The sequence below is a fragment of the Grus americana genome, unplaced genomic scaffold, assembly GCF_028858705.1.
Source record: "Grus americana isolate bGruAme1 unplaced genomic scaffold, bGruAme1.mat scaffold_91, whole genome shotgun sequence".
Taxonomy (NCBI): Eukaryota; Metazoa; Chordata; class Aves; order Gruiformes; family Gruidae; genus Grus; species Grus americana.
The window spans coordinates 265,246-335,426 of record NW_026562100.1 but is presented as its reverse complement, the minus strand read 5'-3'; the positions used below and the strand labels follow the sequence as shown (position 1 = coordinate 335,426).

Genomic DNA, 70,181 nt, shown 5'->3' with positions numbered 1-70,181 from the left:
ATGTGACTGCGTCAAACTGGGACCTGGTGAATCTGGGTCCCAGAACAGCATCCCCGGCCGGCCGGCCGCCGGCCTGCCCGTCCCCCTCGCGCCTCCCTCCGCCGCAGCACCCACCTGCGAAGGGACGTTTTTCGGGGGCTCGATTCGGATCGATGGATCCCATTCTCCTGGCGGCAAGACCGTGACCTGATCCAGAAACTCGTCGATGCCGGCCACGAGGTCAGCCCGGTTCTCGGCTTTATAGGCAACGTCACGGAAAACCTGCCGACAGGAGACAACCTGCTCAGAGGACAACCCATCTCCGATGTCCTAAGCACTACAGTAAGCTCCTGGCTAAATGCAAGATCATTTTCCCCAAATTTCCTGCTTGTAATGGCAGGAAATATTCCCCCAAATGGAAAAATCTGTCCATCACGGTACTTGTAATCATCTCCTCCACGAGGTCCCCATCCCTCATGGCACACCATACCCTTTTGCTCAAAGCGGGGAAGTTTCACTGGCCCTGGCAACGCCACCACTGGGGACAGGGTGCTGGGGACCCCGGGGAGGTGCAGGATGCACACCGGGTGGGATTTCAACCTCCAAGAGGTGGGGTGATACAAATCCGTGCGTTTGCTTCGGCGTGTGAACGAGGGGTGGGCTATCTGGAGAGCTGTGGGCAGTTGGGAAGCAAATCCTCTTCCTCACTACTGCAGAGAGCTGAAGAAAACCAAAAATGACCCGGAATTCTCTCTTCTCGCACCTCATCCGTCATGATAGTAGCCATGGACCTGCCGATCTCATGGTACTGATGGGCTTTGCCTTCTGGTCCAAGCAAAACAAACAGGAACCTGGGCAAGAAAAACACAATGAGCGAGAAGAACGTGTCCTTGCTCAAAGGACACCCAAGGAAATCCCTGGGAGCCCCCAGCCCCGAGCGCAGCTCCAGAGGGGACACGTAGGCTCACCGACTCCGCCAGGAATTTGAAATTCACCAAAACCGATGGCAAATTTAATTTTTGGGCCAATTTTCATTAAAATTGGCCAAGGGGTTTGAAAGACACAGCAGGGAAGGGATGCGAGTGGGAGAAATGTCCTCGCTCCCCCTGCCCTTGTTCCCTTGGGACGCCAAACTGATGCATGCACCTTGATGTTCTTTCGTTGGGTGGGGGTTTTTTGAAATAAAATCTTTGTGCTTCTCGTTCAGACCTTGTTGGGATGGGAACTTCCGTCATGCCCGAGAGGAGGACAGCCGGGGTCAGGCGGACAAATGCCACGATGGGCTGGCGAAGGAAATCCAGCTCTCCTATGAGCACGTTGGATGCTTCAGCCCCGGTGGGAATTTTCTTCATGAAATGCAGCTGCGCCTAGGCACAACAAGCGATATTCAGGCAAATACCCCAAAAGCAAAGCCCTCAGCACTCTGCACCCAAATTTGCAAGACCAAATCTGGCCCTAAAGGCATAAGATAGCTACGAGCGTCTCACCTTGCTTAAGTCCATCGCATTGCTCTCATGGTTCACCCCATTTTTAGCTTCTGCAGTGGTAGGAGAAGGATGCGGGGTGAGTGTTTGGGCTGGTAGGAAAAAGAAAGACACTCAGAAAGACGGACAAGGAGCAATTGGGATGCTTCTCCTCTGCCAGGACAAGTCGAATGGGACCAGAGCCCTGCAGGAACCCTCACCTGGCTTGTCAAGGAGGTGCAGGTCTGACTGCTTCTTGCTCACATCAGCAAACGAGCGGACGATGGGAAGAAGGTTGTTTCTTTTCTTCTCATTCTGATGGTGATGCTTCTTCAGTAGGACTTCTCGAACTTTTGCCCGCACGTGCTCGTCAAACTCCGTGGACTGGTCTTGCGGGCCCAGGATCATATCTGGGGATGGCAAAGGGAAACGAAGCCGTCAGAGCAGAAACCCCCCCCAGGTCCCAAGCCCTGAAGCCCCCAGGGGAAGGCTGTGCCACGCAGGATCCCCTGACACAGGCCCAGCCTTGCTTAGCAAGACATTTTAATACAGTTCAGCCTTTGCAGCGAAAGCAAGAAGTTTCTTTTGCTAAAAAACACGAGCAAAGTGCTTATTCATCACTCTGCTAAGATAATTATTTCCCATTCGAAATAATGCAATTTTCTTGCCCCGTCTGGCCTTTCTGTCTGACTCTACACATTTAAAAAAAAAGCTGGAAAAAACACACCAGAAAAAGCTGGTGTGACTGTTGCACGCCCAGCCTGCATCCAAAACCAACTTAAAAACACAGCGGGGTTTCTGGAAAAGGACGCGCCGTTGGGGCAGGGTTTGATTCGGGAGCGGAGGGCACCGCGGCAAACCGAGCTCGGCCGTTCCCGCAGAGACGCGGCGCCCGCGGTACCTGCAATCTCTTCGATGCTGTTGGCACAAATGTCCAGCAGCACCGTCCCGTTGATGATGCAACTCCTCAGCTCAGAGAGGCTGTGCAAGGACAGCGTGGCCACGTAGGGCTTGCTCCAGCGCTCGCCGCCGTCTTCCACGTCCTCCTCAAACTTCAGCCACCTGCGGACATCAGGCGCGATCAGCCCCATTGCAAGGAAACGGCCTCAGCTCCGCAACCCCTTTAACAGAGCTACAGGGCGGCGAGAGAAGGCTCCTCGCATCGGCACCTGCAAAAGCTTTGCCAAAGTCCCGGAGAGCGGAAAGCAGAGCCCGCGGGTGCTGCCGGCGAGGGGACTCCTCTCCCACCGCGGCCGGCAGCGGGGATTTACCTTGCCGTTTCCTTCCACTCGGCATCTTCACCCTCTTTCACGCAGATCTCATCCAGCTCGGTGAACAAGTCATGGGGAACGTGCTGCTCGTCCTCCTCGGTCCTGAGGATGAACTGCACTCGCTGGGACGGAGTGTCTGGGGGCAGAAGGCAAAGCCCCGTCCCGTTACCGTGCCCGAATACGGCCCGTCACGCTCACAGGCAAAGCGGGCATCGATCGGCACCATAAACATCGGGCTGGCCCCTCTGCCCTGGCTCTGTCCAGGCTTGCACAGAGCCCCAGAGAAGGAGAAGCATCTAATCCACCTCTGCATAAGCATGGGCACCTTCCCTTCCCCACAGTTCCATTTTTAAAGCCAGGATCCCTCTGAGGAAGGCGAGCCTAAATCCTTTATGCATTTAACTGTCTTAAAAAAAAATAAAAAAAAAAAAAAAAGAGAAGAAAGAGGAAAGTTTGGGAAAAGAGAGAGGGTCCTGCTAAATGATGCCGCTTTCCCTCGGAGGAACAGCAAGCCACTCAAACCGGCACGGGGACCTGCTTGCAGAAGACCCCAGCACCCACGTAGCCCCGAGGAGTTCAGTGAACGCTGCGGCGGGACTTACAGTGGTAGCCCTGCTCCGTCGGGGCAGAGTCCTTCTCCCGTTCCCGATGCTTCTGGCTGTGGGGACGGTGATGCCGGTGGCTTTGCCTCACCAGCGGCATCCGCACGCCCACGTACAGGGTCCGGTGGCCTGCGAAAAAGCGGCGTTTGCATCGTTCTCGATACCGCGGAGACACTTGACGCAGATGCTGCAATTAAATCAGTGCAGCCATCCCAGGAGGAAACATCAACTTCTCTTAATTTTCTTTTAACTGGATCCCTGAACGTCACAGACCTGCCCTTTTTTCCCAAGCCTATTTTACTCAAACTTTGCAACGAGAGAGCAACAACAAGTGATGGTTCCCGATCATCTAAAATGCCCTGAAAGTATCCAACCTCTTCTCAAAGTCCAGCTTCAGCTGGACAACGCTCAGAATTGCTCGTTGAGCAGCAACAAAAGGTAATTATTTTGAAAATCTTTGTATGGCGCAAGGCGACAAGAGAAGATCAAATCAGTCCCATGATAATGAACTCCAGAACAAAAAAAAAGAAAACCACAGCCCTGAGTCTGCAGCCGTCAAATTATGCTCCCGGCTTGGAGAGCCCCGTGGCTAAAACTCACACCATGGCCTCCACGGGGGCTTTCTCCCTCTGTTTAAAAGCCGTCACGTTAAAAAAGGTGAAAAGAACTGTGCTTATTTATTTAGAAGCACGCCACGTTTTGCTGCACGTGACGCGTACGCCAAGCAAGGGACGTCGCAGGGACTTTGTGCGACAGGAAAAGGCGCTGGGCTGGCGGCTCCTCTACCGGGATCTCAGCAGAGACTCACCTTCCAACTCCTCCTTCTCATAGTGAATATTGACGACGTTGCTCGTTCTTCCTTGGTCAATCACTGCCTCTTCGTCATCTCCCTGTTTAGAAATGAGAAGGGAAAAGTTGTGCAGAGCTCCCTTACGTCCTCCCGGCCATCGTCCACCCCCGCGTCCACCCAAATCCACGAGCATCACGCCTCCGCGTGCCTCCTCCTCCAGGCACAGCCCTAAAAGCACGGACTTGGAGGAGGTTTCTCTTCCCATAACCCAATAAAACAGCCCGTAGCATCGTTCAAACACAAAAAAAAACCCCAAAAAACCCCTCCGAGATTTGCACCCAGTTGCTCGATTTCTGAAACCGAAGTTTGAAGAAGAGCAAAACACCAAGAAAACTTGGGGAACTGTCAGGGCTGTTGGACGAAATTCAAGAAGCAAGAGCTACACCGTGCACTGGGAAACAGCCCAAAAGAACCAAACCCATAATTTAAAATAAAACTTCAAACGCTGCGCTGGCAGATGCTGCCCGTTGTACTAATAATGATGCATTAATCACAAAGACTTAATTAAAAAAAAAAACAACAAACCCAAAGCCAGAAAATAAATAACTTGTTACGATTTAACCTGCAAACACTAACGTGAAATCTGCTTTTTATCCCCCAAATTCCTGCTTCGACTGAACAGCATCACCTGCCACCGCGCAGCAGCGATGCTCAGGAAAGGCACCAGTTAATTTAACGAACAAGAGGAAGAAACGCTCCTGTCTGGAAACGAGTTTGCTGGTCCCCGAGTATTAATTTCAGAGCCGACCTGTTGCTAACTCCCCGCCAGCTCCCGGGACTCGCCCACGTAACCCGGCAGCCGGATTATCACGCGCCCGTGGCTTTCCTGTCCTCTCTCCGATGATGGCCTCCACCACCCTCCGTCCCCTCTTAGCAAAAATGCATCCTGCTCCCCTTTGGTTTTGCCAAAAAAAAAAAAAAATCCCCCAAAAAACCAACCCCAAGAAACTCCAAACCCCAAGCCGGGAAAAGGTATGGGATGAAAGGGCTTAATAAAATCGCTTTAAATTGCAATTTAAAAAAAAAAATTACTGTTTAAAGAAAAAAATCGCGGTTTCAAAAAAAAATCGCAGTTTTAAAAAAAAAAAAATCGCGATTTAAACGAAATCACAAGCTCGAGCACATTAGGTGGGTGTTGGAGTGGGAATACACGGGGCGGTTTGGGAGTCAAACACCCCGCGGGTGACACAGGAAAGTCTCCGTCTCTCTTAGAAACCGTTTTGCCCCCGTACTCCGACCAACGACGCTGAACCTGCCGCCGGGAGCCCTCCCCGGCACAAAGCATCTCCCCCCTCCGCATCCCTCTGCGCTCCGGGGAAATGCCGACGGGATTTCGGGGAGAGGTTTCCAACCGTTTGGGGCGGGGCGGGGGGGCATCGGGGACGTTGGGCCCCTCGGCAGAGCCCCTACCTGTAACTCTTCCAGCAGCGTCATTTTGTAACCCTCGTCCTGGCTCATCCTGACGTCGGTCAGCGGTTTTGGGGTTTTGGGGATCAATCAAGGGGGGTTAGACCCCCCCCAGGACACCGCAGTAACCCTCACCGAGAGGAGCTCAGTGTCGCCCGCTGTGTACCAACTCCAGGTACACAAAAAGTGACCGTTTCTTGGAATCGGAATCTTGGGCATGGGCGGTTATTTAAAGCCACGCAACCCCAAAACTCATCCTGCTTGGAAAACTTAGTGGATGGGGAGAAACCAGCTCTGTTTTGAACCAAACCTACCCGGAGGAGAGAAATGGGGTGTAAACGCCGGGGCGAAAGGCATAAGCGGCGTTTTGGTGTGTTTCACAGCATAAGCTGCCAACATACGACTGAGGCGCAAACCCTTGGGAAAATACCCGTTACGGGGCGGCTCAGATCCCCCGCTGCTTTTATATTATTAAGTTTTAAAGCTTCAGGAGCAAACGTGGGAGGAAACGGGACAAGTGGGGACCTCCAGGTCCGTGGTGAGATGCTCCAAGCATCCCATCGCCCTTCCCCGGCCACCACAGCATCCCCGAAATCGCAGCGAGCCTCACACGGAGATGCCACCAAAGAAATTAAACCAGAGCAATGAAAGTGCGTGGTGATAGGCAAACAAAAGCCAAAGTTTCAGCAAATGAGGGGGGGTGGGGGGTGGCATTTTACTCCCCCTGAACTGCTAAGGCATCCAGCAAAGATAAAAAATGTACAACTCTAATTAATCTTTGAGTCTGCCGCTTCTTCCTCCTCACGGGGAGGACTCCTCTCATCGTTCCCCTGCTCCTATATGGAGCCTCTCCCACGGGCTACAGTCCTTCACGAACTGCTCCAGCGTGGTCTCTCCCACGGGGTGCAGACCTTCAGGAGCAAACTGCTCCAGCGTGGGTCCCCCACGGGGTCACAGGTCCTGCCAGCAAACCTGCTCCGGCGTGGGCTCCTCTCTCCACGGGTCCACAGGTCCTGCCAGCAACGTGATCCAGCGTGGGCTTCCCACAGGCCACGGCCTCCTTCAGGTCCCTCCACCTGCTCCGGCGTGGGGTCCTCCACGGGCTGCAGGTGGAATCTCTGCACCCCCTCATCCTTCCTCCATGGACTGCAGGGGGACAGCCTGCTTCACCATGGCCTTCACCATGGGCTGCAGGGGGATCTCTGCTCCGGTGCCTGGAGCACCTCCTGCCCCTCCTTCTGCACTGACCTGGGTGTCTGCAAAGTTTCTTACAGCTTCTCACTCCTCTCTCCCGCTGCAAAAGCTCTCTCTATCTGGTTTTTTTTCCTTCTTAAATATGTTCTCACAGAGGCGCTGATTGGCTCGGCCTTGGCCAGGGGCGGGTCCATCTTGGAGCCGGCTGGCATTGGCTCTGTCAGACACAGGGGAAGCTTCTGGCAGCTTCTCACAGAAGCCACCCCTGTAGCCTCCCTGCTACCAAAACCTTGCCACACAAACCCAACACATTTGGGCTGGGTGCTGAGCCCCGCTCCATGCCGGCAGCTGTGTGGGAGGAAAATCCTTTGGGGATCTTCTGCCGGGGGGAATTTGTGGAAGGGGGGGACCCCAATGTCAGCTCTCTGTCCTGGAGCTGGAGGAGGTTGATCTAAACCTCGGGGCGGCACCACGCTCCCTCCCTCCCTCCCTCCCTCCCTCCCAGGCATGAACCCACCACAGCCGAGCAAGGAGTAGGGCAAATAATATGGGATAGGATAGTGCGTATATATGATGGTGGGGACAACCCTGGCCTGGCTTGGCAGACCCTCCCGAGACTGCAAATTATTTTTCTTTATTATTAGAGCTTTTCTGGAGGATGCTGCACACAGTAAAGTACTTTACAGGACACAACCCCCGCTCTGGGCACCTCCCGCAGGGAGAATGCAGGATGCCACCACGTGCATTAAACCACATTTTCTTCCCCCATCCTCCTCTCCCGAGCAGATGGCAGTCGTACGAATCCCAAAGCGCCCAAAGCTTCGCCTCCAACATCAAGCGACACTCGGAAGGCACCTTCACCAGCGACTTCACCCGCTACCTGGACAAGATGAAGGCCAAGGACTTTGTGCACTGGCTCATCAACACCAAGCGGTACAGGTAAAAAGAGGAGAGGGGAAGGGGACCACGCTGGGAAATAACCTCCCACCACGCCACGATCCCAGTCGATAACGCAGTTTTAGAAGTTTTCTCTCCACCTGTTTTCTTATATTCGGCAGCTCCGCAAAGAGGTCCCCGAAGGAGGAGCCCCGTGGCGTCCCCTTCCCGGCCGCGTTCCCACCGCTCACGTAAGTCAGCCCAAACAGCAGACGTGGCCCATTAAAAACAAATAAAGGAATCATTTCAAAACGTAGCCACAAATCAGCGGGTGTGGTGCAAAGTCAGAGTCTGGCTTCCTACGCCTGACGCTGCTTCTCATTTTTGCTGGCTCACGGGGCTTCTCTGGTGTTTACTCGTAATAAAATAAAACAAGGAAAATTAAGCTGCTTTGGGGGAGAGTTGATAATTTACGATGGGAAGAGGCTGTTTTGTTCTTGCCGTGCTCCGTGCTGACGTTTTGCATTTCATTTCAGTCTCAACGCGGCGGGATCGTTTGCATTTACAGGGGATATTACCACGTTGCGGTCTCGTCGAAGCAAAGCATTTGCTCCTTTGCGAACGAGAAAATCCGCTGTTCCCAAGCTCCTAAACTGATGTTAGGGGGAGTTTCTAGTCCGTGAAACCGTTTGGTGGTTGTTTGCTTTTTATTTTGAAGGTACAATTAAACGGCAACATCAGCTTTCCAGCAGCATCAGCCTGGGGATAGTTGCACCCGTCCATCACTGCCAGCGATGGGATGCTCCACGGGAAGGATTTATCCATCACACGCAGCCGCATCAATCAATCCCTTCGGTGTTTCCCAGTCACCTCCTCCGAAAATTGGCACCCGCGGATCAGCCTTCCCTTCAAACCTGCATTTCTCCGGCTTCATTTTCTCTCTAACAGCTCCGAGGGCGCTGTAGATCCTGCGGCTTTCCCTAAACCGTAATAAAACCTTTGTTAAATCCGGCAGCCGGTTGGTGACGTCTCCAATGCTTCCGAGCATCCCATCGGGATCCCGCGCGCCGCTGGTCCCGGGGGATTTTGAGGCACCGGGCTCCGATCCCCGGCTTGGCTCAAGTGCCCCATTTTTCTCTCAATTCCTCGAGTTTTAGGTAAAAGGGTGATCGGGATGAACCTGCCTGACCCCACAGACCTGTGCCAGAAGGGATTTGGAAAGAAATTAAAAAAAAAAAAAAAAAAAAAGGAAGATAACTAGAACCTTTGGATTGAATGGTAATTAATTGTGTTGCAAATGGTCCAAAAAAAGCCACAAAAGGCAGGGGGGAGGATCTGCTCACTCTGGATGGGGTGACTTCTCTCCTGTACCAACACCTTCACCCCCCCAAGTCCCATTTCTGAACTCCCCGCACACCCCTGGTCTGGCAGAGGTGACGTGGGTGATGCTGCTGTCCCCTCCCTCCTGCAACACAGAGCTCATTGCCATCACTTGCATAGAGAAATTAAAATAATATTTTTTTTTTTAAAGAAAATAAATAAAAAAATCAATAAAACCCCAAACCCACTGATTTCAACTCTTTCCCCAATCGGTTGGTTCCTGACCCAACATCCCAGGGAGATGGATTTCCCCCAAATCAGCGCTGCCCACTCCAAACCCCCCCTTAAAGAGCTCCAAAGATGCCTCCAAGTCCTCTCCTCCCTTTAAAAGACTCGGGAGTGGCACAGCAAGACACACGAGACTTTTATTACATTCTTTTCCCATTACGTTCAATGGGTGACAAGAGAAAAATCAGACAGACACGGCTCAGGCGGGTGGACCCGTCAGCCAACATCAACCCTTCACGGACGGGACCCACGAGACAGCGACACAGATTTATATTATTTGAGTTTCACAGAAGGAACCCAAAATCAATCAAATAATAATTAAAAGAAAACAAAACACACAAAGATTCAAAGTGATAAATAACACAGATATGCTCGATGGATTTCCCCCCCCCCAGTTTTATTTACAACACGGAGCATTTCCAAACTAGAGCATCTCTTACCATAAAATAAATATATTTCAGCATCTCCAAAATGAAAAAATAGTGTCTGTATTTCTAAATGGGGGAAAAAAAAGAAATAAAATTTAAAAAAAAAAAATTGTGCCAGTACCTTATTTATTACCTTTTTACATCTTTTTTCCCCCCTTAGGGATTTCCATGCACCTACATTTTAGGAAACTTCTTTCGAAGGGGCTCCCGGGAGATCTGGGGAGCTGTTTTAAGGCACCAAAGATGAGGAAAACACCCAGCACCCATCCTGCATCGATGGCAAAGGGGCTTTGCTACCAACCAAAGCGTCACGGGTCACTTCAAGGATGGGGTTTTTTTTCAGTCAGAAAGTGATTCCAGGAGCACCTTTGAGAGGGTTTTTTTCCCCCCCTCGTATAATTTTCCTCTGCACAGGGCAATATTAAATCCTCCCAAAATAAGGAGCCGTCCCTGGGTTTCTGGTGTCTAACGGGGGCAGGCAGCCGGAGCGCTGGGTCTCCAGCCAGGCTGGGGGGTTCCAAACACCATTGAGATGACCCAGAGTCACGTTAGAAAGTAAGACATCAGCTTTCATTTAAATAAAAAAAAAGTTAAAAATGACAATAAATACAGAAAAAAGAAAAAAGAAAAATCTAGCCCTGTAAGTAGCCAAAGCTCCAAATGGAGAAGCTGGGGCGCGCCGAGGAAGCCTGGTTTGCTTTTTAAATAAGGAACTGCCCAGGCAGCTGCCAAATTTTCGCAGCCCCCCGAGGCCAGGGGAGATGCAGATCCCGGCGGAGCTGGCCCCAGCCCGCTCTTCGTTCAACCCGGCCCCGTTTTCCTTCCCGGGTGGGTTTCTGTCTTTTCTTTCTTTCCGAGCCGAAGAGACGCCAGGCACGCGCAGGGAACAATCCCAGCCTCCGGCCCCTGCCAGGAGGGAGCCGAGTCCAGCCCTGCGCTCTCCTCTTACGGAAAAGAACAAGGACAAAAGAAAAACTGGCCGCTACGAGAAGCCAAATAATTTCATTTAGGGACAGGGCAGCAAGGGGACTGGTACCACAACCGCCCAGCTCCACGCCCATGCCCGTCACCGGCTTAACGCTTCTACCTCCACGGGAATTCAAGTTTATTTTCCAACTGGTGGAGAGCTCAGGGCTCTCCCCCACTGCGACCTTTTCTCCCTGGGGAGGGAGGGACGGCACGGGGGAGCAGCACAGGAAGGCAGCGTGGACGGGAGGTGCACGGAGGAAGAGCAGCGAGAAAACCCAGGCTTTGCACCTTTCCCTTCCTCCAAGCACCCCACCCCCTTTGCTTTTTTTTTTTTTTTTTTTTTGGCCTCCCCTCCTTTTTGAAGAGCTAAACCAGTTTCCTCCCCCTCCACCGGTCACCCCGCCGTGCCGGCAACCGTCAAACTACGGTTTGCAAAGCCCCATCCCGTAAAAGCGTCCGATTTTGGCCCTGCTCGGTGATGTGCCGCTCTCACCCTTACAGAGCCATTTCACATTTTCTTTTCCCCACCCGCACGTCACTTTGGGTCGGTTTGATGCACAAAACGGTTCCCGCGGCGGATGGGAGAAGCCGATGGCAGGAGGGTTCGTGCGCCCGTCCCAGCTGGGCGCGGGGCAGCGGCCGCAGCCGCCAAGAGCCTGGAGCAGGTGCTGAGCCCCCAGCAAGGTGCAGGGCTGCAAGGGGACCTTTTCTTCTGGGTTGTCCTCTCCTCCCAGGCTCCAGGGCCACCCGACTCGACCGCATGTGCCTGGGGTGACGCCGCAGCCCAAGGACCCCCCCAAAACGTGAAGGGGGCACGAGAACCGTCTCTGCTGAACAGCTTGTTCCTGCAAAGCGGCAGGGAGAGGGAGGAGGAGAAGGCAGCTTCCCGCTTTCCTCCCAGCTCGTCCCACCCTGCGAGAGAAAAGACTTTGCAAGGACAGGGCTGAAAAAAGAAAAACCAAAACAACCAACCCCTAGAGTCCCAGGGAGGTAAAAGGAAGGAAAGCGGAGGAACAACGGGGGGGCAGCCCAGGGACGCAGAGCCCCAGGTCTCACCTGGCCTTTCCCAAAACCATACGCTGTATTCAAAGTATTCGATTTTAAGTGGTCCCTTATATTCGGTTTACGGCCAGGGGACAAGAAAGGGGCATTTCTGCATTTTGCAGCTTCCAGGCTGATGGCAGAGCCAAAGGAAAAGAAAATAAATACAATAAAAATAAAATTAAGATAAAATAAAAATAAAATAAAATAAAAATAAAATAAAATAAAAATAAAATAAAATAAAAATTAAAATAAAATAAAAATAAAATTAAAAAAGAAAATAAAAAGAAAATAAAAATGAAAATTAAAATAAAGTAAAATGCTGTAAAACTGGAGGGCAGGGAGCAAACGCTTTTCCTTCGCCTTAGCCCAACTGCTCGGACGCTCCTTAGGCTGCCCCGCCAGGGAGGACATCCCTCTCCTACCTGTAAGGGACGTGGGAGTGAACGAAAGCATGGACCCCAAACCAGACCAAAAACCCGGCCGTGATAAAGAAGAAAACGGAGAAGGCGTCAAGTATAACAGAAAACTATTTGGAACATAAACATGAGTTTATATTTGGAAAAAAAAAAGAGAAAGGAGAGGAGGAATTGGGTATTAAAAAAATAGCACTGAATGATAAAGCGCTAGCAGTCCCTCTACCACTACGCAACCGCAACAAACACACGCATGTACGCACGGAGGCTCAACAACACCGAACTCCCATTGACCGTGATGTGCACCTCAGTTTGCTGGTCTAGAGATACTGAATGCCTGAAGCACACCAAGGATAACTGAAGACGTCTGCATGGCTTTCATGGGAATCCTCCAACTGGAAAAAAAAAAAGCAGTTTCTCCCCGTGTCCGCGTTGGCACATCCCTGAGTCACGTTCTCGCTCCTCTCCTTCAAAGTCAAGATTCCTAAACATGAAAACTGGGGAGGGGGAAGAATGAAAAAAAAAAAAAAGGGAGAGCATCATCAGTGGAAGATGGGGTTTGAGCCCCGTTCGTGGGACCACCGCGGCAGAGAGGAGCTGGCTGGCGTGCCACCGTCCTCGCCGCTGCTCGTTTGCTCAGCATTGCCGGCCGAAGCACGGGAAAACCGTACGCGCGCGTCTCGTCACGCTCGCATGCGGTCCTTTACCTTTTTCCTCCCCAAATTCAGACTGTTTCTGTGTTCATAGGGAGAGTCTTCCACACGGTCGTTTTCGACATTTCATCCCAGATATTAATCTCGGAAGGATCGGTCCTGCAATAAATATTTTACATAGCAATCCGTGATTACGGGAACTGCTGCCGCCAAGTGCGTTAGCACCAGCAAGAGGACCAGGGGGGCCCGGGGAACCAAAGCTCAGCGTAAGCACCGGAGGTTTTGCTGGATGAGGAGTTTCGGGAGGCAAGCCTGTAGAACAACAGCTCCAGGCAAAGGCTCTTGCTGGCGTTTAGCCCTGGAGCGGGCTCCTAAGCCACTGCTGCTACAGGTCGTGCCTACACCACCTCTTTCTTAAATATGAGGATCTCCTGCTACCCTAAAGTCACTGATGATGCAAGTTTTGGGGGTTAAATGGGAGTTGTGCAGCCGCTCTGCGCAGGGGCAGAGCCCCGCCATCGCCTCCGGCAGCCCTGCCCAGAAATTTGATTTTCCCGCCGAGCGGACCGCTTTACCGAGGGACGCTCGATAAAGACGGTGCCAAACACCTTCAAACGAATCTTGCCGGGGGTCCTGGCGCTTGGTGGCACTTTACCTGTCGCTGCTTTGCTGTGGGATATCCAAGTCGCTGGTCTTCCCCACTTTCAGTTGAACCCAATTTGCAGCAGCAGCTTCCATCACCTTCTGGGACTCCTGACGGAAAAGGGACAAATCAAGTTCTCGGTCTTTAATCAAAGCGGAGATAAACTCAGCACCCAGTAAAGACGTTGCACGCTGTCCTCTCCTCCTGACCTGCGGCAGCTTTAGCTATTAGTGCAGCAGGGTGAAGACCTTTCACTCCAAATACTTTGGGGGGATTAAAAAACGCTATTATGAGTAAACCTTTCCGTAGTATTAATAATAATAATAATAATAATCTTTATTATAGGACTCATTTTTAAAATTATACCTCTAGTCAAGTGTTAAGCTCACTGCTAATTTAGGATAAAAGGTTACGATGTGTGATCCAGGCTATTAGGATCTGTTTCTGTTTAGTTCTGATCTTGCCCCGACATTTAAAGACGAGCTGTGGCAGAAAGAGGCAATCTCACAGCCCGAGGGAGACGCCCGGCCCCGAGCACCCAGCAAGCTTCACCTCTTCTTCTTTGGCTTCATTTTTGGCATCGTCCAACTTCTTCTGCTTGCTTTCTGGCATAAGGTCATCCAGAAAGCTGAGCTCTCGCTTCGAGAAGCAGAAATCCATCACTTTCCGGACAAAAACGAGAGCCAAAACCTTCACGAATAAGAGGGAAGGTGCAGCGAGGTCAGAGATGATGCCACAGCTCGCTCCGACGCTACAAACACCCCGACGCCGAGCAGCACCGGCTCTTACCATCATGGGGAAGATGATGGCGGCACGCGACACCTTGATGGCCCAGAGCAGGACGAGGCAGATCAGCTGGATCATGGTGAAGCAATGCACCTTTCGCAAGGGGACGTGCCGCAGGTAGATGAAATCCGGCTGGTGTTTCGCCGGCATCCCAAACAGCTTCAAGCGATCGAAGAACTGTAAAATAACAGTGAGAAGTTTCTGGCCCCGGGGAGACGCGGAGGGAGTGTTCAGGATCTCACTTGCAATGAGAAATCCTGGATCCCACCGCGTTCCTCTGCGAGCAGCACCCAATTTTCCCTCCGCTCCATCTATAAACCGGCTTGCCCGCGAGAGCTGCCCACCGAACTGCAATTATTCCCCGTTATTCTGTTCTCAGCGTTTCTCAGCACGCTGAATCCCCCAGCAAGGATTTCCACCAGCCACAGAAATCGCCTTCCCTTCGCGCTGAATTCCCCCATTTTCCCGTAACCTGCCCTGAACTTGCCCGGTCCTCCCGGCCCTATACACCTCCTGTGCCTCCTCCAATCTTTTTCTTACACAAAATATTTTGATCGCTTGCTTTCGGAGAGGGGTTTTTCCCCCCATGCCACTGCTTTTTTTACCTGCTTCTATAGAGATGAAATACCAGGGACCCAACACGCTGTAAAAGAGGCCGTACCTGAATTCCTCTGAGCGACGACACACCCATGTAGAGAAAGACGCCATAAAGCACAGGCATTGGTATAAACTCCAAAAATAAATACAGAAATTAGTGCATTCTTGTTTTCAAATTGCATTTTCAGTATTACCGCTCTCTTCTACAGTCCCTGCCTAAAATTGCCTAAAGCCTTCCAGCTTCCAGAGGGTTAGAGAAGTGTCGCATTTTAACCATCAGAGATTTTGTGCGTGCGAATGATTTAATGCTCTGCTTTAGGCTGAGCTTTTGAGTTACACTTCATCAGAATAATCCTGTTTTCCAGAAAGGTTGGAGGAAAATAGGTGATTTCGCCCATGCTACCATATGCCGCGTTCTGCGACGGTAGAAAAACATTTGTACGTGTTCTTGTGGCAACACGCAAGAGCAGCGTGCCTCCTGTGAGCCTAGAGATGAGATTACTTTGTGGGAGGAACACGCAAGGAAGCCCACGGGGACGATTTCAGCGCGTTTAGCTACTGGGAACGGCTGTTCCGAGGCATCTGGGGGAACAAATTGCAACCGATAACATGCTGCCTGGTTGAAAGAGCAGAGGTACTGCTCTAAATACGCTTCATCGTAACCCATAAACACGGGTGGGCCTGAAAGACATCTGAAAATCCAAGCAGTTGGCTTGCTCGCTTGGCTCGAGCGTGCCAAACTGGGGTCTGAAGGGCTGGAAAGTGCAACCGAGGGTGGTTCCCACCACGGATCGAGCCCCAAGGTTTGGGATCACCTCCTCCTCTGCTCCACAGCTACTCAGGCCTGGAGAAAGGGGACTAGTTTTGCATAACCTCCAAAAAGCTCGCGGTTGTTGGGTGGTTTCCATTTTCCTCTTACCTTTAACACCGAAGTGAAGAAGACTGAGCAGCCCATGAGCACAAAGATCATCAAGCCAGTGACTCTCTGCTCTCGTATCCCCAGAAACTTGGGCTGTTCTCCTGGAGCTGAGCAGCCAGACTCTACTTTGAGGCTATTCACGTGGGTGATGGACAGGACGGTCGCAGCCACAAACCACGGCAGCCCCATCACGGAGCACACCCCCAGCATCACGGCCACCATGAAGAGGTCCAGGTGGTACCCGCATCCTTTCTGCGCGGAGCGAAACAAGAAACAGAGCATCTCACGGGACAAGAGCAAGGACAACGTCGCAAGTCAGACCCAAACAACCCTGTTTGAGCTCAAGTCGACGTCTTGAAAATTTAAAACACGAACTGGAAACAAATAAGGATGTATCCAGTCTTTGCGCAAGCACCTTGCATGACAATCCGGCAGCACTTCAGACAAAGTGGATTTGGGGAGTTTGTATCTACTTCTCAACAAAAAAAACCCACCTTACTATTTTTCATTCATAAAGACATTTCTACCACTTGCGAGTAAGATATGACTCTCAGTTATGCCTGGCAGCACATCAAAATGATTCGTTCCCCAGCTGCTGCTGACATTTTAAAACAAAAGCGTGCTTCTACAACGCTCTAAGCTTAATATGCTCCTCCGAAAGATTGCTCATCTGAACTCCCCTGTTGTCGTTTGCTCCCTGTGTCATCATTAAGCCAGGAGACCATCTTGCCACGCTGCCTGACGTTGTTCCAAACCAATGCCTTCACAAGGCATTTGGAATTGGAGCTTCTCCCCGTACCTGCAGCCCAGAGCGGGTTGCGGATGGGGTTGTCTCCTGCAGCCCCTTACCTTCAGCCTGTGCTCCTTCCTGTTCACGATAAGAGCCGTGATCTGCTGGTCCATGAATATCAAGATGGTGCAAAGCAGAGCTGGGATGAGCGCAGCCACCACCGTCCACCAAGGGTTGGGTCCTATGGGGTTGATGAACCACCCGCGGTCGTCTCTGGTAGGCTGCAACAAAGCACACACATCAGCCTCGTCTCCCAGCCCAGCTACTTCACCGGCTTGGATTTTCCCCTCCATCCCCGTGTCACAGCATCTCCCAGCCCTGGTTTCACGTCACCCCGGGGCTCAGCAGTGCCAGCATCCTCTTTGCAAGCACCTGTAGTTATTTCTCCTGCAGGTACCTAGTTTTGGGGCTGTCTTCTCATTTCCAGGAGGAAACGATGCACTTGGAGGTGGAGGAGGAGATGGTCACACCACCAGCATCTCCTCCAGACTCAGCCCTGTCCTGCCCCGGTGAAACCCGCTCCGTGCCACAACACCCCCCCTACCTTGAACGTATGGGGGATGTGGAGCTTCGGTGACGGGATCCCAGTCATGAAGTCAGTGAGCACCATGATGACGATGGTGAGGAAAACAGCAAAGTCACTTATTGTGGACCGCACCTGGGGCAAGAAACCAGAGCTGAAAGGGGCATCGCAAAGGGGGCCACAACATGAGATGGAAAAATGAGAGACATCAACAACATTAAGGCTGGTTAACAAAATCCCACCACTCTGAGGACATGCAGCCAAATCCCTTGGTTAGCTACTGTTGCTGTGCTTGTCTCTGTGAGAGATGGTGTCAGACAAGAAAAAAAAAGAGTTTAATTAGGTGGAAGAGGGTTGTTTGAATTCAAACCTTAAGTAAAAAAAAAAATTAAAAAATAAGGAAGCAGATGGCTGCCACTGCAGCCACGCTCACAGCTAAAATGGGAATAAGGCGCACTGAGGCATCGTATGTTCCTCAAAAGGAAGAAAAAGTGTCTTTTCCTATGGCAGCTCCTCATTTGAACCAACTTTCCCCTTGAGCATAATGCACAGAAGGTTAAAAAAAAAAAAAAAAAAAAGGCAAATAAACCCCCACAACTTTGGAAGACCTCTTTTCCCACTGCCTGAGCAAAATATCGCTCGGGGGCAGGTCGCGAGGCAGGTGGGAAACGCCACGGTCGTTTAGCACTCATGGAAACGAGGGAGGGACATCCAAGCTGCTGGAGAGTTTGGCCTTCAAGGTCAATGTTTCCCAGCTTGACCAAGCGGTGGCAAATACTGCTTAGCGCTCCGGGAAAGCCATTTTGGGAAATGAGTGTGGAGACTGCTGCAGGCCACCATCTTCTACCTACTCTGGTTGGGAAGTAACGGCTGCTTTTAAACTTCTTCAATAAGCTCGACAGGACAAAGGTGGAGAAGAAGAGGATGCAGCACCAGAAGAGGACATTAGGCGCGTAGGGGCCATTGCGTCCACAGGCAGGTCCGTGAAACTCTCCATGCAAATACCGACATTCCTGGAGAAACAGAGCGTCAGGACACAAAGGTAGTGCACGTGCGGCAAGGAAACCTGGGATAACTCGGGGCTTTTGAGGATCTTGGTCCAAGATCCATGACCTTGTAGCTGCTGCTGCTGCTGCTGACGGAGATTTATATTGAATGAGCAGCAGCTGAACAAGTGACACATCGAACCGCACAGAGGAGAGCGGAGAGGCGAGATGTGATGGGACACCATATCACAGACCCATGGCACATCCTCCGCTCGAATGGCAGGCAACCGTGGCTGAAGAAGACGCCAAGAGGGGAAGGAAACACTGGAAGTTCTTGGGGATAGAGAAAGAGGGAGCAGGGAAGGAGGGCTAAGACAACCGCGGAAGGAAAGGAGAAGAGACGAATCGTCCCTTCCCAGCGAAGGGCTCCCAGGACACGGCCAAGAGGGGATGAAGATGTCCTGAAGAGCCTCCCATCCTATGCCTGGGCTTTGCTTCCAGCAACAGCAGCCCGAGAGGCTGCTCAGACGTGCAAATTTATGCATGGACCTACAGACAGTGCTGAGTAAGCAAGCAAGGACTGGAGTTCTTAGGAACCAAGTAAGGAAGCTAAGGACTACCTTCAAGCAGGAACTTAAGTCCTCCAACTTCTACAAGAATCAAACCACCCACTTAACCTTGCTCCTGGTCAGAAAAATTGTCCTGCGACAGGGTCAAGGAGGACAGTTATTACCCACGATGTTGGGGGGACAAGGTGGACTCTCCTTCCCAGGACCAAGCGGGTTAAAACCACACGTTAGATTTAAAGAATGCCTTTGCAGAGCAGCACTAGCACAGTCTGAAGCCCCTCATCACCCGAAGGGCTCTGACTTTTGCAAAATGTGAACGCCCCTGGACCCCGCGGCCGCGGAAGTAGTGGCTTGGGGCACTTACAGTCACCGTGAGGTTTTCCCAGGCGATGCCAGACACGTTGATCTCGTTGCTCTCCCAGAAACGCAGGGTTGCCTTGCTGGGATGGCTTGGTGCCTCACACTTACAGCTGGGAGGAGAAAAGCCAAGACGAGGGTGAGGGAAAGGCAATGGAGGTGCAGCCCTGAGCTCCTGCCAAGGGGCAGCAGCCTTTTAGGAGGAAAAGAAAAACTCACTAGTAGACGGTGAGGAAGTCGAGCTTGCTGTGCATGTGCACAGGGTAGGTCTCTCGCAGGTGACTCAGCTTCTCCAGAGCCTCGTAGATGAAGATGATGCAGATGAGGGAGGCGAAGGCTTCTTCGGTGAAGCGGGTGATGTAGCACACCAAACAGCTGGCGTCGGTGGCCACCAGCACTATGCAGAAGAAGGCAGTCCACAGCCCGATGCAGGCCCGCAGAGAGAGATAGGAGAGCGCGTACTCCCTGGGAAACCAAAATAAAACAAAGGGTGGAAAGGCCAGGAAGAGGCGCCGAGCCGTGCCTTCCTTCGGGGAAAATCACGAGCAATTTAGGAGCACGTCAAGGCTGCAGATGGTAAATGCACTTTCCATGTCCTACTACAGACAGCCTTGGGGCTGCGGTGCAGGGTGCGGACCTGCAGGAGGAGAGGCCAATTATTTCATGATTGTTATTTAACAATTAGCTTGTGTTAAGGCCTTGGAGGCTAATTGAGGTCAGGGCCCTTTGTGGAAGGTGGTGTCCTCCCACATCACCCCCATGCCCTAACACCAAAACCCCGGCTGATTTTGCACCCAGTCACCTGCTACCAGCAAGCTGGGGCTGAAGAATAAATTGAATTGCAATCAGGGTGTCTCATCTCACATCAAACTCATCACAACACAAGGATCCCCATCCTTATGGCTTCTCCTCTTCCTGCTTCATTTTAACCCTAAAACCCCCAAACAACCTCATCCATCCTTCAGAGACCAAGGGCTCTTGCACCATCACATACTAAAGCAGCAGCGTGCAACGTCTGCGACACAGAAAACAACTGAAATCTAACAACTCTCACTGAGAAAAAGACGAGAAAAACCTCATTTCTCCACCACTGCCTCCTGAAGGCTCTCGCGGCACTCGGCCGCGGCAGCCGGCCTTACTTGCAGAATTTGTAGAGGATCTTTTCGAACACGAGGACGGGTCCAGTGCTGCCGAGGATGGTGAGAGGTTGGCCAGCAAAGAGGGAATACACCACGCCGGTCATGGATGCGCCCAGCAGTGACTCCATGGCACTCTGTCCAGGGAAGAGGCAGCGGTGAGGAAATAAATCAATGGGAAAAAGAAGAAAAAACCCAAAGCAAATTCACTGCAGCGAAGATTTTGCATGAGTTTTGCGCTCCCCCACGCCACCCAAGAGAGGTGCTCACGATGTGGCCGTCGGTCGCCTCCCCCAGCAGTCCCCCGAAGGTGATGACAGGGGACATGCAGGCACAGAAGAGGAAGGACGCCAGACACTGCAGGCTCAGACCATCCCGAAAGTCGCTCCAGAACCACGGGGCTTTGCGCTTCACGTCCAGGATCAAACCTCCAAAGAGCCTGGAGGAAGGAAAAACAAATAGACTGTTTCCCTGCAAGACCACACAGAGGGGGTTTTGCTGCAGAAGGACAAGCCCAAGCAGACAGTAACCTTCATTGCTAACCAGCAGCAGTCTCCTTCGGCCGTTTTATACCCGGCAGAAACCAAGCAAGCACAAAAACCCCCTCCAACAAAAAGAAAAAGGACCAAACCTGAAAGCCCATCCCCTCTTACTGCAACTGTCCCTTGCTTGGAGAAGCAGCAGAGCTCTCCCTGGAGGTATTTACACAGCTGCTTCCACCCCAAATCAAGAAAATCTGTCTGCAGTGGTGCTGTGGCTGAGCCCAGCTGCCCAGATCTCACCTGCCCAGCCCAGGGGACCGAGCTGGTAATGTGAAGCCCCTTCACTGAACCAACTAACCCCAGAAAACTGCTACAAGGGAAGGTGCACGCTCCGATACTAGAGGCAAAGAGAAAAAAAAAAAAAAACCAACAAACCCCACAAACTATTAAAGCTCACACCTTCCCGTGCGCTCCAGTTCAGGACCACTGTGTTTCTCTGGCTTGCTGTGAGAAGCACTGTCATCGAGAGCTCCTGGCATCTTCCTTTTTCCCTGTTAAAAAGGAAATAAGCCAAAGCTATGGATTCGTAACCACTGGCTTGTTGGGCTTCTGGTCTGGGTATGTGACTGCGTCAAACTGGGACCTGGTGAATCTGGGTCCCAGAACAGCATCCCCGGCCGGCCGGCCGCTGTCCTGCCCGTCCCCCTCGCGCCTCCCTCCGCCGCAGCACCCACCTGCGAAGGGACGTTTTTCGGGGGCTCGATTCGGATCGATGGATCCCATTCTCCTGGCGGCAAGACCGTGACCTGATCCAGAAACTCGTCGATGCCGGCCACGAGGTCAGCCCGGTTCTCGGCTTTATAGGCAACGTCACGGAAAACCTGCCGACAGGAGACAACCTGCTCAGAGGACAACCCATCTCCGATGTCCTAAGCACTACAGTAAGCTCCTGGCTAAATGCAAGATCATTTTCCCCAAATTTCCTGCTTGTAATGGCAGGAAATATTCCCCCAAATGGAAAAATCTGTCCATCACGGTACTTGTAATCATCTCCTCCACGAGGTCCCCATCCCTCATGGCACACCATACCCTTTTGCTTAAAGCGGGGAAGTTTCACTGGCCCTGGCAATGCCACCACTGGGGACAGGGTGCTGGGGACCCCGGGGAGGTGCAGGATGCACACCGGGTGGGATTTCAACCTCCAAGAGGTGGGGTGATACAAATCCGTGCGTTTGCTTCGGCGTGTGAACGAGGGGTGGGCTATCTGGAGAGGTGTGGGCAGTTGGGAAGCAAATCCTCTTCCTCACTACTGCAGAGAGCTGAAGAAAACCAAAAATGACCCGGAATTCTCTCTTCTCGCACCTCATCCGTCATGATAGTAGCCATGGACCTGCCGATCTCATGGTACTGATGGGCTTTGCCTTCTGGTCCAAGCAAAACAAACAGGAACCTGGGCAAGAAAAACACAATGAGCGAGAAGAACGTGTCCTTGCTCAAAGGACACCCAAGGAAATCCCTGGGAGCCCCCAGCCCCGAGCGCAGCTCCAGAGGGGACACGTAGGCTCACCGACTCCGCCAGGAATTTGAAATTCACCAAAACCGATGGCAAATTTAATTTTTGGGCCAATTTTCATTAAAATTGGCCAAGGGGTTTGAAAGACACAGCAGGGAAGGGATGCGAGTGGGAGAAATGTCCTCGCTCCCCCTGCCCTTGTTCCCTTGGGACGCCAAACTGATGCATGCACCTTGATGTTCTTTCGTTGGGTGGGGGTTTTTTGAAATAAAATCTTTGTGCTTCTCGTTCAGACCTTGTTGGGATGGGAACTTCCGTCATGCCCGAGAGGAGGACAGCCGGGGTCAGGCGGACAAATGCCACGATGGGCTGGCGAAGGAAATCCAGCTCTCCTACGAGCACGTTGGATGCTTCAGCCCCGGTGGGAATTTTCTTCATGAAATGCAGCTGCGCCTAGGCACAACAAGCGATTTTCAGGCAAATACCCCAAAAGCAAAGCCCTCAGCACTCTGCAGCCAAATTTGCAAGACCAAATCTGGCCCTAAAGGCATAAGATAGCTACGAGCGTCTCACCTTGCTTAAGTCCATCGCGTTGCTCTCGTGGTTCACCCCATTTTTAGCTTCTGCAGTGGTAGGAGAAGGATGCGGGGTGAGTGTTTGGGCTGGTAGGAAAAAGAAAGACACTCAGAAAGACGGACAAGGAGCAATTGGGATGCTTCTCCTCTGCCAGGACAAGTCGAATGGGACCAGAGCCCTGCAGGAACCCTCACCTGGTGCCAAACCCTGCAGGAACCCTCACCTGGCTTGTCAAGGAGGTGCAGGTCTGACTGCTTCTTGCTCACATCAGCAAACGAGCGGACGATGGGAAGAAGGTTGTTTCTTTTCTTCTCATTCTGATGGTGATGCTTCTTCAGTAGGACTTCTCGAACTTTTGCCCGCACATGCTCGTCAAACTCCGTGGACTGGTCTTGCGGGCCCAGGATCATATCTGGGGATGGCAAAGGGAAACGAAGCCATCAGAGCAGAAACCCCCCCAGGTCCCAAGCCCCGAAGCCCCCGGGGGAAGGCTGTGCCACGCAGGATCCCCTGACACAGGCCCAGCCTTGCTTAGCAAGACATTTTAATACAGTTCAGCCTTTGCAGCGAAAGCAAGAAGTTTCTTTTGCTAAAAAACACGAGCAAAGTGCTTATTCATCACTCTGCTAAGATAATTATTTCCCATTCGAAATAATGCAATTTTCTTGCCCCGTCTGGCCTTTCTGTCTGACTCTACACATTCAAAAAAAAAAAATGGAAAAAACACACCAGAAAAAGCTGGTGTGACTGTTGCACGCCCAGCCTGCATCCAAAACCAACTTAAAAACACAGCGGGGTTTCTGGAAAAGGACGCGCCGTTGGGGCAGGGTTTGATTCGGGAGCAGAGGGCACCGCGGCAAACCGAGCTCGGCCGTTCCCGCAGAGACGCGGCGCCCGCGGTACCTGCAATCTCTTCGATGCTGTTGGCACAAATGTCCAGCAGCACCGTCCCGTTGATGATGCAACTCCTCAGCTCAGAGAGGCTGTGCAAGGACAGCGTGGCCACGTAGGGCTTGCTCCAGCGCTCGCCGCCGTCTTCCACGTCCTCCTCAAACTTCAGCCACCTGCGGACATCAGGCGCGATCAGCCCCATTGCGAGGAAACGGCCTCAGCTCCGCAACCCCTTTAACAGAGCTACAGGGCGGCGAGAGAAGGCTCCTCGCATCGGCACCTGCAAAAGCTTTGCCAAAGTCCCGGAGAGCGGAAAGCAGAGCCCGCGGGTGCTGCCGGCAAGGGGACTCCTCTCCCACCGCGGCCGGCAGCGGGGATTTACCTTGCCGTTTCCTTCCACTCGGCATCTTCACCCTCTTTCACGCAGATCTCATCCAGCTCGGTGAACAAGTCATGGGGAACGTGCTGCTCGTCCTCCTCGGTCCCGAGGATGAACTGCACTCGCTGGGACGGAGTGTCTGGGGGCAGAAGGCAAAGCCCCGTCCCGTTACCGTGCCCGAATACGGCCCGTCACGCTCATAGGCAAAGCGGGCATCGATCGGCACCATAAACATCGGGCTGGCCCCTCTGCCCTGGCTCTGTCCAGGCTTGCACAGAGCCCCAGAGAAGGAGAAGCATCTAATCCACCTCTGCATAAGCATGGGCACCTTCCCTTCCCCACAGTTCCATTTTTAAAGCCAGGATCCCTCTGAGGAAGGCAAGCCTAAATCCTTTATGCATTTAACTGTCTTAAAAAAATAAAAAAATAAAAATAAAAAAAAAAGAGAAGAAAGAGGAAAGTTTGGGAAAAGAGAGAGGGTCCTGCTAAATGATGCCGCTTTCCCTCGGAAGAACAGCAAGCCACTCAAACCGGCACGGGGACCTGCTTGCAGAAGACCCCAGCACCCACGTAGCCCCGAGGAGTTCAGTGAACGCTGCGGCGGGACTTACAGTGGTAGCCCTGCTCCGTCGGGGCAGAGTCCTTCTCCCGTTCCCGTTCCCGATGCTTCTGGCTGTGGGGACGGTGATGCCGGTGGCTTTGCCTCACCAGCGGCATCCGCACGCCCACGTACAGGGTCCGGTGGCCTGCGAAAAAGCGGCGTTTGCATCGTTCTCGATACCGCGGAGACGCTTGACGCAGATGCCGCAATTAAATCAGTGCAGCCACCCCAGGAGGAAACACCAACTTCTCTTAATTTTCTTTTAACTGGATCCCTGAACGTCACAGACCTGCCCTTTTTTCCCAAGCCTATTTTACTCAAACTTTGCAACGAGAGAGCAACAACAAGTGATGGTTCCCGATCATCTAAAATGCCAAGCAAGGGACGTCGCAGGGACTTTGTGCGACAGGAAAAGGCGCTGGGCTGGCGGCTCCTCTACCGGGATCTCAGCAGAGACTCACCTTCCAACTCCTCCTTCTCATAGTGAATATTGACGACGTTGCTCGTTCTTCCTTGGTCAATCGCTGCCTCTTCGTCATCTCCCTGTTTAGAAAGGAGAAGGGAAAAGTTGCGCAGAGCTCCCTTACGTCCTCCCGGCCATCGTCCACCCCCGCGTCCACCCAAATCCACGAGCATCACGCCTCCGCGTGCCTCCTCCTCCAGGCACAGCCCTAAAAGCACGGACTTGGAGGAGGTTTCTCTTCCCATAACCCAATAAAACAGCCCGTAGCATCGTTCAAACACAAAAAAAAAAACCCAAAAAAACCCTCCAAGATTCGCACCCAGTTGCTCGATTTCTGAAACCGAAGTTTGAAGAAGAGCAAAATACCAAGAAAACTTGGGGACCTGGCAGGGCTGTTGGACGAAATTCAAGAAGCAAGAGCTACACCGTGCACTGGGAAACAGCCCAAAAGAACCAAACCCATAATTTAAAAGAAAACTTCAAACACTGCGCTGGCATATGCTGCCCGTCGTACTAATGATGATGCATTAATCACAAAGACTTACTTAAAAAAAAAAAAAAAACAAACCCAAAGCCAGAGAATAAATAACTTGTTACGATTTAAGATGCAAACACTAACGTGAAATCTGCTTTTTATCCCCCAAATTTCTGCTTCGACTGAACAGCATCACCTGCCACCGCGCGGCAGCGATGCTCGGGAAAGGCACCGGTTAATTTAACGAACAAGAGGAAGAAACGCTCCTGTCTGGAAACGAGTTTGCTGGTCCCCGAGTATTAATTTCAGAGCCGACCTGTTGCTAACTCCCCGCCAGCTCCCGGGACTCGCCCACGTAACCCGGCAGCCGGATTATCACGCACCCGTGGCTTTCCTGTCCTCTCTCCGATGACGGCCTCCGCCACCCTCCGTCCCCTCTTAGCAAAAATGCATCCTGCTCCCCTTTGGTTTTGCCAAAAAAAAAAAAAAAAATCCCCCAAAAAACCAACCCCAAGAAACTCCAAACCCCAAGCCGGGAAAAGGTATGGGATGAAAGGGCTTAATAAAATCGCTTTAAATTGCAATTTAAAAAAAAAAAATCGCTGTTTAAAGAAAAAATTGCGGTTTCAAAAAAAAAATCGCAGTTTTAAAAAAGAAAAAATCGCAATTTAAACGAAATCACAAGCTCGAGCGCATTAGGTGGGTGTTGGAGTGGGAATACACGGGGCGGTTTGGGAGTCAAACACCCCGCGGGTGACACAGGAAAGTCTCCGTCTCTCTTAGAAACCGTTTTGCCCCCGTACTCCGACCAACGACGCTGAACCTGCCGCCGGGAGCCCTCCCCGGCACAAAGCATCTCCCCCCTCCGCATCCCTCTGCGCTCCGGGGAAATGCCGACGGGATTTCGGGGAGAGGTTTCCAACTGTTTGGGGCGGGGTGGGGGGGCATCGGGGACGTTGGGCCCCTCGGCAGAGCCCCTACCTGTAACTCTTCCAGCAGCGTCATTTTGTAACCCTCGTCCTGGCTCATCCTGACGTCGGTCAGCGGTTTTGGGGTTTTGGGGATCAATCAAGGGGGGTTAGACCCCCCCCAGGACACCGCAGTAACCCTCACCGAGAGGAGCTCAGTGTCGCCCGCTGTGTACCAACTCCAGGTACACAAAAAGTGACCGTTTCTTGGAATCGGAATCTTGGGCATGGGCGGTTATTTAAAGCCACGCAACCCCAAAACTCATCCTGCTTGGAAAACTTAGTGGATGGGGAGAAACCAGCTCTGTTTTGAACCAAACCTACCCGGAGGAGAGAAATGGGGTGTAAACGCCGGGGCGAAAGGCATAAGCGGCGTTTTGGTGTGTTTCACAGCACAAGCTGCCAACATACGAGTGAGGCGCAAACCCTTGGGAAAATACCCGTTACGGGGCGGCTCAGATCCCCCGCTGCTTTTATATTATTAAGTTTTAAAGCTTCAGGAGGAAACGTAGGAGGAAACGGGACAAGTGGGGACCTCCGGGTCCATGGCGAGATGCTCCGAGCATCTCATCGCCCTTCCCCGGCCACCACAGCATCCCCAAAATCGCAGCGAGCCTCACACGGAGATGCCACCAAAGAATTTAAACCAGAGCACTGAAAGTGCGTGGTGATAGGCAAACAAAAGCCAAAGTTTCAGCAAATGAGGGGGGGGTGGGGGGTGGCATTTTACTCCCCCTGAAGTGCTAAGGCATCCAGCAAAGATAAAAAATGTACAACTCTAATTAATCTTTGAGTCTGCCGCTTCTTCCTCCTCACGGGGAGGACTCCTCTCATCGTTCCCCTGCTCCTACATGGAGCCTCTCCCACGGGCTACAGTCCTTCACGAACTGCTCCAGCGTGGTCTCTCCCACGGGGTGCAGACCTTCAGGAGCAAACTGCTCCAGCGTGGGTCCCCCACAGGGTCACAAGTCCTGCCAGCAAACCTGCTCTGGCGTGGGCTCCTCTCTCCATGGGTCCACAGGTCCTGCCAGCAACTTGATCCAGTGTGGGCTTCCCACGGGCCACGGCCTCCTTCAGGTCCCTCCACCTGCTCCGGCGTGGGGTCCTCCACGGGCTGCAGGGGGAATCTCTACACCCCCTCATCCTTCCTCCACGGGCTGCAGGTGGAATCTCTGCACCCCCTCATCCTTCCTCCATGGGCTGCAGGGGGAATCTCTGCACCCCCTCATCCTTCCTCCATGGGCTGCAGGGGGAATCTCTACACCCCCTCATCCTTCCTCCATGGGCTGCAGGGGGAATCTCTGCACCCCCTCATCCTTCCTCCATGGGCTGCAGGGGGAATCTCTGCACCCCCTCATCCTTCCTCCATGGGCTGCAGGGGGAATCTCTGCACCCCCTCATCCTTCCTCCATGGGCTGCAGGGGGACAGCCTGCTTCACCATGGCCTTCACCATGGGCTGCAGGGGGATCTCTGCTCCGGTGCCTGGAGCACCTCCTGCCCCTCCTTCTGCACTGACCTGGGTGTCTGCAGAGTTTCTTACAGCTTCTCACTCCTCTCTCCCGCTGCAAAAGCTCTCTCTAACTGGTTTTTTTTTCCTTCTTAAATATGTTATCACAGAGGCGCTGATTGGCTCGGCCTTGGCCAGGGGCGGGTCCATCTTGGAGCCGGCTGCCATTGGCTCTGTCAGACACAGGGGAAGCTTCTGGCAGCTTCTCACAGAAGCCACCCCTGTAGCCCCCCCTGCTACCAAAACCTTGCCACACAAACCCAACACAAGAGTTTATAATTTGGATATGAAAAATGTATAGTACATGCATTGTAAAATTTAAATATCTGAGAATTACATACTATCTGCACATATAACATTCAAAGGTTTATCTCAAGGAATCGTTAGGACTGCCTTTTTAACAATCATGCACAGATCTTAGTGGATTTCTTTCATGTTACTACAAAAAACACATGGCAACATCATAATCATTGCTCGCAATTTACACAAAGCTCTCATTTCCCCAAGGTGTTAAATTCAAACATGTTTATTCTGAGCACCCTTTCCATATACTTTCTAAAACAGGGAATCAAGAAAGTAGGCCAAAACTGCTTTGCCCTGCAAAGAATTAAGCTTAACCTAAAAACAGGCCCTGAACCTCACAGTACTATATCATCTTCAAACCTCCTCCTTGCCCCTCTCCAATTTGTAGGCTTCATATTTTTCAGTAGTGGCACAAACACCCGCACAGTTAATTCAAGCCAAATGACAATATATTTGGTTTTCTTCATTATCTTTTGAGACAGGTCAAGAGTATTCTGTAGAGCCCTCCATTAGAACAACTCTTCTAAAATACCTGATTACCATCTTTATACTACATGCACTTTCAGCCACACTGACTAACAAACTCCAAATGACACCCAGTGCTTTTGGGTAGGAGCTGGAGCTCCCAGTGTTCCATCCCATTGCTCTGGTTATGTGATGGGCCACCCTGTGTCATCTCCAGTCAGTATAATTAACCACTAAACTATTCAACACTCTTACTAAGAGGACAATGGCTATCATTTCAGTATGACTAACCTTGTAAAGAGAAGCCCCATTCTCTGTATATTTGACAAAGAGAGAATTCCCATCCTTCAAATCTGTTTCTGCTCTTTACAAGCAGAGCCAATGCTCTGAAGAGCAGAAACAAAAGCCAGAAGAGGAAACAGAAGTAAACTTGCAGACATGCTTGAGAGTGGCCTAAAAACATCTACTCTGGTATCCAGTAGCTGAAGATTAGACCTTTTGGTTACTAAATCCTCTCTCTGTGTTGCATTTACTTCTCTCCTGCTCTGTTGCAATCAATGACTGCATTTTTAATACAAAAGCAGATAACAATACGGGACGTGATGAGCATGAATGAAAACATAGAGGATGTTTTTCGTGTTTGACCAGATTAAAAAAACCTTCAAGACCTCAAGAGGACCTTCTGCCTCATGTCACCCTAAAACGAGCAGGTCTGCTATCCATATATGTGCCTAACAAGGACAATATTTCTGATATCTCTGGAGAGAAAGAAATTAGCTGTGCAACCTCAGACAGTAACTTCTTTCACAAAAATAGCTGCTTAGCCACATCAGACAAAGAATCTGCCACCTCAAATGCAAATCCCTCAGATTAGAGAAACAAACAAACCACAAAACCAAACCAACAATAAAACAGAAGATCCTCAGACTACAAAGCATCCCCATCCAAACATTTAACATCTTTTACAATATTTTACATTTTTAGCAACAGGGCAAAGGGCCTGGTCACGTCTGGAATTTTTCTTAGCAAAGTGCAAGTAAGCAGTGTACTTGTCAGGATAGTGAGTACAGGCAGTCAACCTCCTCTGAGGCCTCTGTAGTAGACCCTTAACGTAGTCGTATATCCTAGAAGAGATTCGACAATTTTCTGCTTTCCCTCACTGATGCTTCAGGGAAGGTTTCATGAAACAGGTGAGCTAATTAAGAACAGCTCAATGATTCCAAAAAGCAAGCGCCATTTCTTATACGAACCTGTACCTAATATAACCCCTGACTGAAAAGATTCCATTTATTAGTCTAATTACAGATTATTTACTAATCTGTGGTCAACTTTAGACAGACTCTGCAGGGTCATGAAAGTTGTCCTCAGGAAGTGTGCAACAAGGTCTCTAATTTGCAGTCACCAAAGATCAGCTTCCTCCCATCAGGAGACCTTGCTGTGCCTGGAGCTCTGCATCACCTGGGAATGATGCAAGCCTGATGACAACTTGTCATTTGGTGCTCCAGACATTCCAGCTGCATTATTCTCTTTACAATGACTCCTCTAAGCCAGAAGAGAGTAATCACTGCAAGGGGTTGCCAGAGATGGAAAAGGAAACTGGATACAGTGTTGACATGAGAGTATCTACAAACAGAAATAACCAGGGGTACCTAAGAAGTGAGCTCCTTGGAACAGAACTAGAGACTCTTAAAATCAAGTATTACTTCAAAGAATGAACGAGGCAAGTAAGATTGCACTGCTCTTTCAAAAAGAAGAGGAAAAAACCCCACCAGACGGCTAGTATGAAGAAAGAGCACTTGTGGGCTAATAACAGCTCCTATTACACCCAAAGCTCAGCACTGCATTACTTCCCTAAGCAGAGGCGCACAGAGAAGCCATTCTAAAGCTACAATTAGACAATCACATTGGGTTGAAGCGGGTACCGCAATGTAAATGTTACAATTACACTAACATGAAAATTAATCACCAGCACATTACTGGCAAATTATTAGCATGCACAAATCCTTCTGAATTTCCCAGCTTTGAATTTTAGACTGGGCACACAGCTTAGTTAAAAGAATCTGCTTGACTGAACAGATTTTAAAGTCTCCGAAGGATATGTCTTACACCAAATTACAATATCAATGCTGCTGCTTCTCATTATGTTTTCAAATGAAATATGGCTTCGCAATTTAATGTAAACACGAGAAATGTTTTCACTGTGAAAAAACCCCTCAGTATTTCACCAAGATACGCAAGTGCTACACTACATGAATGTGTAAGCATTAAAAAATAATACAGCAGACGTTATTTCAGTGGACAGACTTTTTTAAAGTTACTTTTTTTAAACAACACAAATTTCTAACAGTCTCCTGTTTAACTGCTCCACTCATTTTTCTACCCTTCACTGCTCAGTAACAGCTTCTTCCATAGGCTTTAAAAACAATAATTCAACGAGCTTCAAGGTCTTCATCTTTCCCCCATTGTCAACTTGCTGCACAGCTATTATTCACATAGCTGAAGATACTAACCAAGATTGCAATCTGAATCACAGTCTGTTAACAGCGCAACTTATCTCAACGTTGACTCACGTTTACATTAGTGACAAGAAGCATAATATGCAATTGTTTTTACATCATTCCTATTCTTCTACTATTCAAAGAACATCCAACAAACCTCCGGAGCCTTGAGAGAAGATGGAAACAGAGGCTGTTCCCTGTGAATCCTACTAAAAATCCACAAGGATATCTAAGCAGATTAAAACCCTCAAAACTAAGCAGTAAAACTCATTTCTAACCAGATGATGGGTAAGACAATCATGCGAGAGCACCACTCTGCCTCTTGGAAAAGCAGAAAGGTTGATCTTCTGAAAACAAGGCCTTGTTTCTCAGCTTGATTGTAAACACCATGAAGTTTCCTGTTTATACCACCTCCCATAAGGTGGGAGATCTAAACATAGCATCTAAAAGGAACACCGCTGGCTTCCTCTTAGTTTCTCTTTCACCCTCTTCTTCACCCACCCTACCCCTAACAAAGCATGAGGAAGAAGCCACATCAGTGATCAAGGCAGCAACCTTCAACTGAAACCATGCCAGTAACAGCCATAGCATCATAAATACATAGTACCTTCACATGCCAAACAGCACAACTTAGAATACCATTTGAAGAGGGTTTTCTTCTCCTATGGCTTTTGTTTGTATGGGGGGTTTTTTTTAATGGCACCTAAGCGACAAATAGCTTCAAAAAAAGGCAAGAAAAAGAGACTTTTCCTGCCTTTACAGACCTGCACAGAGCTTGAGTCATACTTGCATCTTTCACATTTGGATCTGTAGTCAGGCTCCTGATGAGAACTGTAATCATCTGTAATGGTCTGTGCTGCACAAGACTTGCCAGTGCAACAGAAGGTTCGAATGAAGGATCTGTAATAGTTGAATATGACAAAGTGTAAGAAACTAAAAAGAAAACCCCATAGAAAAAATAGGCTTTATCTTCTCTCCTACGACTTCACTATAATTGCAAAGTTTTGAGACAAGTCTGTCCTCCATCTAACGTTCTATCATTACAAAGCAAAACGAAATTGAAAAGCGTCAACGGATGAAGGCGCTGAATTACAAACGCCTTTCATTCACCTAATATCCGTGCAAGAAAGTGACAATCTGCCAACTTCCTCCTCCATCATCAACAGAACTGAGAAGTGGGGGTTTTTTTAATCTAAAAAGCACCACCATACAATTGTTTATCATACTTGATGTTAAGGATCCAACACAGCTGATAATTCCCACATCCTATCTCAACAACTGCCTGCTAACCATGCCAGTTATAGCAATATATAATGTTATAACGTTAAGTTGCCCAGCTGCCTCAACAGCAAAGGCGCTTTCCAATCTGAGCTAATACAGTCCTTCACAGATTTTTTTGAGGTCAGAAAGGACCTGTTTACAATCGCATCGACATTACTCAGACAGCAAATCCTTCTTATGATACCCACGTTTTGTATCTTCTTTACATATATATCCCAGTTTCGTAGACTAAACAGTTCCAAGACCTAAGCTACCCCTCTGGAGGGAGCAAGAGGAAGAGCAGCTTTTGGTATTGAATTGTACTTTTTCCTAACAGGACACTCCAACTCTGCTCCAGTATATCATTTAAAGCGTTGCAACAGGAGTTTTTCCAAAAACCATGCTGCTCTGCAGGTAAATAAATCACCATTTCCCCTGTAGCTCTTCTCGGGCGGGGGTTGGGGAGAAGAGAAGAAAAGGCTTTGCTTTCTCCATGGCCAAAAAGTTGCTTTTCAGTATCTGGGCAGGAAGCAACAGTTCCAAGGCAATGTCTGCAAAGCGACCGATGCTAGCAGTATAACTTTTCCTTTCTGTTGGCAAACCTGTCGCTCTCCTCAAGCCCCCACGTTACTCTACACCCCTCCCACCACCACCACCACCAGCCCTCGGCCGCGTTTCCCGGTGGGCGGTACTCACCGGCGGTGGAGATGACAGCGAAGAGTTCCTGCAGGGAGGGCAGCAGCGTGTCGGGCTCGGCCTTCCAGACGCTCCGCAGCAGCCCGCTGACCTGTGTCACCTGCGAGACGGAGAGGTGCAGCTCGGCCTCCCGGCTGCCCTGGCTCGGGAATGGTTTTACTCCTCCTTGGCAACAACTACAATATGGCCTGAATTAGTGGCCTCAGCCTCCTCCACGAGCTTCTTCAGCAAGATGTGAGGGGACCAGGTTGGGCAGTGGGTGCTCACATAACAGGAGCCCTCTTCATCTGCAGCCACTTGAGCCTGAAGCTCCTCAGCAGCCTTCTGTCAGAAGTCATCCTGCTCGGCCCGTGCCAGCAAAGCTCCAGCAGGCTCTCCCATTTCTCCAGCTCTCTGCTGAGGGAACGACGTCCTACACAGTTCCTCAGGGGAGCTTTAGATGTGCAGTGGCACTCGAGCATTGATCAGCTGATGGATGCTCTGCAGTTTCCTGGCTCTCTCTTGCAGCTGCTTGCTTAAGGAGATGCAGCTTAGCGCTCTTCTGCTTGAGCTTCTCCACCTCCTCCCGCACTTCAGGAGAGCTTCCCTTCCTCAGAAGACAGTTCTCCTCTTGAAGGGCACGGCACCGCCTCTCCAGGTCTTTCAGGGCGCTCTGGAGGCAGGCGTTCTGCTCCAGCAGCCTGCTATGACTGCTCCCAAGCAGCCAGTCCTCCTGATTCTCTGATTCGGTCTGAACGCCCACCTCTGCCACAGACCGCCCGCTGCCGGCACTTCCTTGTGGCGGGGAGTGCAAGCTGTGCGGCGCCAAGTCTTGCCCCACAGCCTCGAGCAAAACCTCCACGCCGCTTCCTTCCTCCTGGAGGCCAGCGTGGCAGGAGGGAGATGCCGTGAGGCTCTCCAAAGAGCAGGGCCCGATGGTCCCAGTGTCCAGGAGGGTCTGCAGGTGCTGGCAGGCCGTAGCCTTGGCCCTGGCCTCCTTGCAGGAAGCAGGCTGCTGGCCCTTGAACTGCTCCAAGATGTAATTATGGAAGAGTCTCCTCTGTTGCAGCAGTTCGTCTTGCAGGCGGAGGATGCGGGCAGCCTGCTCGCCATTGGTGTCCCAGCGCAGCTTGCCGAGGACGTCCTGGAGCTTCCCGCGGGCCCGGCTGCTGCTCCAGGCTCTTCTCACCACCTCCTTGGCCAGCTGCTGCTGCAGGTCCCGTGCATGACAGATGGTGTCGCCACGCTGCTGCTGCAGCATCCCCTGCACCTCGCGCAGCTCAGCCTCCTTTGAGCGCAGCAGCTGGCGGATCTGCGCCGCCCGCTGCTGCTGGTTCAGCTCCCGCAGCCGCTGGAGCTCCCCTGCCTGCTGCTGCTCCCATTTGGAGTGCAGCCGTTCGGCCAGGAGCCGCTGCTCCCGCTCCCTCTCAGCAGCTGCTGCCTCCCTTGACCACGCAGGTGTGTAGACCGCATCTGCAATGAGCCAAGGGTGGGCGAGTATGGCCTTAGATACGTGTCTTGGTGCTGAGCTCACCAAGGAGGGCTGGGGACACGGTGGCCTTGTAAGGTGTGTCCTGGTGCTGAGCTCACCAAGGAGGGCTGTGCTGATCACCAAGGATCCGCGTGTTCCTTGAGACAGTGTTTGATATGCACACAGTACTAAAAGGTTGTGAAGGTGAATGGGCATGAAAGAAACAGGAAAACTGCCCGTCCAGTGGAGCTCTGCAGGAGGATGGAGCTGTACATGGCAGGAGCTGATACAAGTGGGATTAGCACGGAGAAAAGGTTTTGTAAGGAAGGCTGTTGTGCCAGGGAGTTCCCTGACTTCACCCAGCTACAGAAACCGGGACGAGGCAGTGTGCTGAAGTGATGGGGGGAAGGGTCCTGGGGTAAAAGAGTGTAGATGACAGAAGGTTGGAGAGATTTGGGTGGCAGAGATTTGAGGTAGTCCTTTCAAGGGCTGAGCAGGCTGAGATTTGGTGCCAAGGAAGAATAAAGCTGCTCTCAAGGATGTTTTGGAATTAGTGTTACTATCACTGGTAACAGCAACAGGACAGTGCTGTAAGGGTGAGGCGTGGTGGACGCCTTGCTTATGAGGATGTGATGAGAGATGTGTCAGAAGCCTTGCTGAAGTCAAGGTAGACAACATCCATTGCTCTCCCTTCATCCACCTACCCAATCGTGCCATCATAAAAGGCTGTCAGATTGGTCAGGCAGGATTTCCCCTTGGTGAATCCATGTTGACCACTCCAGATAAGACAGGTAGACTCCCTTCCAAAAGTATACAGCAGTACAGCTGCATTTTTCAGCCATTTTGTGACATTAGGATTGCATTTGCACAGTCCCCATGCAAAATGCTTGGGGTAGAATTTGCTGAAGCGTTACAGCTTGTTGAATTCTGCTCCCACTGAAGAAAGACCCCCACTAATTTCAGCGGCAGCAGAATTTGGACAATTTGGAAAGCTTTGCGAAAAACATTGCCTCTCATTTGAGAACGTTCAAATTCTCCCTTATTATACCGGAGGATTTGAAACAGCTTTCATGTTACAGGGTTCTTCAGGTGTTTTTATAGGAGAAGAACTGGCTGAAGTGAGGACTTGACAAGAGAAGGACAATGGAAGGAGTCAGTGGGCACTGACCCACTGATTTTCCACTGAGGAGAAGGAAAACATTGGATTTTGGTTGTTCGGATGAGCTGCATCCAACCTTTCTCTTTTTCCTTGGAAGAGCTGAATGTTTCCTGTCAAAGGTAATAGGACTGCCTCCTGCTATGTCCCTCCAGAACATGTGGGTGGGCAGGGGGGGAGAGGGAGACGGGGGCAGAGGGGTGGAAGGGGGAAGAGGGGCCCCAAGCCTGGGCCAGGGGCTGCTCAGCCTCAGGACCTCCCTGGGCCTGTCTGCCAGGGAGCCCGCCTTCCTCTCACACTGGGCTTCGCCGGCATAGGTCGGGAGGGCTGTCAGTCTCCTCCACTGCGGTGATGCTGCCCTGGATTGATCCCCTGGGCTGTCACTCTGCCCTGGTTCGGGGCCTGTCCCTCCCTGTGGTGCTGCTCTCACTGATTGGCTGTCTGAGGGGTCACTCCCCCACAGTGCCCGCCCTTCCCTCTGGTGATCTTTCCTCTGATTGGTTGCCTGGCACTTCCCCCTTGCTCCTCCCATCAAACAATGGGTCAGACAGTTCATCAATCAAGGGACTTGGGCGGGCGTTGCCAGGCGACTCGCTCTGCCTTGAGGGTTTAGGCCCTAAGAATGAAACTGTGGGCGCTCACAAAAGGCTGTGGGTAATAAAAGACAGGTTTGGGCCCTAAAAATGAGCATTTTGGCCCTGGAAAGGAGGCGTTGGGCACTGAGAAGGGTGGGCTACATGCTACGAACGATGCTGTGGACCCTGGAAACCAGGGGAACCTCTTGGTTACGACGTGAGCTGGCTTTGGTGCCCAGTAACTGCCCGCAACAGAGCACCTCTGCTGTCCTGAGTGAGCACCGTAACAGATGGAGCCCAAAGTCACGGGCTAAATGAACTCGGTGGGCGTTTTTGGGTGTTTTACGGACATTTTACAGGGGTGGTCCATAGACAAAGGGAATGCTATCTGTGAGTTTTATCAAAGCCTGGGAAGGGGAGTGGTGGTTAATGAGGATGGATGGGATGGTGTGGGACCTGAGCCGGACGTAAATGGTATGGAATAAGGGGTGGAGAAGGGACGGTCGTGGTTTAACCCCAGCCAGGAACTAAGCACCACACAGCCGGGAGAATCAGAAGGGAAAAAGGGAGAAAACTCGTGGGTTGAGATCAAGACAGTTTAATGATTGAAATAAAAATTAAAAAATAAAAATAGTGATAAGAAGGAAAATAACAAAGCAAGAGAAAGAAAACCCAAGAAAGGCAAGTGATGCAAACGAAAACAATTGCTCACCACCAACCGACCGATGCCCAGCCAGACCCCGAGCAGTGCCCCCCGCCAACCTCCCCCCCAGTTTTATTGCTGAGCATGATGTCATGCGGTGTGAAATATCCCTTTGGCCATGGGGGTCAGCTGTCCCAGCCATGTCCCCTCCCAACTCCTTGTCCACCACCACCTACTCGCTGGTGGGGTGGTGGAGAAGCAGAAGATGCCGTGACACTGCACAAGCACTGCTCAGCAGTGACTCAATCATCCCTGGGTGATCAGCGCTGTTTCCAGCACAAATCCAACACACAGCCCCATACTCGCTACTGTGCCAAAAGTCAACTCTGCCCCAGCCAAAGCCAGCACAGCTCCCCAGCACAAGAGAGGATTTTGATGCCAGGACAAATGAGGGCTTGCCAGCTTGGCAGAGCGCAGCTGCCTTTTCGCGTCCTCAGGTGTCCCGGCAGGGGCAGGCTGGGCTAAAGCTTCTCCCCTCCTCCCCTCCGCATGTTGTGGTCTGGCAGGGCAGCTGGGGCTTTGTTGCAAGCACACCCTGGGTCGAGGCGTGCTGTCCTGCAGGCAGCAGCAGAGACCAGGCATGGCACTGTCTGCTCGGCACACTCAGGGGGGTCCCCATGGGAAGGACAGCATGGGACTGGGCTTTTTGTTCCAGCTTTACTAATAAAAAAGAAAAAAATATTCAAATGCAGCCGTGTTTGAGAGGACAACTTCATCTCTCCAAGGCTCAGCAGCAGCACAGCGACCGCAGGCTCCATCGTGCTGTTGGCACCTCATTTGACAGGATGAAGATGGTCTGAGTTGCCAGACAGCTGACCGAGGGATCGGTGTCTTTCGCCAAGGGCAGGAGGGCTGCAACAAAAGGAAACAGAGCAGGCATGAACCCCCACTGCCTGCCTCTGGAGACCCCCAGGAGTCCCCTCCAGAGCATGCCAGCCCCAGCCATCTCTTGCCCTGGCCAGGAGGAGCAGGGGAGACAACCTGAGCAGCTGGAAGCTGCTGCTCAGGAATGCCCCATGTGCACATTCCCTTGCCCCTGAAGTGTTTTCCTGGAGCAGGGCCCGGCGTGGCAGCACCCTGCCCAGGCTCTGTCCCCTGCCCCACCAGCCCCGGCCAGCACAGCACTGTCCCTACTCACCGTTGCAGACATCCCACAGCTTCTCCGAGCTTCGTTTCCTCAGGTGCTGTGCAGCAAGCCCTAGGCACAGAGCTCCTGTCAGACCTCCCACTCCCCAGCACGCTCCCAGCAGTAGCAGGGCCCCCAACCCTGCCAGTGCAGCTGCACACCCTCCTCCCCCACAGCAGGGCTGACCCCTGGGAAGGACAGTACCCGAAAGTGGTGGGACTGAGCAGGGCTCCCAGCAAGCCAGCCTGCGTGGTGGGCCCTCCTGGAGGCAAGCGGGGCTCTGGCAGCCACAGGGCTGCCCCTTGCTGCCAGTGCAGTGGAGGGGACTGGGGCGTGGCTGACAGAAGAGGGACCCTGGGGGCTGTGGCTCACCCATGAACCTGACGGCCGCCTCTCGCAAGCTGGCCTGAGCGTCCTTCAGGTACGGCTGGCTCTGGCACACGTATTCTCCCACCCTGCTCCTGTCGCGCTGTAGCTGGAGAGAGCACAAAGGCACGGGGCTGATACAGACCCTCCCCAGCCATCCGGACCAGTCCCTCCTCCCAGTGCCCTCCTTCCCTCCCCCACAGCAGCCCTGTGGGGCTGAGGTTCAGAGAGAGCCGCAGGCACAGAGGGCCTGGGGGTGCCAAGACCCCTCTGTCCCACTGCCAGGGCTCACACAGGGTGCCAGGATCTTGTCTGGCACCCTGGGGGCAGGGAGGGGAGAGGGGCCTGGAGAAGAGCCCTTGGGGGGGTCTGTGCTTGAAGGCAGGGAAGGAGGATGCAGCTCCAGGCTGCGGGCTCTGGGCTGGAGAAGGGCAGGTGAGGCCCAGCTGCACAGCCGTCCCCACGGGCACGTGGGGCAGCCCTTGGCCCTGGGGCTTGGGGGCTTGTACTCACCAAGAACTCTGCAATCAGGTGTGTCTGACATGTCTCGGCCAGGTAGCTGAGCCTCCTCCACCCCAGGAACTGTGCGCAGGTGAGGAAGGCGTCCTTCGAGGCCTGCAGAGAAGCAGAGGCTGGGAGATGGCACCACAGCAACCTGGCATCTTCCTTCTCTTGGCCAGGCTCCGAGCTGTTCCCAGCCCTTTATGGGAAGAGGCAGCGGCGGGCAGAATCTGAACGGGGTTCAGTGCCCAGGGCAGGGACACGGGGCAGCCACCACCTCAGGTATCTCATGCTGCCAACCAGCAGAATAGAGATCCTGGAGAGCTGCTGAGCTGCTGCCAGGGATGGGGGCAGACTGAAGGGCAAAGGTGGTGTGGGCCCACAGCTGTAGGCAGCGAGGGCTGGAGTCCCTGAGACACTGGGGCAGGACGGAGCCAGCAGCACATCCCACGGGCTTTCCCCAGCAGGACGCCTGGCTCCCGGCTCTTTCACGCCCAGGCTCCAGACTGGGATGCAGAGCCAGTCCCCTTCTGGCTGCATCTCCCTTCCCACCACTCTCCCTGCCCCAGGCTGGGAACGAGCTGGTTCTCCACCCTTCCTAAGTGCTGCACCTCTCTGCTCCCACCAAGTTCACTCGCCCAATGCAGGGGGACCTGGGTGAGCAGGGCTTTGTTCCTGGGGCTATCCTGCTCTCTGGGAGCTGGGGCGGTCCCCAGCCCAAACATCTGGAGGTCTCTTTGGCACAGCCCTGGGGGACAGGGATTGGGGCTCAAAGGCCTGGCCTCCGATACCTGCAGGGACAGCTGGGAAGCCTGTAGGGACGCGTGTGTTTGGTGGCCATGGGCTGCTGCTGAGCCCTGCTGGGAATTGTCTGTGCCAGGTTCTCCGTCCCTGCTCGTGCTGGCTGTGCAGGGACCCTTCCTCTGGGCTGTGCCAGGGGAGGGCTCAATGGGAAGAGCGGGGCTGGGAGAGGACCCCAGCTCCCCATCCACCTCTGCAGCAGGCAACAGGGGGGAAGGAGGGGACCTGAAGTGGGACCCTGAGGTGACACACCTTCCCAGCCTCTGACGTCCAGCAGCCCTTGCCTCTTATGGCCAGGCCACCGCTGTGGTGTCAGCACGCCCTTCCCCATGAGACTGGTCACTGGTCACTGTACCTTGGCCACGCTCTCCATCTGGTCGTTCATGTGGAGGAGCAGCGGCAGTAGCACCCTCTGCACTTTCTTCTTCATCTTTTTCTCATTTCTCCCCACCACAGTCTTCATCACATCTCCAAAGAGGCTGATGGAGAGCTCCCGCACCTGGCTGGACTCCTGGTAGGGAGGAGGACAGGGGGACTGCAGCAAGAGCCGCTACCTGCCCGCGCTGAGCAAGGGCGTTGGCATGGCTCATGTGAGGGGAGATGCTCCAGGGTCGGGTTCTGAACACAGGAGTTGTGGGCCAGATCTGCAGCTGCAGCTGAACAGCCACAGAGCCCTGAAAGGCCACGCAAGAGGAGCGAGGAGGGGAGCCCTGCCCAAGTGCTTCCCACAGGGCTGGGCTGAAGGGCAAGCTGTCTTTGCAGAACGCCCGTCTGTTAGAGCTCAGGCTCCCACCGCAGCCTTACGTCATCAAAGAGAGCCAGGAGCTTCTCTGCCAGCTGCAGAACGATGAGGTTGGCCTCCTTCCTGTTCATGTGGCCCATCACGTTCCTGCAGAACACCAGGGCCTTATTCTTGACATTGGTGTTGGCATCTGGCAGGGTCTCTATGATGTCTGGCAGCAGGACTGGTAGTTTTCTTGCCTGTATGAAAGACACAGTTTCCTTATTGTGAAGCAGGGAAAGACCACCCTGGCAAAAACGCAGCGGTCGCTGAGCACCAGCCTCCCGTCTGGCTTCCCAGGCGGCGGCACAGGAGTCACTGCAGCAGCTCCTGGCAGGCAGTGGCCACTGACAGGGATGCGGGGAGCGCACGAGGAAGGGAAGGGAGCGCAGGAGAGCAGTGTCCCCTGCTCAGCCAGCCCCGTTTCCGACTGGCCTGAAGGGGCAGATGGCTTGGTGAGCCTCTGTGCCTGGAGGGCTCCCCAGGCACCCACCAGCCCCCTCCATAGCAGGGAGGCTGACTTGAGCCGTCACGCCACATTCGGACTCCCAGCCAAGGCCAAACCGCGCCATTAGCCACTGCCGCAGGCCCTGGCTGCCAACGTGGCTCCACTTGACTGTGCCTCACTCACCGCCTCAGGTGTCTTTGAAAGCGTGATGAGGCCCCTGAGCACCAGCGAGAGCATCACTGGGCTTGGATGCCTCAGGAACCTTTGGGCTTTGTACAGGGCAGCAAACTCCTCACTGTCAATGTCAGCACAGACCAGCAGCTAAAACGAAGAGAGCAGTGAGAGACCAGCAGAGCCTGCAGGGCTCCCTCCACCGCGCCGGCACAAAGGAGGCACGAGATGCGGACGGCGGCAAGTGTCTCCTCTCCCCGGGCTTGAAGCCCCCTCAGCGTGTGCGGAGGCCGTGCCTCTGCCCCAGGCCCAGCAACTGGCCAGACTCTGGCTTCTGCCCCTTGCTCTGCCCCTGCCCCAGGTTTCCAGGCTGCAGAGCAGGGCAGGGGGATGCTGGCAGGGGGGTAGCAGAGTGCCGTCCAGGCAGGGGCAGGCTTCACGTTTTTTCACCGGGGCCAAAACAGCACGGGGCGGCCCCAAGTGTCGCGCAAGGGCTCTGGCTGCTGCCCGGCAGGTCCCTGCCGACCCTAAGGGCCTGTGTCCCGATGTACTGGAGGAGGTGGCCATTTGGAGGCAGACGGAAGGGGAGGGAGCCGTGCCTGTTTCCCTGGGGAGGCAGGCACAGCCCTGAAGGGGAGCATGGTCACTCACAGCCAAGGGATAGATGCAGGCGTCCTCCGCAGCACTGCTGAACACCTTGCGCAGCCGCTGGTCCTGGAGCACCCCGAGCAGCTCCGTCAAGACAGTCCACAAAGCCGAAGGCACGGAGGTCATCACCTCCCACATGGCCAGGGCAGCGCTGCAGAGCCAGAGCGCTCGGTCAGCAGGGCTGCCTCGGCCACTGCACCGTGCCCGGGCCAGCTCCTCCGGACCCAGGCTGTGCTGCAGCCCTGGCCCTGCCCAGCCCCCACATGGAGCGCACGGGGGCCCTGTCTGGGCAGGAGGATGGGGCTGAGGTGGCGTTCCCCATGGGGCAGAGAGGAGCGTGGTGGTGGGACTCTGGCTGCTGAGGGCCTGGCTGACCCACCGGGGCTGAGAAGCATGGTGGGATGGAGGGCCCTGCTCCTCAGGGATGTCCTGCAGTTTCCCGTTGGTCTGGCAGCCAGAGAGTCTCTGCCCCCCACCCTCTCCCCACAGGAAACAAGCCCTCTGGGCTGTCGGGGCTAATACCTGTCACATGTTGGAGAGATCTCCAACAGGCTCCTGACCGCTTCCCTGGGGCACCACTTGGTCAGTACGAGGAGGAGTGAGTCCAGGCTGCTCCGGGCTGGCTCCATGCAGATGCGCTCCACGTTGGTCTGGATGGACCTCATGATCTTTGGCACCTGGAGGGGACACAGGTGAGCATGGTGCTGCCACTGGAGTGCAACCATTTCCCCAGCTGCCGCTGAAACTGCTGCCCTTCCTGTCCCTCTCTGTTGCCTTGAGGTGCCCGAGAGAGCTGGGTTAGGGAAGGAGGGGAGAACAAGGCCAGGCACGGCTCACGGGCAGGGCAGTCCAGCCACAGGGCACCTACATCCGTCAGCCAGGACACAGGGTCTGTCACAGCCATGTCCAGGACGTCGCTGCCCATCTGCCTGTCACAGCTGTCGTCTGCTGTCAAGGCCTCGATGGCCACGAGGAGAACCTCTGTCATCTGATAAGGCTGGAGGTATTCTCCAAACACCTACGGGGGGAAAGAAGGGAGGGAAGACACGTCACACCGAGCACCCTGATGCTGCTGCTTGGCTGAGCAGCGTGAGCAGCTCTGGCAAGAGCCTGCAGGAAAGCTGGAAGCAGGGGCTGCAGCCTCTGCAGGGCAGAGGATGAGAGCAGAGGGTCCCCAGGGTGAGGGAGGAGGGTTGGCATCATGGGCACCATGTCTTGGTCCTAGAGGGAACCAGGGTTCTCTGGTGGCCAGGAGGGCTGGAGCTGCTGCTGGGACACTGGAGTGCCGGCCTCGCACGCTCCCTGCCTGGGGACAACGAGAACTCTCCCACCAGGGACAGTGAGGCCATGTCAACCCCACTGATTCTGGGTCCCTTGGCTCACAAAAGGCTCCCTCTGATGCCACGGACAAGAGTCCCAGCAAGGGGGGAGCTCATTACCGTGCCCATGCCGCTGCTGATGAGCGAAGCAACCGAGAAGGAGCTCTCAGAATCCCATTCCAGTTGGAGCTCTGGGTGCTCTGGATTCTCCTCTGGCAGTGTCTCACCTACATGGAGGGGAAACACAGAAGAGTCGGGAGGACACAGCATCTTTGCCAACAAACTTCCCAAACGGCAAAAAGAGCTTTCAGCTCGGCACGGCTGAGGAGGCAGGCTGCGCTGGGGCCGGCTCCCAGCCCCGAATAGCCCTGGCATTCACGCACCGCCGTGCCCCCAGCCCGTGGGAAACCTGCCGCCAGCGTGCCGAGGAAGCAGGATCCCGGCATCAAGCTGGTTGCACTCGCTGGCCCCGACCCTGCCCAGCCCCAGGGGACCCCTCACTCACAGGTCTGCAGCGGCCAGGCCATGGACACCTTGTAGGGCTCCGGCAGAAAGCTTCCTTCCTGGGGAGCCCCCACCTCCTCCCAGGCCACCATGGGGTGGCTGGGGGGTCTCCCTGCCATTCTGTAAAATGGAGGAAAGTTGGGGGGACAGGGGGGAGGCAGCTGAAGGGAAGCGCCTTGGCGCTGCGGGGCTGCCGGGGTCAGCAGGGAAAGATGTGGGCTGCTCTTGGGGTTTCCCTGCCAGCTCTGTGCTCCTTTCCTGTCCCGTCGTCGTCTTGTCAGACGCTGCAGGGCCGTGGCCACGCTGGTTATATATTGCACCGCGGGGTGTCACAGAGGGCAGGTCATAAAGGGCCCCACTGTGACCCGCTTCCCGGGCCAGGAGGGGCGGGGCATCCACTGCAGGGGGTAGGGACACAGCTCGCCAGTGGCCCATGGGTCCTCTCGGGGTGCTCCCAGGCCCCCATCTGTCCTTACATCTCCTCAGGACCTTCCTGTACCCGCCAGCTTGTCCCAGAGCCCTGCGTTCACACGCCCCGGCATGGCCCCACGGCCTCCCTGGGGGACCCCTGCTTCTCCCCCTCCAGGTAGGGCTCTCTTCACAGCTCTACAGTTTCTGGCATCTCACCGCTACCTCCTTTCCCCCCACGCTGAAAAGCTCTCTCAGCATCAGGAAGCAAAAGACATTTACGCCTGCTCCTCTCCTCCGACTGCTGTTTGGGGACACAAGTGTCCATGGGACGCTCACAGTGTGCATCGCTTGCCCCATGCTGCCAGAATATGGCATGTCTGTCCCACCTTGCTCCTCCCATGCAAATGCGATTGGCTGTCCTGGGTCTGCTGACTCCCCATAGACTTCTGGGCGGGCGTTGCCAGGCAACTCGCTCCGCCTTGAGGGTTTAGGCCCTAAGAATGAAACTGTGGGCCCTCACAAAAGGCTGTGGGTAATAAAAGACAGGTTTGGGCCCTAAAAATGAGCATTTTGGCCCTGGAAAGGAGGCATTGAGCACTGGAATAGATGCTACAACCAGCACTTTGGACCCTAGAAAGCAGGGAGGGGAGAGGGGCCTGGAGAGGAGCCCTTGGGGGGTCTGTGCTTGAAGGCAGGGAAGGAGGACGCAGCTCCAGGCTGTACTGGGAAGGATCAGGGGTTCCGGTTTGTACTGGGAGGGGCCCCAGTCGGTACTGGGAGTGGTTAAAGGGGTGCAGTTTGTACTGAGATGGTGCAGAGTCTGCACTGGGAGGGGTTAAAGGTGTAACCGATGTGTTTAACTTTTTTTTATCTCTGGTGATGGGATAGGTTGTGGACGGTCTCTGTAAACAAGGTGATGAGATTATTAGCAATAGTAAGGTGATGGTGGAATGATTGTGTTGTTAGGAACCAGTCTTGCTACTATGGTCCCTGTACAGCCCCAACCTAACAGGTAACTAATAAAAACATTTTAAGAACGAGAACCTGAGAGCTTGGTGGTACCGTGGAGCTGATAAATTGTGTAGTTGGTACATGAGCCAAGTAATATTTCATTTTCTGTCCAAACCATGTGCTATGAGTGAACTTTGTTCATTATAATCTCATTACAATACCAAAACACACCTCCATTGTCAAAGCTACCCGCCTCCAAGGTACGACCACCCCTCACTGGGCGTGCTCTCTGAATTTCTTGAAGTCTGTGGCTTTAAAAGCAAAGTGAGAAAGTTTTCCACCAATCATAATGAAGTAACTATGTAACTAGGTGATGGAATTGTAACTCTGTGTGTTTGGAGACTATAAATGTGTGTATGTTTGTGGGCTAGGTGGGCATGTTAGGAGGAGAGATCCCCCATGCACCCCAGCACTGAATAAACCAATGTTGGCTTTCTCAACTGCATTTCGGTTTGGAAAGGGTTTTTTATTGCCGTTTGAGCGGTAACAAAGGGATCCCCTTTGTACTGGGACAGGGCCCAGTCTGTACTGGGAGGGCTCAGGGGACATACCTTTTACTAGGACAGGTCCCACTTGGTGCTGGGAGGGGTTAAAGGGATCCAGCCTGTGCTGTGACAGAGTCCAGTCTGTAGTGGGAGGGGTTTAAGGGATCCAGTTTGTACTGGGAAAAGTGTCCAGTCTGTACTTGGAGGGGTTAAAGGGGATCCAGTTTGTACTGGGAAATGTCACAGTGTGTACTGGGAGTGGTTGAAACAATTCAGTTTTTACTGGGATGGTGCCCACTCATACTGGGAGGGGCTAAGGGAACCAGTTTTGTTTGAGATTACAGAGAGTCTGTACTGGGAGTGGTTAAAGGGAATCGGTTTGTACTGGAGGGGCCCCAGTCTGTACTGGGAGGGGTCTGGGGAACAGAGCTTTTCCTGGGCAAGGTCCCACTCTGGGGTGTACAGACCTGGAGAGATTAAAGGCAGCCTGTTTGTACTGGGACAAATGGCGTGCTCAGCGCTGGACGGCCATCCTTCCCAGCACCTCCCTCCCTCTCTGCCCAGTCCATCCCAATTCAGGGCAGCATCCCAAGCCAGCTCAAGGACAACCCTTCGCACCTCAAGTCTCACCAGCCTGTCCCCATTCTGGTGGATGAAAGCCTTGTTGACAGCCCCAGCTGGGAAACCAGGCTGATGCTGGGACAAAGGGGTCCCTTGCTGGAGTGCAGGAATCTCACAGATCCAGCGCTGCTCCCAGCTCTGTGCACTGTAGCCCGATGGAAACGGACAAAACAGCCCAGGACTCGCTGCTTTTGCCAAAATAGAGTTGCTCTTCTCTATTCTAAAAAGCATCGTCTTCAGATGTACAGTATCCCTGTTGGTACTGGTAGCAGGGACACCAGAAGGGCTTGGGCAGAGGCGAGTCCAGAGAAATGCAGGTGTCCAGTGAAGAGGCATCGTCGCTGAGAGAGCAGCTGGGACAAGTGGGCAGAGGGGAGGGCTCTGTGCTCATGTTCCTGTACAGATGGGTGAGCTCTGCCGCAAAGGGCCACGGTGATGGGCAGGAGCTGTTGCAGATCTCCTTTTCTTGGGCACTCTCACCCTTTTCTGTTCCTTCTCCTGACTCTGCTTTGCCTTTATCTCGAGTTTGACCTTCACTTTTCCAGGCAGAGTCAGTATCGGCTTGTCCCGGTGCTTCTTCGTCTCTCTGGGTCCTTCTGTACAAATGGGTTTCAGAGAAGACTGCTCACTGATGTGAATTCAGAGGCCAGCCAAAGACCTTACTGCAGAAATCTCAGCAGAGTACTGCCAGCAGGTGCCTTGGCACTCCCGCGTACTCTAACTGCAAACACCTCATTGCCAACTGCAGCAAGAACTAACTCTGGGGAAAAGCCAACTCACGGGTCTCTCTTCCTCAGCCGGGAAATGGCTACACAAGATACCACTGCCCCAGCCAGCAGCAGACCCAAGGCTGCTGCAGTCACTGCGATATAGAACTTGTGCAGCTCCTCAGGACCGGCAGCCTCAGCCTTTTTCCCAGCGTCCGCCCCTGGAGGAGAAGAGACAATGCCAGACGTTACTGTGCTCTGCGCTACGGATCATCTCACTGTGTGTGTGCTTCGCATGGCCAAGAGATTTTCTGTTTCAGTGTGCGTGCCTCTGGCTCTGGTGTCTTCCGATCTATGTCGTCATAACTGCATAGCAGAACAGACAAGGGGGTCCCGTAATGACCCCGTGCACACACATGCAGGTCTGTCTTCTCACACCTGCAGAGGCGCCTGGCTGACTTGGTGCTTTGAGCTGGCAGCTCTCAAGGGAAGGAAAAAGCCATGACGTACCCACACGACCTGCCTGCGGGTCATCCCTGGAACCCAGCCAGGCAGCTGGATAACCATCGCCTGCCGCCACGTCTGTAAATGAACACAGGACAGAGAAGCTCCCATGAAATATTGCAATGTACTTCTTCAGATGTGAATGAGAGTGAATGCGGTTCAAACACGGGATTACTCCAGAGCACTCCTCTCTCCCTTCCACTCAGGAGCATCTTGCAAACACCGACCTGGTGCCCACAGCGGCCACTAACCAGGCACAGAGCTGTCGGCAGAAAGGACTCCTTGGAGCTCACGCCAGCTCTAAGCTCAACCCCAACGTGCCCGCTGGCTTTGCGGCCAGCACTGGAAGCAGCGCAGGGGAGGAGAAGCTTTATTTACCCCTAGCCATGGGAGAAACCACCTTATAGAACTATGGAATTTAGTAAACCTATCCGCTATAGCATTATGAGTTTTCTTTATCCTTTTGAGGGAAGTTGTTGTTCTTTCATCCGGTGGGTACAGTTTGTCAATGATAGTAATGTTAGGAACTAAAGCTCCAAGAGTACAAGCTCCTTTTTATCCTAGGGGCAATATCTTCAAAGCCAGTGTACCACGTAGCCAATGCTATCCCATTCCCAATGGGACCGGGAGCCCAGTAGAGTTCAGTCTTTGAAAAACAGGGTCAATTAATGTCATATTTAAAGGAATGGATTTGTTACATTTATATATTCTCCTACAAAGGTGCCCTTTCCTGTACTTACCAAACAGCTATTACTCGAGGTATAATTTGCTGGCACACCTATCTTCCATTCCTTGTTCCATTTGGATTGGGAATCTTTTCTAAGGGTGGTGTTGGCCTAATAAACCGGATTTGTCCAGGAGACATTAGATGGAAGCGGAACTCCTATTAAGGATATTCCGTGGCCGGAATATTGAGGCATCTGGATGCAGATCCAACAATCATTCTTAATATTTATCTGGCTCTAAATCAGAATTTGGAATTTGAAGTTTACTATCCGGAATTAAGGCTGCCATCACTTTCCCTTTTTCTGCTGCCTTTCTAGGTTCTGAGTCTGCCAATCTATTGCCAATCTCTTGGTCGGTGTTACCTTTTTGGTGCCCTTTACAGTGCATAATAGCTACTTTTTCTGGAAGATTTACGGCTTCTAGTAACTTTAGAATTTCTTTTGCATGTTTAATATATTTTCCTTGAGCAGTGAGAAGTCCTCTTTCCTTCCAGATAGCACCACAGGCATGTACAACCCCAAGGGCATACTTTGAATCTGTCCAGATATTAATCTTCTTCCCTCTTGCCAGCTCTAACGCTCGGGTTAGGGCAGTGATTTCAGCCTTTTGTGCTGACGTCCCCGCAGGTAATGATTTTGCTTCGATTACCCTTTGGGTAGTGGTCACAGCATACCCCGCTTGGCGTTCTCCGTGTTTCACAAAGCTGCTTCCGTCTGTATACCAGGAGTCCTCGGCATCATGGAGCGGCTCCTCTTTTAGATCAGGGCGGCTGGAATATATTGCTTCCATTGTTTTTAAACAGTCATGGACCACCGGCTCCGAGATTTCCCCGCTAAGGAAAGAAGCTGGGTTCACAATGTTAGTGGTGACTATAGTTATATCATCTTGTTCCACTAGTATCGCTTGGTATTTCAGAAATCTAGAGGGGGAAAGCCAATGTCCTCCTTTTTGTTCTAACACGGCTGAAACCGTATGAGACACCATTACTGTCATTTTCTGGCCCATTGTAAATTTGCATGCTTCCTGTACATTCAGGATAACTGCAGCTACTGCTCGTAGACATCCAGGCCACCCTGTGCTTACTCCATCCAATTGCTTGGAAAAGTAAGCTACTGCTCTTTTATAAGGGCCTAGTTGTTGGGCCAGCACCCCTAAGGCTATTCCTTGCCTCTCATAAGAAAATAGCAAGAAGGGTTTAGACACGTCAGGAAGACCTAGGGCCGGTGCTCTCATCAGTTCTGTTTTCAGTTGTTCAAAGGCTCTTTTTGCTTCTCCCGTCCAGGTCAACTTTAACTGATTATCTTTTAGTAATTGATACAGCGGTTTTATTTAGAGTCCATAATTATGTATCCATAATCTGCACCATCCTGTCATACCTAAAAAGGTCCTAAGTTCTTTCACAGTTCCCAGCATTTGCGTGCGGCAAATAGGTTCTTTTCGACCTTTACCAAGTTCTCTTTGTCCTCCTGAGATCTCAAATCCGAGGTAAGTGACTTGTTGCTGAATCACTTGGGCCTTTTGCTGGGAAACTTTGTACCCACTCGATCCTAGAAAATTTAACAAGCTCACTGTCCATTGGGCACAGTCCTCCTTAGTAGTTGTAGCCACTAGTAAATCATCCACATATTGTAATAAAGTCCCCGTCTGAGATGGCGGAGTCCATGTTTCGAGTTCTCGGGCCAACTGGTTCCCAAAGATAGTGGGGCTATTCTTAAATCCTTGAGGTAACACCGTCCAAGTTAATTGTGTTTTTCTGCCTGTTTCAGGATTTTCCCATTCAAAAGCAAACAGCTTCTGACTTTCTACTGCCAAGGGCAGACAGAAAAAAGCATCCTTTAGGTCCAGTACGGTAATCCAAATTAGATCTTTTTTCAGTTGAGTTAATAATGTATAGGGGTTTGCAACCACTGGGTGCAAATCATCTACAATCTTATTTATTGCTCTTAAATCCTGTACGAGCCAATAATTCTTCCCATCCAGTTTCTTCACTGGTAAAATTGGGGTATTAAATTCTGATTCGCATTATATGAGCAACCCATATTCTATAAAGTTGAGTATTAACCTTTTCAATCCCTTTTTGGCCTCTATTTTCAATGGGTATTATTTTTGTCTTACTGGATTTGTTCCAGGTTTAAGGATCATTCTTAGGGGTTCCACTCTTCTGGATCTACCCGGGACCTCATTAGCCTGTGTCAAAGGCGTCACTGCATTCTTCATCTCCTCGGGAATTCCTTTGTTAGTCTTAGGTTGTTCCTGCAACATAAAACCTCTTGCCTCGATGGCTTTAGATGCAGGGATAAATAATTGAACTTCCCCATCTTTAAAGGAGATCCGCATTTCCAATTTGCTCAATAGGTGCCGTCCCAAGAGTGGTATAGGACATCCAGGCATACATAAAAATTGGTGAGTTACCCATTGTTTTCCGAGCTTAAAATTTAAAGGATGGAAAAAGGCAGGTTGTTCCGCTTTCCCTGTGGCACTCACAATGTTTATTGTATCATCGCTCAATTTTCTTTGATAAGTATTTAACAGAATAAGTTGCCCCAGTATCTACAGTAAAATGTATTTTCCTTTTTCCCAGCTGTACTGTAGCCAGGGGTTCTGCTGGGGAGGTTTCCCCCCTGTCCCCTTCAGGACTTAGTTCAGGGGAACTGACGTGGAAAGGGAGCTGCTTCTTGATTGTATCGTGCCTCCTCCAGAACCTCTGCACTGATAGGCATAGGACCCCTAAAACGGTCCTTAAATTTCTGACAATCCCATTTTCAATGTCCCAGTTTTTTACAATATGCACACTGATGATCTCCTAAGGTATCCCTGTTTTTTTGTGCTGGAGGGGCCCCGCCTCTCCCCCATAGTATTGCCGTCCTCCCCTGAAGTTACTGTTTGCTGATGCTCCCTGCAGCGCAGCTCTCAGGTTACCCTCTCTTTCCCTGTCTCTCCGTGCCTGTCTCCACTCTCTTCCGTTTTCTCCTTGCTCTTCTTTGATTTCCTTCTCTTGCTCTCTGTTATCAAAAACCATCCATGCAACCTCCAGCATCTTTCATTAATTCCAAATCCTCCTCCTCATCACGCCCGCACTTCAAACCCCGTTGCCCCGTACTCCAAGCAGAGCAACACCTTCACAGCCTCCCGCTGCCTTTTCCTGCTTTTCTAATGCTGATGCCAGGGGTCTTGCAGGGTAAACCCACAGTCCTTCAGCCACTCAGGGTGAGTTCGCGAGGTGAAAAACAAATCAACATACGGTACCTCATCCCATTTCTTCTCCCTTCTACAAAACAACATCAATTGTAGCATTGTATTATTTTCCAAATTCTTATTCTTGGGCCGTTTTTCCTGATCATCCAATTTATACATTGGTCATCAGTGATTATAATATTTTATCAGAGTTCTCTTATCTGTTACACCTCCTGGTGAACCTTCTATTTCTTTCCAAAGTCTCAGTATGCATCCTAATGGACTCTTTTTCAAGATTTCTCCACTCCGATTACTTCCCATTTTACTCGTTTAAATTTCTATCTATCTCGCCAACCCCAATCTTTGCTATTTCAGTAGCATGCCCCTTCTTTTCCCAAGGGGTCCACACTTTACACTTAGCACACTCTATGCCTGTCCCAGATTGAATCCACAATCTCTGTTTATACCATAAACATTCAAAAAAGAATTATTGATTCACAATATTTTTAGGGTGTAAAAGGCAATATTCTGGTTCCCACATTTACCAACAATTCTACTTCAGGGGCGGCATCATTCCGATTTTTAGTTAGTCTTTTAACACAGCAATAAAGGACATCCAAACTTACACAGTAATGCTACTATTAATCTAAGATAATTACCCACAGTGGTATCATTAATCATTCACTTCGTCCTTCTCTGGCTGTTTCTTTCGCGGGATAACAGAACCGCAGATCCGGACTCCACACTCACTTCATACGTGATTGTACGTCTCACACACTCACACAAATTCAAACGCATCAAGTTATATTTGAGAAAAAAAAACCCAAAAAGTTCTTGAAACAGTAACTGTTAAGCTCCTAGACAACCAGTACCTCCAGACAGTTACTTTTTAAATGTATGCGAGTAAGACGCTAGCAGTCCTGCATAAGCTCACCCTACGTTATGGTGCTCCCCATAACACTTGTTGTCATCCCACGTAGCTTCTCAGGTTGAAGAGGACTTTCACTGTCAGTTTTCTGAGATCCTGAAGCTTCAGGGCGCAACGGAGGGACAAGGATCACGCAGAGCCTTGGAACGGCAGATCCCCGAAGCGAGCAAGAGAGCAAAGTTGCCGGTGTTGCAACCACTGCAAAACGCTGCTGCTGTCTCACGAGTGAGTTGCGAGATTGCCGAGGAGAGCATCCAAAAGGCCATCTCCAGAGTTCAGCAGCTGGATGCAGAATTGATCGAGTATGCCGAGACCCTTGTCCTTCATGTTGTGGAAACTGTGAAGAAGAAGTTAGAGGAGAAAAGGAAGTCCAAGGAAAAATCAGAGAAGCCTCCAGCAAGGAAGGGCTTGCCACCTCTCAGCCTGCCTGCAGTAGTCACGCCTGCAGAGGAAGCCGGACAGTTCAAAGAGAAGAGCTCACGTACTCTCCTCCCGTCTCTAGTCCGAGGCACTGAGCGAGGTGCTGGCCGGCCAACAGAAGGCCTTCAGAAGTGCCGGGATGACACCTCCGGAGCCACAGGAAGATCTTCCGTGCCCACGTGGGAAACTCTGCGTATACGCAGGCTAGGGAGCACCGCAGGCACCCTCCCCTCCGTGGGCCCGCAGGTTGCAAGACAGCCCATGCCTCCAGCGGCTCCAAAGCCCCCTACCCAGGCAGGAGCACGGCGCAGACCAGTGCGTTTAAAGCTCTTCCTGGAGGAGCCCGTGCAGCCCGAGGGGCGGTAGCTGGGAGCCTTGCGGAGGGTGTCCTGAGGAGGTGCATGGCTCCAGGGTGACAGAGGCAGTGGGCAGCTCGGCCAGGCAGAGAATAAAGAGTTTGCTCCCAAGGGCTTGCTGGCGTCTACATTTATTGACGCCGGCCTTTTCCCTGCAATGTTTTCCCTCGCCCGCCTTCCTCCCTCCTACAGCCTCGGTCAGGCTAAGACCCAGTTTTACAGGGAAGAGAAAAGTAGCCATCGTTTTTGCCTTGTTTAGAAAGCTTTGTGGCAGGGCTATTGCAGGGGCTGCCTTTTGGTGCCCAGCCCGAGCCCCCTGCGTGCCTCTGGGTAGCCACCGCGACCCTCCGTGTGCCACCCAGAGCCCTCCCGCTGCCTTTTGCCTGTGCCCCCGGGAACTCCTTTTATCATCTTTCCCCCTCAAGACTGGCTGGAGTGTCCTCCCACCTGTCGTCTAGAGGAGAAAGCTGGGGGCTGTACGGGGCGCAACTGGCGGTTTGGTTCTGGGGGGCTGTGTGTGGGTGTCACATATATTTTGACAAAGCAATTAAAAGTTGATTATATAAAAGTTAGGATAATTTGATTATATTTGTAACTTGAAGTTATAAGGTAGCTATAGACTCAGATTGGGAAAATTAGTTTGTAACCTAGGTAATAGGTAATGAAGCTAACCGACCATGGCAAGATACAATGCTGCTATGTCCCTTGTACAGTCCCTACCCAACCGGACAATAGGCCCGGGAATATTAATCTTATGAAGAAAGTTGCTATGGGTAGATGCACCTACAACAAGGGTAGTGCGCATGTCTGCATGAAGGAGGTCATCCAGCGGACACAGGAGCAAGACCACTGACGACCACCAGAGACCCTTGAGGACCACCGACTCAAATCACTGAGCATGCGTGACGGGGAGGAGAATATGGAAATGATTTCCCAGAAATGATTATCATAGGACTGCCTTTTCTTGGAAATATGATGAATATGTATATTTTGATTCTATATAACCTGTGTGTTGGTGATCACCTGGCATGCACGTTGGGTGGAGCTATCCCCCGTGCATCCAGCGCTGCAATAAAGAATGCCTGCCTTTTAACACTACATTGGTGTTACGAGGTTTATTCCCGGATTTCGGTGACAGTTTTGGCGACCCAGATGGGACACTGCTTTTGAACCTCGACGGATCCGTGGGATCGCAGGACCTCCAGCCGGCACCGGGGAATTCTCGGGGAGAACCTCCGATCCCCGGACCGAAGAGCTTTGAGCAAGACCCCTGGGAGAGGTAAAGGCATTCTCATTTAATTGAAGTATGTGAAGGTACCTTAAGTAAGGACCCCGTGGCTCCGGGACAGGCCCGTATCGGGAGAGACCCGTATAGGGACAGGCCCACACCGGGACAGGCCCACGTTGGGACAGGCCCACGTTGGGACAGGCCCACGCGAAGAGCACGGGAGGCCTGCTCGTAAGGCGTGGTGAAAGCTGCGCAGAGTTGGGCTGGAGAGACGTCTCAGGTAAAAGTCTCTGCTAGGCGAAAGCCTGTGGAGCAGGGCCCAGAGGGGAGGGGAAGCCTCCAAGGTTGGGATTTCTGGTGGCAGGAGAAATCCCTGGGATTTCCGGTGGCAGGGGAAATCCCTGAGGGAGCTCTAACACGGGTTGGGGTCCCTCTGACTAAGTGCTTGTGATAGTGCACAATCACAACCACTAAGTCCCTGGGAGATGGGCACTTTTCCGAGTAAAAAACCAATCCCATGAAAAACACCACTGGGATGCATTTTGGAGCACTGGAAAGATCTGGGAAATGTTGATCCTTTGACTCGGAAACAGTTGATTGAATATTGTAATCATTGGTGGCCACTATACACTTTAGAAAATGGGGAAAAGTAGCCGGAAAATGGGACATTGCAATATAACACCATTTTGCAATTAATGTTATTTTGTAAAAGGGAAGGTAAATGGAACGAAATGGCATATGTAGATCTGTTTTTCACATTGCGAAATCATCCGGAATGGCAAAGGCAATGTGAATTGGTTTCAGCTAGTTCTGTGGTAATGGCATTAAAGGGGCAGGAACCTGATAAAAGTTTGGAAAAGGTTGCTCAGCTTATGATATTGGTAAATGATGTTTTAAATATGTGTTTAAAGAAGATGATGTTAAATTATTGGTTAAATATTGGATATTTTGTTGGAAGATACTGAAAGGAAAATGGTATTAAATACGGCCAGAAAACAAGTAGAAGGAGCTCATGCTCATACAAGGGACAGTGGACCAGAATTTTCCATCCACAAATCCTGAGTGGGACCCTAATCAGCCGGGACCCAGAGGGATGCTGACTAGATCTCAGAAGTGGATTTTGTTTGGTGATAGATATGCAATGCCAAAAGCAATTAATCGGTCTAAACTTTGTGAGACAAGAATTAAATGAGTCCCCTTCAGCCTTTATGGAAAGACTGAAGGTGACTGCTAGAAAATACACTAATTTGGACCCAGAGGAAAAAAACCCCAAAAACAACACCAAACAAAAAAAAAACCCCCACAAACAAAACCACAAACAAAAAACACCACGGAAGAAGCTATACAATTGGCCTCTATATTTATGGGACAATCAACCCTAGAAAAAACTCCAGAAAATGGAAGGGGCTGAGTCCAGAGACTTAGGTAAAATGCTTGAAGTAGCCTGGACTGTGTATAACAACAGAGAAAAAGAAAAAGAAGTCAGACAAATGCAAAGGGATGGAAAAATTCTGGCAATCTTGACTGAGAATAATAAATGTGTAAAGCGAAACTCAGCCATAAATCAGCAGAGGGTGTTGGTGCGACGGGGCGGAAAGAGAACTGGCCTTTCTTGAAACTGTTAAAATTTAAGCTGGGAAAATAGTAGGTAAAACACATCAATTTTTGTACGTGCCCAAATGTCCGTTGCCCTTATTGGGACAAGATTTATTAAGCAAATTAGATGCACAAATAATTTTTAAAGATGGAGAAATCAGATTACTAATACCAGAATCAAAAGCCATAGAGGTGAGGGTGTTTATGTTACAGAATTCCTCCAAAGAAGAACAAATTCCAGAAGCGGTGGACAATGCAGTCACTCCCTTGGTATGGGCAAGTGAAGTTCCAGGATGATCCAAACTGGCAGAACCGGTAAAGGTGACTTTAAAACCTGGAGCCAAGCCGGTAAGACAAAAACAGTATCCTATTAAGTGGGAAGCCCGGAAGGGATTAGAAGAATTAATTACAAAATTTCTAGAGTATGGGTTGTTGGTAGAATGTGAGTCAAAATACAATACCCCTATATTACCAGTAAGGAAATCGGGAGGTAAGGAATACCGATTGGTTCAAGACCCGAGGGCCATAAATCAAATAGTTCAAGATATACACCCAGTAGTGGCCAATCCATACACTTTACTGACATCTTTAAAGGAGGAACATAAATGGTTTACTGTACTGGATTTAAAGGATGCCTTCTTTTGCATACCTCTGGATGCAAAAAGTCAAAGCATATTTGCTTTTGAATGGGAAAATCCAGCTACAGGACGAAAGATGCAACTAACATGGACTGTACTTCCGCAAGGATTTAAGAATAGCCCCACAATATTTGGAAATCAATTGGCAAAAGAGTTAGAAATGTGGAAGAAACAGAATCAAGGAGAAGGTATATTATTACAGTATGTGGATGACATTTTGATAGCAGCAGAAAGCAAAGAAACATGCCTCCCAAGGCCCTCCGTTTCTCTTGTTGTGCTTCCGAGGGCCCTCCGGTTGCCCGTTGGTGCGGCCCGGAGCTCAAGATGTGCCGTTTGGTGCAGCCCAGAGCCCTCCGTGTGCCTTTTGGTGCCCAGCCCGAGCCCCCTGCGTGCCTCTGGGTAGCCACCGCGACCCTCCGTGTGCCACCCAGAGCTCCGCCTCCTCCAGCAGGCCAAGTGCCAACAGCAGCAGCAGCTGGGAAAGAGGAGACAGGCAGGCACCCGGAGCAGCTCCGACAAGTGTGCTGTGGAAGGGAGGCTGGTGAGTAGGAGCCGGGTGGATGCTGGGGGCCGCCTCTGCGGTGCGGTAGCGCGTTCGTGGTACCAGCAGGCCTCGGGAGCGTGTGCTGCCGCACTCAGAGCCGCTCGGGGCTTGGGAGCGGTGCTTGGTTGCTGAGGAGGTGGTGCCTAAGTGCCGTGCGACGTGTCCTCGTTTGGGGGTGGCTGTCGGAGACCAAGAAGCGGGCGCTTTCTTTCCTGCGTCACTCGGACACGAGGCGCTAGCCCCATCTGACGCCAAAGTGTGCCTGGGCACTCTCAGTGGCCACTTCTGCGCATGAACTCGCACGTTTAGCACGAAGCTGTGAGCTGCACTAAATGGCCCCACGGTCCATGGTGCTGGTATGGCGTCTGGTTGAACAACTCTGGTGTTCATCCAAAGACTTCTGCATCCAAAGATGCAGGCTGCCTGACCGTGAGAGTGCCGGTGCTTGGCCATTGGTGGGCTGGTTTTCTCTTCAAGGGGGACTTTGATTCGCTTAGCGGAGAGCCTGCTGTTGCCCAAGTCTCATTAGCGGGCTCCCTCCCTGCAACTGCCTCTTGGGAAGCGTTTCCGGCAAGTGTGGGGTGGTATCTATGCCCGGGTGAAGGCTTAAGCTCCTTCCGCCGTGGCAGTGCGGCTGTCAAGCTGCAAAAGAGCAAATGATGGGAGAGGACAATTTCAGGCTGCTGCCTGGCTCTGTTCTTGACTCGCGACTTCTTCCCCACTTTGCACGAGGCTGGCAGCCCGCGGTGGACTTTCGGACTGCCTCGTGTCGCAAGGGCCTTTCCTTGGGCTGGCAGACAACAGCCAGGTGCGGCAAGAAACAGGATCGTTTCCTTTTGTGCTCTCAAAACACCCATTCTTGGCCTTTGGCCTCCAAAAGGGGCAAGCGGGCCCCCCTGATACAGGGCAGCAGTGTCCCGCAAGCGGCTGGGACCAGTGGCAGGAGAGACAGGAGCAAAGAGCCTGGTCCACTACCTTCCGTGGCTTTCCCTCCGCTATTTGACTCTGCTCAGCGCCTCCTGTGGCTGGAGGCAACGAGCCCATTGGCAGTACCAGCCCCTGCAGGGGCCCGCTGTGCCCCGGGGCCCATCCTCTGGCCACCATCGGCAGTACCCAGGCAGCCACTGGCTTCCAGTTGCAGGCCCGCGCCACCGGGTTCACCGTGCTGAGGTCCGGGGGGGCTAGAGTGCCCTTTGCTCTAGGCAAAATGGCACCTGCTCGATTCTGAGAAGCGCCCACAACACTTGGCTCCCGAGGCCGCGCGAGACCAGAAACCTCCGTTGTGCCAGGTGGCCTACAGAGAAACCAGAGTTTTTCAAGCCTGAGTGCTAGGGACTCTCCTGGGCAGGGGCCTTGTGAGGAGGAAGAGGAAAGCAAACCGAGGCGAAGGAAGACATTCACTCATCAACTGCTCCTCATTTTAGTCTCCAAAGTGTGCCAGAGAAGAAGCGCCTAAGAGCATACAGCCTATGCTGCTGCCGGCTATGCTGACAGAGGACCAGGAGCTTAAAGAGGTGGCTGAGAGCGTGGTCCAGGAAGTGCTGGAGCGAGTGAAGGCGGTGGATCGGTCCGTCCACGTCTTAAGGAGGGCTCCCCGTGAAGTCGGGAGAGGGTTGTTTGCCAGCACCGGAGGGGCAGAGCCTTTGGACACTTCTGCTGTGGATCGCCGGGAGGAAATGAGGCTGGCGGCTCGCGAGATCGTGGCGACCGTGTTGGAGAGCTTAGGGGAGCATTTGGTATCCAGCACGTCTGATGCAGCTGAGCCAGGACCGGCAGCCAGGCAGAAGCTGTCAGGGCTCGTTGCCGGAAGAGCCACCCCAGCGGGCAAATCCGGAGAAGAGAGACGGAGGGAGGCGGAACTAGCAGCTTCCGACAGAGCAGCTCCACAGCCTTCTATTGGCAAAATGACCAAGGAGGCTGTTGAAAGTGTTAGCTCCACCTTGTCATCCCACGTAGCTTCTCAGGTTGAAGAGGACTTTCACTGTCAGTTTTCTGAGATCCTGAAGCTTCAGGGCGCAACGGAGGGACAAGGATCACGCAGAGCCTTGGAACGGCAGATCCCCGAAGCGAGCAAGAGAGCAAAGTTGCCGGTGTTGCAACCACTGCAAAACGCTGCTGCTGTCTCACGAGTGAGTTGCGAGATTGCCGAGGAGAGCATCCAAAAGGCCATCTCCAGAGTTCAGCAGCTGGATGCAGAATTGATCGAGTATGCCGAGACCCTTGTCCTTCATGTTGTGGAAACTGTGAAGAAGAAGTTAGAGGAGAAAAGGAAGTCCAAGGAAAAATCAGAGAAGCCTCCAGCAAGGAAGGGCTTGCCACCTCTCAGCCTGCCTGCAGTAGTCACGCCTGCAGAGGAAGCCGGACAGTTCAAAGAGAAGAGCTCACGTACTCTCCTCCCGTCTCTAGTCCGAGGCACTGAGCGAGGTGCTGGCCGGCCAACAGAAGGCCTTCAGAAGTGCCGGGATGACACCTCCGGAGCCACAGGAAGATCTTCCGTGCCCACGTGGGAAACTCTGCGTATACGCAGGCTAGGGAGCACCGCAGGCAGCCTCCCCTCCGCGGGCCCGCAGGTTGCAAGACAGCCCATGCCTCCAGCGGCTCCAAAGCCCCCTACCCAGGCAGGAGCACGGCGCAGACCAGTGCGTTTAAAGCTCTTCCTGGAGGAGCCCGTGCAGCCCGAGGGGCGGTAGCTGGGAGCCTTGCGGAGGGTGTCCTGAGGAGGTGCATGGCTCCAGGGTGACAGAGGCAGTGGGCAGCTCGGCCAGGCAGAGAATAAAGAGTTTGCTCCCAAGGGCTTGCTGGCGTCTACATTTATTGACGCCGGCCTTTTCCCTGCAATGTTTTCCCTCGCCCGCCTTCCTCCCTCCTACAGCCTCGGTCAGGCTAAGACCCAGTTTTACAGGGAAGAGAAAAGTAGCCATCGTTTTTGCCTTGTTTAGAAAGCTTTGTGGCAGGGCTATTGCAGGGGCTGCCTTTTGGTGCCCAGCCCGAGCCCCCTGCGTGCCTCTGGGTAGCCACCGCGACCCTCCGTGTGCCACCCAGAGCCCTCCCGCTGCCTTTTGCCTGTGCCCCCGGGAACTCCTTTTATCATCTTTCCCCCTCAAGACTGGCTGGAGTGTCCTCCCACCTGTCGTCTAGAGGAGAAAGCTGGGGGCTGTACGGGGCGCAACTGGCGGTTTGGTTCTGGGGGGCTGTGTGTGGGTGTCACATATATTTTGACAAAGCAATTAAAAGTTGATTATATAAAAGTTAGGATAATTTGATTATATTTGTAACTTGAAGTTATAAGGTAGCTATAGACTCAGATTGGGAAAATTAGTTTGTAACCTAGGTAATAGGTAATGAAGCTAACCGACCATGGCAAGATACAATGCTGCTATGTCCCTTGTACAGTCCCTACCCAACCGGACAATAGGCCCGGGAATATTAATCTTATGAAGAAAGTTGCTATGGGTAGATGCACCTACAACAAGGGTAGTGCGCATGTCTGCATGAAGGAGGTCATCCAGCGGACACAGGAGCAAGACCACTGACGACCACCAGAGACCCTTGAGGACCACCGACTCAAATCACTGAGCATGCGTGACGGGGAGGAGAATATGGAAATGATTTCCCAGAAATGATTATCATAGGACTGCCTTTTCTTGGAAATATGATGAATATGTATATTTTGATTCTATATAACCTGTGTGTTGGTGATCACCTGGCATGCACGTTGGGTGGAGCTATCCCCCGTGCATCCAGCGCTGCAATAAAGAATGCCTGCCTTTTAACACTACATTGGTGTTACGAGGTTTATTCCCGGATTTCGGTGACAGTTTTGGCGACCCAGATGGGACACTGCTTTTGAACCTCGACGGATCCGTGGGATCGCAGGACCTCCAGCCGGCACCGGGGAATTCTCGGGGAGAACCTCCGATCCCCGGACCGAAGAGCTTTGAGCAAGACCCCTGGGAGAGGTAAAGGCATTCTCATTTAATTGAAGTATGTGAAGGTACCTTAAGTAAGGACCCCGTGGCTCCGGGACAGGCCCGTATCGGGAGAGACCCGTATAGGGACAGGCCCACACCGGGACAGGCCCACATAGGGACAGGCCCACGTTGGGACAGGCCCACGTTGGGACAGGCCCACGCGAAGAGCACGGGAGGCCTGCTCGTAAGGCGTGGTGAAAGCTGCGCAGAGTTGGGCTGGAGAGACGTCTCAGGTAAAAGTCTCTGCTAGGCGAAAGCCTGTGGAGCAGGGCCCAGAGGGGAGGGGAAGCCTCCAAGGTTGGGATTTCTGGTGGCAGGAGAAATCCCTGGGATTTCCGGTGGCAGGGGAAATCCCTGAGGGAGCTCTAACACGGGTTGGGGTCCCTCTGACTAAGTGCTTGTGATAGTGCACAATCACAACCACTAAGTCCCTGGGAGATGGGCACTTTTCCGAGTAAAAAACCAATCCCATGAAAAACACCACTGGGATGCATTTTGGAGCACTGGAAAGATCTGGGAAATGTTGATCCTTTGACTCGGAAACAGTTGATTGAATATTGTAATCATTGGTGGCCACTATACACTTTAGAAAATGGGGAAAAGTAGCCGGAAAATGGGACATTGCAATATAACACCATTTTGCAATTAATGTTATTTTGTAAAAGGGAAGGTAAATGGAACGAAATGGCATATGTAGATCTGTTTTTCACATTGCGAAATCATCCGGAATGGCAAAGGCAATGTGAATTGGTTTCAGCTAGTTCTGTGGTAATGGCATTAAAGGGGCAGGAACCTGATAAAAGTTTGGAAAAGGTTGCTCAGCTTATGATATTGGTAAATGATGTTTTAAATATGTGTTTAAAGAAGATGATGTTAAATTATTGGTTAAATATTGGATATTTTGTTGGAAGATACTGAAAGGAAAATGGTATTAAATACGGCCAGAAAACAAGTAGAAGGAGCTCATGCTCATACAAGGGACAGTGGACCAGAATTTTCCATCCACAAATCCTGAGTGGGACCCTAATCAGCCGGGACCCAGAGGGATGCTGACTAGATCTCAGAAGTGGATTTTGTTTGGTGATAGATATGCAATGCCAAAAGCAATTAATCGGTCTAAACTTTGTGAGACAAGAATTAAATGAGTCCCCTTCAGCCTTTATGGAAAGACTGAAGGTGACTGCTAGAAAATACACTAATTTGGACCCAGAGGAAAAAAACCCCAAAAACAACACCAAACAAAAAAAAAAACCCCACAAACAAAACCACAAACAAAAAACACCACGGAAGAAGCTATACAATTGGCCTCTATATTTATGGGACAATCAACCCTAGAAAAAACTCCAGAAAATGGAAGGGGCTGAGTCCAGAGACTTAGGTAAAATGCTTGAAGTAGCCTGGACTGTGTATAACAACAGAGAAAAAGAAAAAGAAGTCAGACAAATGCAAAGGGATGGAAAAATTCTGGCAATCTTGACTGAGAATAATAAATGTGTAAAGCGAAACTCAGCCATAAATCAGCAGAGGGTGTTGGTGCGACGGGGCGGAAAGAGAACTGGCCTTTCTTGAAACTGTTAAAATTTAAGCTGGGAAAATAGTAGGTAAAACACATCAATTTTTGTACGTGCCCAAATGTCCGTTGCCCTTATTGGGACAAGATTTATTAAGCAAATTAGATGCACAAATAATTTTTAAAGATGGAGAAATCAGATTACTAATACCAGAATCAAAAGCCATAGAGGTGAGGGTGTTTATGTTACAGAATTCCTCCAAAGAAGAACAAATTCCAGAAGCGGTGGACAATGCAGTCACTCCCTTGGTATGGGCAAGTGAAGTTCCAGGATGATCCAAACTGGCAGAACCGGTAAAGGTGACTTTAAAACCTGGAGCCAAGCCGGTAAGACAAAAACAGTATCCTATTAAGTGGGAAGCCCGGAAGGGATTAGAAGAATTAATTACAAAATTTCTAGAGTATGGGTTGTTGGTAGAATGTGAGTCAAAATACAATACCCCTATATTACCAGTAAGGAAATCGGGAGGTAAGGAATACCGATTGGTTCAAGACCCGAGGGCCATAAATCAAATAGTTCAAGATATACACCCAGTAGTGGCCAATCCATACACTTTACTGACATCTTTAAAGGAGGAACATAAATGGTTTACTGTACTGGATTTAAAGGATGCCTTCTTTTGCATACCTCTGGATGCAAAAAGTCAAAGCATATTTGCTTTTGAATGGGAAAATCCAGCTACAGGACGAAAGATGCAACTAACATGGACTGTACTTCCGCAAGGATTTAAGAATAGCCCCACAATATTTGGAAATCAATTGGCAAAAGAGTTAGAAATGTGGAAGAAACAGAATCAAGGAGAAGGTATATTATTACAGTATGTGGATGACATTTTGACAGCAGCAGAAAGCAAAGAAACATGCCTCCCAAGGCCCTCCGTTTCTCTTGTTGTGCTTCCGAGGGCCCTCCGGTTGCCCGTTGGTGCGGCCCGGAGCTCAAGATGTGCCGTTTGGTGCAGCCCAGAGCCCTCCGTGTGCCTTTTGGTGCCCAGCCCGAGCCCCCTGCGTGCCTCTGGGTAGCCACCGCGACCCTCCGTGTGCCACCCAGAGCTCCGCCTCCTCCAGCAGGCCAAGTGCCAACAGCAGCAGCAGCTGGGAAAGAGGAGACAGGCAGGCACCCGGAGCAGCTCCGACAAGTGTGCTGTGGAAGGGAGGCTGGTGAGTAGGAGCCGGGTGGATGCTGGGGGCCGCCTCTGCGGTGCGGTAGCGCGTTCGTGGTACCAGCAGGCCTCGGGAGCGTGTGCTGCCGCACTCAGAGCCGCTCGGGGCTTGGGAGCGGTGCTTGGTTGCTGAGGAGGTGGTGCCTAAGTGCCGTGCGACGTGTCCTCGTTTGGGGGTGGCTGTCGGAGACCAAGAAGCGGGCGCTTTCTTTCCTGCGTCACTCGGACACGAGGCGCTAGCCCCATCTGACGCCAAAGTGTGCCTGGGCACTCTCAGTGGCCACTTCTGCGCATGAACTCGCACGTTTAGCACGAAGCTGTGAGCTGCACTAAATGGCCCCACGGTCCATGGTGCTGGTATGGCGTCTGGTTGAACAACTCTGGTGTTCATCCAAAGACTTCTGCATCCAAAGATGCAGGCTGCCTGACCGTGAGAGTGCCGGTGCTTGGCCATTGGTGGGCTGGTTTTCTCTTCAAGGGGGACTTTGATTCGCTTAGCGGAGAGCCTGCTGTTGCCCAAGTCTCATTAGCAGGCTCCCTCCCTGCAACTGCCTCTTGGGAAGCGTTTCCGGCAAGTGTGGGGTGGTATCTATGCCCGGGTGAAGGCTTAAGCTCCTTCCGCCGTGGCAGTGCGGCTGTCAAGCTGCAAAAGAGCAAATGATGGGAGAGGACAATTTCAGGCTGCTGCCTGGCTCTGTTCTTGACTCGCGACTTCTTCCCCACTTTGCACGAGGCTGGCAGCCCGCGGTGGACTTTCGGACTGCCTCGTGTCGCAAGGGCCTTTCCTTGGGCTGGCAGACAACAGCCAGGTGCGGCAAGAAACAGGATCGTTTCCTTTTGTGCTCTCAAAACACCCATTCTTGGCCTTTGGCCTCCAAAAGGGGCAAGCGGGCCCCCCTGATACAGGGCAGCAGTGTCCCGCAAGCGGCTGGGACCAGTGGCAGGAGAGACAGGAGCAAAGAGCCTGGTCCACTACCTTCCATGGCTTTCCCTCCGCTATTTGACTCTGCTCAGCGCCTCCTGTGGCTGGAGGCAACGAGCCCATTGGCAGTACCAGCCCCTGCAGGGGCCCGCTGTGCCCCGGGGCCCATCCTCTGGCCACCATTGGCAGTACCCAGGCAGCCACTGGCTTCCAGTTGCAGGCCCGCGCCACCGGGTTCACCGTGCTGAGGTCCGGGGGGGCTAGAGTGCCCTTTGCTCTAGGCAAAATGGCACCTGCTCGATTCTGAGAAGCGCCCACAACACTTGGCTCCCGAGGCCGCGCGAGACCAGAAACCTCCGTTGTGCCAGGTGGCCTACAGAGAAACCAGAGTTTTTCAAGCCTGAGTGCTAGGGACTCTCCTGGGCAGGGGCCTTGTGAGGAGGAAGAGGAAAGCAAACCGAGGCGAAGGAAGACATTCACTCATCAACTGCTCCTCATTTTAGTCTCCAAAGTGTGCCAGAGAAGAAGCGCCTAAGAGCATACAGCCTATGCTGCTGCCGGCTATGCTGACAGAGGACCAGGAGCTTAAAGAGGTGGCTGAGAGCATGGTCCAGGAAGTGCTGGAGCGAGTGAAGGCGGTGGATCGGTCCGTCCACGTCTTAAGGAGGGCTCCCCGTGAAGTCGGGAGAGGGTTGTTTGCCAGCACCGGAGGGGCAGAGCCTTTGGACACTTCTGCTGTGGATCGCCGGGAGGAAATGAGGCTGGCGGCTCGCGAGATCGTGGCGACCGTGTTGGAGAGCTTAGGGGAGCATTTGGTATCCAGCACGTCTGATGCAGCTGAGCCAGGACCGGCAGCCAGGCAGAAGCTGTCAGGGCTCGTTGCCGGAAGAGCCACCCCAGCGGGCAAATCCGGAGAAGAGAGACGGAGGGAGGCGGAACTAGCAGCTTCCGACAGAGCAGCTCCACAGCCTTCTATTGGCAAAATGACCAAGGAGGCTGTTGAAAGTGTTAGCTCCACCTTGTCATCCCACGTAGCTTCTCAGGTTGAAGAGGACTTTCACTGTCAGTTTTCTGAGATCCTGAAGCTTCAGGGCGCAACGGAGGGACAAGGATCACGCAGAGCCTTGGAACGGCAGATCCCCGAAGCGAGCAAGAGAGCAAAGTTGCCGGTGTTGCAACCACTGCAAAACGCTGCTGCTGTCTCACGAGTGAGTTGCGAGATTGCCGAGGAGAGCATCCAAAAGGCCATCTCCAGAGTTCAGCAGCTGGATGCAGAATTGATCGAGTATGCCGAGACCCTTGTCCTTCATGTTGTGGAAACTGTGAAGAAGAAGTTAGAGGAGAAAAGGAAGTCCAAGGAAAAATCAGAGAAGCCTCCAGCAAGGAAGGGCTTGCCACCTCTCAGCCTGCCTGCAGTAGTCACGCCTGCAGAGGAAGCCGGACAGTTCAAAGAGAAGAGCTCACGTACTCTCCTCCCGTCTCTAGTCCGAGGCACTGAGCGAGGTGCTGGCCGGACAACAGAAGGCCTTCAGAAGTGCCGGGATGACACCTCCGGAGCCACAGGAAGATCTTCCGTGCCCACGTGGGAAACTCTGCGTATACGCAGGCTAGGGAGCACCGCAGGCAGCCTCCCCTCCGCGGGCCCGCAGGTTGCAAGACAGCCCATGCCTCCAGCGGCTCCAAAGCCCCCTACCCAGGCAGGAGCACGGCGCAGACCAGTGCGTTTAAAGCTCTTCCTGGAGGAGCCCGTGCAGCCCGAGGGGCGGTAGCTGGGAGCCTTGCGGAGGGTGTCCTGAGGAGGTGCATGGCTCCAGGGTGACAGAGGCAGTGGGCAGCTCGGCCAGGCAGAGAATAAAGAGTTTGCTCCCAAGGGCTTGCTGGCGTCTACATTTATTGACGCCGGCCTTTTCCCTGCAATGTTTTCCCTCGCCCGCCTTCCTCCCTCCTACAGCCTCGGTCAGGCTAAGACCCAGTTTTACAGGGAAGAGAAAAGTAGCCATCGTTTTTGCCTTGTTTAGAAAGCTTTGTGGCAGGGCTATTGCAGGGGCTGCCTTTTGGTGCCCAGCCCGAGCCCCCTGCGTGCCTCTGGGTAGCCACCGCGACCCTCCGTGTGCCACCCAGAGCCCTCCCGCTGCCTTTTGCCTGTGCCCCCGGGAACTCCTTTTATCATCTTTCCCCCTCAAGACTGGCTGGAGTGTCCTCCCACCTGTCGTCTAGAGGAGAAAGCTGGGGGCTGTACGGGGCGCAACTGGCGGTTTGGTTCTGGGGGGCTGTGTGTGGGTGTCACATATATTTTGACAAAGCAATTAAAAGTTGATTATATAAAAGTTAGGATAATTTGATTATATTTGTAACTTGAAGTTATAAGGTAGCTATAGACTCAGATTGGGAAAATTAGTTTGTAACCTAGGTAATAGGTAATGAAGCTAACCGACCATGGCAAGATACAATGCTGCTATGTCCCTTGTACAGTCCCTACCCAACCGGACAATAGGCCCGGGAATATTAATCTTATGAAGAAAGTTGCTATGGGTAGATGCACCTACAACAAGGGTAGTGCGCATGTCTGCATGAAGGAGGTCATCCAGCGGACACAGGAGCAAGACCACTGACGACCACCAGAGACCCTTGAGGACCACCGACTCAAATCACTGAGCATGCGTGACGGGGAGGAGAATATGGAAATGATTTCCCAGAAATGATTATCATAGGACTGCCTTTTCTTGGAAATATGATGAATATGTATATTTTGATTCTATATAACCTGTGTGTTGGTGATCACCTGGCATGCACGTTGGGTGGAGCTATCCCCCGTGCATCCAGCGCTGCAATAAAGAATGCCTGCCTTTTAACACTACATTGGTGTTACGAGGTTTATTCCCGGATTTCGGTGACAGTTTTGGCGACCCAGATGGGACACTGCTTTTGAACCTCGACGGATCCGTGGGATCGCAGGACCTCCAGCCGGCACCGGGGAATTCTCGGGGAGAACCTCCGATCCCCGGACCGAAGAGCTTTGAGCAAGACCCCTGGGAGAGGTAAAGGCATTCTCATTTAATTGAAGTATGTGAAGGTACCTTAAGTAAGGACCCCGTGGCTCCGGGACAGGCCCGTATCGGGAGAGACCCGTATAGGGACAGGCCCACACCGGGACAGGCCCACACCGGGACAGGCCCACGTTGGGACAGGCCCACGTTGGGACAGGCCCACGCGAAGAGCACGGGAGGCCTGCTCGTAAGGCGTGGTGAAAGCTGCGCAGAGTTGGGCTGGAGAGACGTCTCAGGTAAAAGTCTCTGCTAGGCGAAAGCCTGTGGAGCAGGGCCCAGAGGGGAGGGGAAGCCTCCAAGGTTGGGATTTCTGGTGGCAGGAGAAATCCCTGGGATTTCCGGTGGCAGGGGAAATCCCTGAGGGAGCTCTAACACGGGTTGGGGTCCCTCTGACTAAGTGCTTGTGATAGTGCACAATCACAACCACTAAGTCCCTGGGAGATGGGCACTTTTCCGAGTAAAAAACCAATCCCATGAAAAACACCACTGGGATGCATTTTGGAGCACTGGAAAGATCTGGGAAATGTTGATCCTTTGACTCGGAAACAGTTGATTGAATATTGTAATCATTGGTGGCCACTATACACTTTAGAAAATGGGGAAAAGTAGCCGGAAAATGGGACATTGCAATATAACACCATTTTGCAATTAATGTTATTTTGTAAAAGGGAAGGTAAATGGAACGAAATGGCATATGTAGATCTGTTTTTCACATTGCGAAATCATCCGGAATGGCAAAGGCAATGTGAATTGGTTTCAGCTAGTTCTGTGGTAATGGCATTAAAGGGGCAGGAACCTGATAAAAGTTTGGAAAAGGTTGCTCAGCTTATGATATTGGTAAATGATGTTTTAAATATGTGTTTAAAGAAGATGATGTTAAATTATTGGTTAAATATTGGATATTTTGTTGGAAGATACTGAAAGGAAAATGGTATTAAATACGGCCAGAAAACAAGTAGAAGGAGCTCATGCTCATACAAGGGACAGTGGACCAGAATTTTCCATCCACAAATCCTGAGTGGGACCCTAATCAGCCGGGACCCAGAGGGATGCTGACTAGATCTCAGAAGTGGATTTTGTTTGGTGATAGATATGCAATGCCAAAAGCAATTAATCGGTCTAAACTTTGTGAGACAAGAATTAAATGAGTCCCCTTCAGCCTTTATGGAAAGACTGAAGGTGACTGCTAGAAAATACACTAATTTGGACCCAGAGGAAAAAAAACCCAAAAACAACACCAAACAAAAAAAAAAAACCCCACAAACAAAACCACAAACAAAAAACACCACGGAAGAAGCTATACAATTGGCCTCTATATTTATGGGACAATCAACCCTAGAAAAAACTCCAGAAAATGGAAGGGGCTGAGTCCAGAGACTTAGGTAAAATGCTTGAAGTAGCCTGGACTGTGTATAACAACAGAGAAAAAGAAAAAGAAGTCAGACAAATGCAAAGGGATGGAAAAATTCTGGCAATCTTGACTGAGAATAATAAATGTGTAAAGCGAAACTCAGCCATAAATCAGCAGAGGGTGTTGGTGCGACGGGGCGGAAAGAGAACTGGCCTTTCTTGAAACTGTTAAAATTTAAGCTGGGAAAATAGTAGGTAAAACACATCAATTTTTGTACGTGCCCAAATGTCCGTTGCCCTTATTGGGACAAGATTTATTAAGCAAATTAGATGCACAAATAATTTTTAAAGATGGAGAAATCAGATTACTAATACCAGAATCAAAAGCCATAGAGGTGAGGGTGTTTATGTTACAGAATTCCTCCAAAGAAGAACAAATTCCAGAAGCGGTGGACAATGCAGTCACTCCCTTGGTATGGGCAAGTGAAGTTCCAGGATGATCCAAACTGGCAGAACCGGTAAAGGTGACTTTAAAACCTGGAGCCAAGCCGGTAAGACAAAAACAGTATCCTATTAAGTGGGAAGCCCGGAAGGGATTAGAAGAATTAATTACAAAATTTCTAGAGTATGGGTTGTTGGTAGAATGTGAGTCAAAATACAATACCCCTATATTACCAGTAAGGAAATCGGGAGGTAAGGAATACCGATTGGTTCAAGACCCGAGGGCCATAAATCAAATAGTTCAAGATATACACCCAGTAGTGGCCAATCCATACACTTTACTGACATCTTTAAAGGAGGAACATAAATGGTTTACTGTACTGGATTTAAAGGATGCCTTCTTTTGCATACCTCTGGATGCAAAAAGTCAAAGCATATTTGCTTTTGAATGGGAAAATCCAGCTACAGGACGAAAGATGCAACTAACATGGACTGTACTTCCGCAAGGATTTAAGAATAGCCCCACAATATTTGGAAATCAATTGGCAAAAGAGTTAGAAATGTGGAAGAAACAGAATCAAGGAGAAGGTATATTATTACAGTATGTGGATGACATTTTGACAGCAGCAGAAAGCAAAGAAACATGCCTCCCAAGGCCCTCCGTTTCTCTTGTTGTGCTTC

At 51.8% G+C, this 70,181-nt stretch overlaps 1 protein-coding gene and 1 pseudogene across 1 annotated transcript; both read right to left on the bottom strand.

The window, feature by feature from the left end:
• The window catches only part of LOC129201298 (electroneutral sodium bicarbonate exchanger 1-like), an 11,611-nt pseudogene extending 7,313 nt beyond the window's left edge, over window positions 1-4,298 (bottom strand).
• Window positions 4,299-12,828: 8,530 nt separating this feature from the next.
• On the bottom strand, window positions 12,829-44,232 carry LOC129201297 (electroneutral sodium bicarbonate exchanger 1-like). The gene is made up of 36 exons (XM_054812419.1): window positions 44,190-44,232; window positions 43,307-43,413; window positions 42,736-42,885; window positions 42,390-42,544; window positions 41,871-42,018; window positions 41,232-41,369; window positions 40,624-40,800; window positions 40,175-40,330; window positions 39,031-39,132; window positions 38,524-38,626; window positions 34,391-34,593; window positions 33,647-34,270; window positions 33,142-33,241; window positions 24,967-25,176; window positions 24,516-24,650; window positions 23,908-24,043; window positions 23,538-23,698; window positions 22,858-23,046; window positions 22,632-22,720; window positions 22,354-22,511; window positions 21,908-21,995; window positions 21,280-21,426; window positions 21,005-21,096; window positions 20,334-20,502; window positions 20,067-20,200; window positions 19,147-19,392; window positions 18,935-19,040; window positions 17,867-18,028; window positions 17,037-17,150; window positions 16,552-16,713; window positions 15,703-15,954; window positions 14,848-14,916; window positions 14,190-14,363; window positions 13,953-14,090; window positions 13,413-13,510; window positions 12,829-12,916 (listed from the first exon to the last, which is right to left on the bottom strand). The coding sequence occupies exons 1-36, from the start codon at window positions 44,230-44,232 to the stop codon at window positions 12,829-12,831; spliced, it is 5,523 nt and encodes a 1,840-aa protein (XP_054668394.1).
• Between the last annotated feature and the right edge of the window lie 25,949 nt (window positions 44,233-70,181).

Bases quoted from the DNA above. Each gene is read 5' to 3' on its own strand.
- LOC129201297 (XM_054812419.1), bottom strand. From the start codon at position 44,232: ATGCCGGGGCGTGTGAACGCAGGGCTCTGGGACAAGCTGGCGG. The intron at 40,801-41,231 runs GTGAGTGAGGCA...TCTTTCATACAG, and splicing joins TTTCAAAGACACCTGAGGCG to GCAAGAAAACTACCAGTCCT. The intron at 22,721-22,857 runs GTGAGGGTTCCT...TTTTCCTACCAG, and splicing joins GCACCTCCTTGACAAGCCAG to CCCAAACACTCACCCCGCAT.